At 31.6% G+C, this 72,089-nt stretch overlaps 2 protein-coding genes across 2 annotated transcripts; both read left to right on the top strand.

Annotated features, from left to right (window-relative positions):
- Nucleotides 1-48,278: 48,278 nt before the first annotated feature.
- Nucleotides 48,279-50,739, top strand: LOC129217350 (uncharacterized). The gene is made up of 3 exons (XM_054851635.1): nt 48,279-48,364; nt 48,970-49,148; nt 49,925-50,739. The coding sequence occupies exons 1-3, from the start codon at nt 48,289-48,291 to the stop codon at nt 50,399-50,401; spliced, it is 732 nt and encodes a 243-aa protein (XP_054707610.1). The 5' UTR covers nt 48,279-48,288; the 3' UTR covers nt 50,402-50,739.
- An 11,280-nt stretch (nt 50,740-62,019) lies between these two features.
- Nucleotides 62,020-68,242, top strand: LOC129217293 (uncharacterized). Its single transcript, XM_054851568.1, has 4 exons — nt 62,020-62,255; nt 63,134-63,226; nt 63,496-63,674; nt 67,518-68,242. The coding sequence occupies exons 2-4, from the start codon at nt 63,151-63,153 to the stop codon at nt 67,965-67,967; spliced, it is 705 nt and encodes a 234-aa protein (XP_054707543.1). The 5' UTR covers nt 62,020-62,255; nt 63,134-63,150; the 3' UTR covers nt 67,968-68,242.
- The last annotated feature ends 3,847 nt before the right edge of the window (nt 68,243-72,089 follow it).

Below are 72,089 nucleotides of genomic sequence, written 5' to 3'. Positions count from 1 at the left end.
TCCTTTGTAATTCAACATTTATGATTGAAACATCAACGTTGCATCACATATCATTTTCTTATTGTTAGTACAGCTTGCATATAATAATGTTAAAGTTTCGAAATAGAATTGAATGCAATTTTACTAGTTTGAGCGTATACTTTTATTTTTAAGCACCAAGTCATTGGATAAAGTCCAAACTGAGACATACGCTTCTAAGTTTCTATTCAACATTTTTTCGATTCCGACACAAAGCTTGTTGGATAACTTTCAAAAAATATCCCTTTGAAAGAAGTGTGTTTACACGTTTTTTTTGTCAAAAAGGAGAACATATCATCACCCGTAGCATCAAACACGCTGTTAAAATTTTCACCGTAATTAAACTGGAACAATCCACTGATGAAGATTTTCTTAAAATGCGTAAAAATATAATTTTAAACTTAAGTTGCTAATGTAAAAGGAAATTATGCGCAGTGTATATTATGTGCAGTAATATGCAGTGTTAGGATCAGTGTATTGTTTTTATATAAGATTAAGATTCGAAATAATTATCAAGTTTTCCCCCCTTTTGTGGCATCGCTTTAGACAATTATCACTAGAATAACGCTAGTTTTCGTATAACTACACTTACGGCGGGGGTTCCTTTTGACCCTCTGAGAAGAAATCTACAAAGCTTCCTACAAAATATTATATATTCAACGATCTGATGTGCGCATCACATGACTTCCTTTTACTCCAATTTAATGTCATTTCCCCGTTACTGGCAATTTTAATGTGATTCAATAGTTTACTCTCTAAATATCATCAACAATGACAAAATTAAAATCAAATTTAAAAAAAAATAAAAAAAAATCGCCAAATTTGTCGCCAAGTTGGCGACAATACTTAGCGACCAAAAGACTGGCGATATATCGCCAAGTGTCCGACAAATTATATCACCACTTGAGTTTACATCGAAATTAACAATGATTTCACTCCAAAAATTGGCAAAAGACCCCCTTAGAAACATCCGAATGCAACCAAAAGAGAAGGTGCACAACTAGACCGCACTAGGAGTCTACGTACCAAACTTCAACTTTCTAGGACATACCGTTTTTGAGTTATGCGAGATACATACACACATACACACATACGCACATACGCACATACGGACGTACATACGGACGTCACGAGAAAATTCGCTGTAATTAACTCGGGAATCATCATTATGGATATTTCGCGCGTCTATACATTCTTAGGCATTTATCCACGTGTGGTCGAGTCGAAAAAGAATCTCAATATTCATTGGGGGGTGAGTAAAATGGAAATTAAGGTCGATTTTTGAGTGAAAATTTTTTCGCGAATACAATACTTCCTTTTTTGTAAAAGGAAGTAAAAATAAGTCTATAATAAATATATTTTCATAAATAGTTTATTTGAAGAATGCAAATATTTTAAGGATATATAATGAAGTATTTATTTATTTTTTTCAAACCATTAAAATAACCAGCGCTGCTTCAGTTGCATTTCAAAAACCAGTGGCTAATGCTCCCTTTTATGTAGACGAATATTTTAAATGCTTCAAGTTCTTGCAATAATATGTTCCAAGATGCATTTTTGAGTTTCTGCTCTGTTTCAGCATGCATCAGTAAATATATTTTCATTTTGTTGTTCCTCAATGAGTTCCAATTGACACTTGCCGATATTTCTAGGTATAACTCCTTACTTTGAGCTTAAAAAAATACCATTTTCTTGAAAACTTTACATTAAAACACAGCCCGATGATTTAGATTCACCAGTTTTTATTTAATGCTACTAAAAAATAAGAAAATCCCATGGTTTATAAAACACTTTTTTTTACTTCCTTTTACAAAAAAGGAAGTATTGTATTCGCAAAAAAAATTTCAACCAAAAATCGGCCTTAATTTCCATTTTGCTCACCCCCAAATGAATGTTGCGTTTTTTTTTCAACCTGACCACACGTGGATATGTGCCTAGGAACGTACAGACACCCAAAATATCCATTTTGACGATCCCCGAGTAATTACAACGAGTTTTCTCGTGACGTCTGTATGTACGTATATATGTGCGTATGTGTGTATGTGTGTATGTATGTCGCATAAATCAAAAACGGAATGTCCTAGAAAGTTGAAATTTGGTACATAGACTCCTAGTGGCGTCTAGTTGTGCACCTTCCTTTTTAGTTGCATTCGTATGCTTCAAAGGGGGTTTTTTGCCTCTTTTTTTTGGGGGGGGGGGGGGGAATCATTGTTAATTTCGATGTAAACTCACGTGGTGTTATAATTTGGCGGACACTTGGTGATATATCGCCAGTCTTTTGATCGCCAAGTTTTGTCGCCAACTTGGCGACAAATTTAGCGATTTTTTTTTTAAATTTGGTTTCACTTTGGCCACTGTTGGTGATATTTTGAGAGTAAACAATTGAATCACATTAAAATTGTCAATTATGTGGAAATGAAATTAAATTGGAGTAAAAGGAAGAAGTCATGTGATGCCCACATCAGCTCGTTTTTCTTCTGAATAAGTATAGCTTTTCTGCGCAACTTATGACACCAATAAAAATGAAGTTAAAAAAAAAAAAGGTCATTGTGCGCGGGAAGGATTTTTGCTCCGTGCGCATTGGTTTCCTGAGCAAAAATGTAAGGGGCTCGGAAAAGTGATTTTCAAATGAGGTAGCAATCTAACTCCGCTCTCCATAAGGATTATCCACGGTTTGAGACTAATATCTGTCTTTCTACCATTTTCTTTAGTTTAAAAAAATATATTTAAAAAAAAGACAAACAATTCAGTTACATCTATATATTAATTATTTTACCGACACATTAGAACATGAAACCTTCGAAAACAAATGTACTAAAACTTTAATTATAGATCAGTAAGTTCAAAAAAAAAGTTTTTTGCTTTTACTTTCTTTTATATCTAACTAGCTGCGCTGCCGGCTTTGCCCGGTCTACCATGAGAATAAAAATTGTGTCAAGTGACGTATATATTTAACAATCAAGCTTAAATAAAAGAGAAAAGAAAAACACATGCAAAATTTCTCTTCCAAACAAAAACGACAGAATTTAAAATTCGAAAGATTGATTTAAAAAGCATAACCATGGAAACACGAAATAAAATAGATTTAAGAAATTAAATGCAAAATAAGGAAAGAAACAATGGATTCAAAAAGCGTAACCGTGGAAACGCGAACATAAAATGGTTAAGAACTTAAATAAAGGTGACATTTTTCGAACTTAATTTAATAACGCTTGTAACTTTTTTTTTTCCTTTTGGAGATAAAAGCTTAGTTTTTCTACCACAGGTCGAGATAGATCTGAAAAAACAAATGTCGCTTTTTTCAATGGTGTGAAAGAGAAAACTGTGGGACCATTCCTTCACTTTTTATTGATGTATTTAATGAATTAAGTAATGCCTAAATTTAAGCTAAAACTAAGAAATTTCGAACTGAAAACGCAAATAACTCCCGCCGCAATTAAGTTAGAGCATTGGAACAAATTGCGTGGAACGCGGAAAATTCTACTCTTTCCAACGATATGTAAAAAAAATTCACCCCATAATCGGGACTTTATATAAAAATTGGGCCTAAATTGGAATAAAAAAAGAACTACCCGTTGATGTTTTTTCGAACTTGTCTGCAAACCTTTCCGGAGCTGAAAGAAATATACTGAAAATTTCAGCCAAATCTACCGGGGAGTTATCGAGCGTTGCGCGTTCACACAAACAGACGCTTTTTGGAAGTTTCATTTTACACTGCAGAGATACATGGAAGAAAGTACTGTCTGACCACGGATTGTATGGAAAGACAAACATCCGTTTTACAGCCGGAAATGGACGAATCTATTATTTTTTAGCGATGCCAGCCTTTGCAGAAGCAGAGTCTCATTCAAATGAGCGGAATACCGGCATCAAATTTTTACTTTTCCCCCCTTATTCAGACATATTCGTCTCATCTGGACGTTTGAAAATGCCATACAATCCGTGGTTGGACATTATTGATTCAGTGCAAATTTTCGAATTTAGAATTTTGACAGATTCGAGCGTTTTGAGATGTGCTGAGTCCATTTCGATCAATTTTGGAAAATGTTTGTCTGTCTCTCTTTCTCTGTGTGCGTGTCCGTGTGTGTATGACTGGTTCTTTGTGCTCGCTCTACAGCAAAAACTACCGTATAAAATCGAAAGAAATTTGGTACGCATATAAGTTCATATGTAAACTTGTGCCAATTGGTTTTCGGCGCGAATTACTCCAAGGGGGGTGGAGCAATGGAACGTTCCTTGAGTTATGCGTGCCTGATATTCCTCAAGAAGCAACGGGGGTAATCAAACAAAATTTGGCCCAATATGTTGCCCCTTACATGTGCAGGTGCTGATTCAGTTTTGGTGTCAGTAACTCAACGGGGGCTAAGTTATTGAACGTTTTCTGCCATCATTTGTGACCGCTATATCTCCAGAAATAATGAACGGAAACCAAAAACAAAAAAAAAAAATATCGACAAGTAGATTGTAAGGGGTAAAAGAGTTTTATTCTGGCGTTAATAGCTGAAAAGGGGGTAGCGCAATCGAACGTTCTTCCGTTTTCATTACGAGTGCCATATCTCTGAAAGTAATGCTGCATACTGGATGAAATTTGAAATAAATCTGAACCTATGTGTAAACAGGTTCAATTTTGGCGCCAATCGCTCCAAGGGGGCTAGGTTTTTTTTTTTTTTTTTTTTTTTTGCAAATAAAAATAGCTTTATTACTGCAAAAATAAGAAAGAAAAATAATATCTGCGTATTTCACGTGATTTTAATTGTTAGAAGATGACCGGATAACTAATGATTTAACATTTTTAACTGTTGCCATCCTGTGTTTGTTAACAAATAAAATATTTGTTATTAATTTAAGCAAGGCTTTTAAAGTAACTTTCAATCTTCGCTCTTTGTTTTGTTTTTGCAATAGTTCGGAAATTGGTCGTCAAGTTTTCGGTCGTCAAGTTTTTGTGTGTGTAACTTTATTTTGTTATATTGCTTCTTAGTCAAGCATGGGGAGGGATCAGTATTATTAGAAATGTTCTTCGTGATGGCCACAGTTTAAGTTTGAGTTTTGTTGATGTACATATGATTTTCAACATTTTATCCTCCACCCCAAAAAAAAACTTAATTAACGTTTACCTAGATTTCTGAGTGCTTCCTTAAATATGATTATTAACAGCTCTATTTACCATCGTACCATTGCATCGTTTGGTTGTTTATTTTATTAAACGTATTTATGAAGTTAGATTTATGTACGTGTTACTTTTACTGCACGGTTTCAAATATTTTCTTTGCAACCACTTTAGAAATCAGAAACCGTAAGAAGAAAAATGAAATTTTGATTTAAAAAAAAAAAAAAAAAACAACAACGAGGAAGTGAAATGCGTTTGATTGATGGCGAAAGACGTTGTCAGACAGTATGCAGTAAAATAAATATAAATTATCCAGAAGGAAAACTCACGTAAGCCGTTAATGGACTGCCCCAAAACAAAACTGGAGAGATATCTTTTTCCAAACTTTTCTTTGTTACTAAAACCTTTTCTTTGCTCCATTGAACTCTACGCCGCTTAGCAAGAATAAGCTATTGAATACTGCTACGGATCCGAAATCGTGTTAGACTGGGATTCTTTTAGCTGCAAGAAATAGAAATAGTAAAATGAAGAAAAAATGCGAGGAAGAGTTTTACTGTTTGGAATGGATGAAAAAAAAAATGTATTATTGATGTGGGTATAAAAGTATTTTTCCATAGAAATTTTATGATATGCTGGACTGATTGCAAGGTCAGTGCATAATGCAAGTAGAAATATTTTGATTCCATAAATGTATAACAAAAAATAACTTACGATGATTAACTTTTAAGGTCACTTTTTTTCTTTTATTTTCTCGACTCGTACTCTGCCGTTTTCAATGAGATGCATTCACTAATTAAAATCATATTTTGAAACATCATGCAGCCAAAACAATATAATGCTCATAAATTAATGTATATATTCTTTGCTAAAAAGAAAACTGGAAGCTCAGTGGCTTAATAGCGCTTCGCGCTCCCACGTTACAGGTCAGGGTTCTATTCCCGGGTTGGGCAATGGGCATGGTTAACTCAGCCGTTCATCCCTTCAGTGGGTCAATAAAATGAGTACCAAGTGTACTTGTGAACCAAACACTGGAGGTGCCGCGTAACTGAAAGTATTGATCTCTGTCTAGATATTAGTCTAGACCGTTTGGTTGTTTTTCATAAGATAAGCATAAAATTAGTTTGCGGCATAGGGTTGTGCATCTCGAAGCGATTTTGTTCTATTTCTACTCCCGTTTTAAGCCCACACATTAAGTTTTCACATTAAATGGATAATATGTGGGATAAATATTTCATTGACATCTTAAAACTTCAAGTCATTCGAAAGCGTGGAATTTTCTGCAAAAGATGAAGTTTGTTTAAAGTTTATACAAGTAATAGGAGAGCTGTAGGAATCGTTTAAAGAAAATCAAAACCCAAGGCTTACCTTAGGCAAGCATAACGATTCTAATGGATTTCGCTCGAAATAAAAATAAAAATTAAAGGTAAATGCAATTTTTTTTCGCAACGGAAATATTTGTATGATACAATGGTTACCTCTTTTAGTCTCTTCGTTTGTTTCGTTATTTTTTTCCGTCTTAAATATTTTTAAAAGCGGGCTTATTTTTGTGATTAAAACCCTTTTTTTTATTTATTAATTTTTTAAGGAAAACGCTGTACAGAGCAAGCGTCAGCATTCAGCGCAACAGTAGTGTACTACGTCTTGTTTGAAAAATCAGACATTTAAAAAAAAAATTGAATCAAAACGTTTTGAAAATAAAAGATTCTCGTCGCTCCATGTTATTTTTCTGCTCATTTTATCAACTTCAGTGACTCAATGTAATAGCATATTTGGCTGATGGAAACAACCACATTACATGTTCAAGACGAAATATATGTACATGTGCACTTTTAAAACCTCTGCGCGTGCGTCTGTTTGTGTCTGTGTGTGTCTAACACGAGCTCCTCTGGACAAGCAATGTCTACTGGTACTGTTGGATATATGCCACCCAGGGAAACGATACGCTCTGTCTCACTCCTTAAACTTTAAGGGGAACAGTCCTGTGATGTCCGGAGACGTTAAAAAGCCTTAAAATCATCACATGTCACCAGGGCGGCATTGACAGCCACTACAGGTGAACAATCGGGGTGTACAAGAGGTACGATCTGGGAGCGGGGGCCACTACTGCTAACTACATAAAAAAGAAGAATGAAATGAAAAACAAGCGAATGAAATCTAAATCATAACGCACAAAGATTTTAAACAGTTGTAAAAAGCAATTTTATGGAGAAATACTAGAGGCACAGACACACATACATTAAACTAAGATTTATAATATAGTTTTAAAAGTAATAAAAAAGCACGTTGCATTAAAAATATATTTAAGCAAAACTGTTTCAATACAACACAAGGTCGCAGGATAAAAAAAATAAATAAAACCGACAGGGAAAAAATAAAATTTCTCAAGAGAAGAAAAAAAGTTCAATGAAGAAGAAAAAAAATAGTTGAAAGTGTTTTTGAGTTTGAAAAAATTTGAACTTTACTTTGAGATTACAATACTTAAGATAAGAATACCGAAGAAGGAAACTCAGAAGTAGAGGTTAAAATAAAAACATCCTGAGCACGTCCATCCTTCTTTTGTGGATTCGCACACACCGTATTTTCTTCAACAATACTCTTTGCTCTTATTTTCAGGTCTAAATATTTATCTGAATAATTATTTTTACTAACCACAACGCTTTTTATCATTCAGAAATTTGTGCATTTTTCTACAGGTGTTTTTAACATTTGCTACTCCTTCGCCCCCTTAAATTAAATTCAAAACAAAGTTCAGCAAAATAAACCATTCCCCCTTTCCTTCTGTTTCGGTTTATAATTTTAAGGCATAACAGATAAACTTTATTCAATTCTTCATGGGTCTAATGATACACTCGGACTCAAGTTTAATTATCTATATATCATGCTACCGTAATAATAAAACACAAGATAAATCAAGCCCAATATTTGCAAATTCAAGATATCTTTCTAAAAAAATAATAATTGTTTTTCTTTATTCATAACATTTACATTTAAAAGGATTATTTAAAAACTAGATGCAAGCAGCTTCAACACGTTTTTATTTATTTATTTATTTTTATTTATTTATTTATTTTTATTTATTTATTTATTTATTTATTTATTTTTTTTTTTTTTGAACTCACTTGATCGATAGTAATTTAAGCTGGCAGACATTTGAATCGGATTATTTTTTAAAGTTTTCAATTTAATGTTATTTATAGTTAATAGTTATCTTTTTAGCAATCGAATATTGCTATTTATTTACTAATATTATATTATATGCCTTTTAAAATAACCTTAAACTTATACTAACTTACAGGCAAGTATTGTTATGCACATATTGTGTAAAACATTTTTATAGAGATTAATTTCACTAAAAAAATAAAGAAAAGGAAATAAAACTCAGAAGGTAAGAAAGAAAAAAAATACACGCCCAGGAAATTCTTTATGCTCCCAGTAATTAAAAATTCAGTCACAAAGAAGGGCGGCTGTGAAGTCAGCTCAAAACCACGCTGTTAAAGTGGACTATTGAGAAGGAAATTTTAACGGCATCAGAAAGGGGTGCACATTCCTTTTTTCTAACCTTTCCACAAAAGAATGCGTCTACCGTATGCCGATAGTTTTGCTTATGAATAGCTTTTCAATTTCCGCATTTAACAATGTTACAGATAATTACTTTCGCGTACTACATACACAGGTTTTTATGTGAAACGATATGCATCAATATCCCTAACATTGTCTAGAAAGGTACTTTGGAGCAAAAACTTCGAAAAAAAATTGGTTTATGGTGGTTTAAAGTTGATTAATAACGTTTTTAATTTCTTCAGAATGCTGTATAATGTTAAATTTTGCTACGCACATGTTTAGAGGTATGTTAAGATCCCCTATTTTTTACGGTGTCTCAAATAATGAAGGAAACATTATAAAAAATAAATAAACAGCTTGATGCAAAAAAAAAAAAAAAAAAGAAAGAAAAGAAAAGAAATAAATAAACAAAAAAAAGAAGAAGAAACATTCGACAACAATGCAATCAAGGAAAAATGAGGGCAGAAGTTTAGGTTTTGTCTTTTGATTTTACGTGAAAACTCCACATGTCTGTATTTAAAAGGGTTTTCCTGAAACCTCAAAATACGTGTCAAAAAGTTAGTTCGACATTTGTGTTTTATTTTGTTGTTGTTTCACGGGTATTAAGAAAACATATTGTTCTTAAAATTGTGTTTTTATAAATTCTTTATTAACCTATTATTTTACAGAAAAATGGTTTGATTTGTTTCGCAAGAGATATTAAGCATAATCATTTAATTCGTAATGATGAAGAAAATTTCTATTACTTATGGGGTTATTTAAGGAAGTGATTTTCAACCTGTGGTCCACGATCAATTTTCATGTGGTCCGTGAGCAGCTAATGAAGACTCATCTATATCATTTTTATAGTTGTAATTAAATTTATTAAAGAATATTTTTGAATTTATGAAATTTCACCCCAATGTGATTGTTGTGAGAGTATTATTTCCATCGCCGGTGATCCGCTTAGTATTCGGAAAGGTGCCAATTAGATGTCAGTAGTGAAAAGGATGAGAAAGAGCCACTGAGTAGGAAATTAGGGGCAATGCGAAATAGTTCAGATGAGTGAGCTTTTTCAAAATTAATAAATAGGCATTTGTTTTCAAAATTACAGTGCATAAAGAAAAAGCATTGTATTTTAGAATGAAATCTACATTGAAACATTATTTTTATTTTCGCCAATAAATTTCAGACTTCAAAAAAAAAAAAAAAAAGTGGAAACGTTTTTCTTTGTTTTTTATGGAGCAAATTAAGAAATTAAATATTTCTCTAAAGAAATATTTTCGATTCGATTTTAAAAAATGTTTTTGATCAAATGAATCAGTAAATAAGAGGTTAAATTAAAAAAAAGAGCGAGTTTAATTAAATGAATAAGACAATAAGTGAATGAATGAATAAATATATGTAAGTGAATTACTAAATGAAATAATGTGATTGAATTAAATAATAAATGAATACGCAGTTGATTTCACATATGATTGAATAAGTAATTGAAATAAATGATTTCACTTTTCTGCATCCATTTTCCCCTCATGTACTTGACTAATTTTAAAATATATTTCAAACAGAAATACGCTTAATATTAATAAATAAGCACTGCACCGATTATTAGAAGGTCTCTATTAATATTTTAAATGTTAATAACAAGAAATTTACCAGTTTATAATACTGAAAATTATTTTTGTCATACAACAAAATATTATAATATAAGCATCAATTTTTGAAAGTTGTCTATGATATCATATGCTTTAATTTTCGGCTGTATGTCTGACTGGATTAGGCTAAAAATGCCACTACATTGTAAATATATTACCAGATAGGTGGCGCTAAAAGCAGAGCAAATATTTCACCATTTCACTTTCCCCCACACTCCCCTATTTCTTAATAAATACAATGTATACTACAAATCTTTGAAAGTTTTGGGATAATTTCTTAAAAGTAAACTAAAAAACAATATTTGGTTCATAATAACTGTGATAAACGCCATTCAAGCCGAAGAGAGCTCTCTTAAGTTGTTTCATTTCTTAAAGTCGAAACTGATACAAAAGTCAATAACATTCATTGTTCTTCTACAGAAAATCTGTCAAAAGTCTTGTCAGCTTGTTATTAATCTTCGATGCCCAGTGGTTAAAATTCAGTTCCATTTTTCACGAACTTGTCATTTTGTTCCACCTTATGAAAACTATGATTAGCTATAAATCAGGACAAAACAATATGTCTGCTAAAATCGTTGAGTGAACTTTTTAGGCTTTTTCTTTTCTCAAAAATTGGGTTATTCATAAGTTTAAGCAGCTGCTTGTGTCTCAGCGAAAGACGGCAATAAGTTGGAAATGCTAAACTTATTATATGTTATTTGACACATTATATTGTTCCAAAAGTTATTACTTTTAATGCAGATGAGTTTAAAGCAACCTAATAAGGTTTAAATTTGATTTTTGTTCTGAAAGCAAAAAAAAAAAAGAAAGAAAAAAAAAGTTGGCATTTTGAGTTTAAATATGTTTTCCGCAATCATGGATTGCGATCGGACCCGACTTGTTGGGTTTCTCGTTTCTACTAATGGCTTTTATCAAAACTATAATTTGATTTCAAGACGTCAAAACTCAAATGGAAGCCAAGGGCTGGATGTTATGTGCTGGATGCTGGATATTATGAGCTAAATGAGCTCATGGATACTCATTTTTTTTTTTTGAAAAAGGCGTTTCATTGTATTACCGAAACGCGTGTCTGTAATAGTCTGCAAATAGTCTGCAAATGTAATAGTTGTTATTTATTATTTTACAAATACGTAACCTTTGAACTTTTAATATTTGATTTTAAAAATAAATAAATATGTGGCCTGGTACTAAGTGGTCACAGTCAAAATAGTAAATTGCGGGGAAAAAACTTTAGAGGTGAACTTTCAGAAAATTGGCGTAGGTCTTTTATAGAACAAGCCTCATAATTAAGCCCAGGAAAATGTTTTTCATCCCTCTTGTAAAATTATCGTAATGTGGCGTCCTTCTGGCTCTGAGGTACAGATATCGCAGTTTATATCCATATATTGACTTTCATGATCGAACCTTTACCGCATCCAGGAGGTTAATTAGGTATTTTTCATCCCTGGTGCGAAGCTGAAAATCGTCTAAATATTCACAGAACTGCAATAGATGAGCACGCAAATAATAATTATTTTTGTAAAAGAATAGAAACAAGGGTAAAAATAAAACTATAATTATATTTCAATCTCAAACTGTTTTAAAATGTTTTTTTTTTTTTAAATCAGTGCAAGACATTATAAACAATTTGTGAATTATATACTTTCTAGAATGGTTGCCTGGGAACCTTAATGAGAGCTCAATGAGAGGAGCTATCCTGACGAGCAAACGATGACAGGTTTGTGTTAAAAAAATTTTGCTAACCAATGACGAAATAACGTTTCGTTTTTAGTAGCATAAGTTCCCTAAAGCAATGCTTTAAAGTATATCTCAATGTATGTTTAGAATTAATTCTACATGACTAAACTTTAAAAGTATCGTAATATAATAATGGCATTTTGAATGTTGTTGAACTAAAGCTATTTTAAAATTTCATCGTGAGTTATATGTTCATGAAGTGAAATTTTAAATCGCCTTGCGTGGAAAAAGCTGATTTACTATTAGTGGGAATAAATGTCAGATTTTACTTTCATGAAAAGCTTGAAAAACCTTAATATACACATCACTGAAAATGTTTAAATGGGACACTAACAAAAGAGTTGAGGTTAATTTAAGGTTATGTGTTTAGAAAAAAACCCAACGATTTTCTTTCAGAATACTTCATCAAACACAACTTGATAAAAGCAGAATTGAAATCAAAAGATTTCTGGTACTTGACGATGCATCATAAACTATGATGTTTATGAAATTCAATTCAATTCCACACTAGTCAGACAGTGTCATGTGGTCCATCACAACTCAAGAAGTGTATAGTATTCTGAACAAAAAAAGAAAAAGAAAAATAGAAATACGCAAAAGAAATTATTAAGGCAAAATATGTTTTTAAATACTAGTTGTATGTTCTTCACATGCAGGTTTTGACATCATATCATAAAAAATGTAACATAAGTATTTTTTTTATAGTTCATAGTTTCGAAACAAATGATAATTCTGTAGCTTGAGAAAATTTCTCGGTGCTTAGTGATAACAAGTTATAGCGCAAAAGATAAAGGAAAAAATTCTTTTATCCCTTTAAAAAACAAAAGTGTACTTTTCTGCTGGGAGAAGAAAATTGCAGTCTTGTTTAAGAGCCATTGCCTGTAAGGATCAGGCAGGTTGTGATTGTTGACCTTTTTAATTTTCTTTATTTTTGCAAATGTCGTTCCTTATCATGAATGTAAAGTTTGTGCAAAATATGAGCTTTGTCTGCCTTACCGTTTTTGGGAAATTAAATTTTTAAATTAAGTGGGCGTGGCACATTTTTGCGTGTTTTTCAAATTTGCAGATTTTAAAGTTCTTGTTGCTTTAAGCGCCCTATAATGACATGAATTTTTAAATTCTATACTATTATATAGTCTTCTTAGATACTATTACAACTGTCGAATCCGTGTCACTACGAGGGCGACGGCCACAAACTCAGTTTAAAAATGACCGAAAATGAATTTTTTTACTACATTCAATGCCAATTTTCTCAAATACCTTCATGATGACACCAACGTTTTTACATAAATTCCTAGTTACACTTATATACGTCAAAAATATGTAATAAAATTTGTGTCACCATAAGGGCGCCCGAAGATATTGGAACTTTTATGTGATAAATTTCACAAAAATGCAAATGTTTAAAATCTAACTACTACTCTCGCCCTCATAGCAGAAATCTGGAATTAATTAAGTTTGATAACCAACATGCTCGTCTAACATATGAACTAAAAAAATCGGTGTCACTCCGATTACTTTCGGAAATATAATCATTCGAAATTAGAATGTTATGGAGTTATTTAAAAAAAGGCTTTTCTAATTCGAATGGCTTTTTGCATGGTTTGTTTTAAACTTGAATATAAAATTACAGTAGTGACACCTAAAATAATTTGTTTCTAATGCTTTTTATAAAAAAAGCTTTATAAAAGGCATTAGAAATATAGTAAATCGATATAGGTACAGATGGACGTATTGTGTAATGTGCATTTTAGGCTAAAATAGTCGTACTAATATTCATATTATTTCAACCATACTAATTTTTTATCTGTTATTTATATAAAAAATGCAACTATTTATAACATAATGTCTGAAATAGTTCTGAACATAATGTATTATTTAGAATCAAATTATGTTTCAGAATCTGAAACATAATTTGAGGATGTAGTAGACTAAAACAAAGAAAACATAAAAAATCAAATCACCCAATTTCAGAAAGACGGTCATCTCTTATTGATATCTGGTAATTTTGTAGCACTAAAGCTTGGGAAAACATGGTATCCCGGACAAATAGTAGGAAAACATGGTATCCCGGAGAAATAGTAGAAGTTGACCATTTGCTAATCTGAATACAACTAGTCCCTTTCATAGCAGAGATCTGAAATTAATTAAGCTTGATAACCAAGATGTTTGTCTAACATTTGAACTAATAAAATTAGTGTCACTCCTACTAGTTTTGGAAACACAATCATTCGAAGTTAGTATGCTGTGGTGCATTTTTTTCATTTATTATTATTATTTTTTTAAAATTTATTTTATTTGTTTATTTATGTATTTTGTTAATTTAATCTTATCACACCCAGATAGTGTTGATCATATTTATTTTTAATTTATTACAAAGAAGCAACGTTTAACCTAAACAGCTTTGGGCAGTAAGAGCGTCTTTATCTCGAATAGAAAATGCTCGTTTTGATGTAGGTACAGGTGGATCTATTGTGCATAATATGTTTAGATTATCATACCAATTCTCGCCTTTTTTCCGGTCAAATTAATTTATTTATTCCAATCCCTCTTGCCATGCATTTGATCTTAACTTGCAAATGCTCAACTTCTACTATTTCTCCGGGATACCATATTTTCCCCAGCTTTAGTGCTACAAAATTACCAGATAACAATAAAAGATGACCGTCTTTCTGAAATTGGGTGATTTGAATTTTATGTTTCCTTGTTTTAGTCTACGTCATCCTCAAATTATGTTTCAGATTCTGAATGCTCGCTATATAATACATTATGTTCATAACTATTTAAGACATTATGATATAAATAGGTGCATTTTTAATATAAATAACAGATAAAAAATTAGTATGGTTGAAAAAATATGAATATTAGCATGATTATTTTAGCCTACAATGCACATTACGCAATACGTCCATCTGTACCTATATCGATTTACTGTGTTTCTAATACTTTTTATAAAGCTTTTTTTTTTAATAAAAAAACATTAGAAACATATTAATTTAAGTTTCACTACTGTAATTTTATATTCAAGTTTAAAACAAACCGTGCAAAAAGCCATTCGAATTAGAAAAAGCCTTTTTTTTAAATAACTCCATAACATTCTAATTTCGAATGATTATATTTCCAAAAGTAATCGGAGTGACACCGATTTTTTTTAGTTCATATGTTAGACAAACATGTTGGTTATCAAACTTAATTAATTCCAGATCTCTGCTATGAGGGCGAGAGTAGTAGTTAGATTTTAAACATTTGCATTTTTGTGAAATTTATCACATAAAAGTTCCAATATCTTCTGGCGTCTTTATGGTGACACCAATTTTATTACATATTTTTTGATGTATATAAGTGTAACTAGGAATTTATGTAAAAATGTTGGTGTCATCTAAAAGGCGCTTTGAGAAAATTGTCATTGAATGTAGTAAAAAAATTCATTTTTGGTCATTTTTAAACGGAGTTTGTGACCGTCGCCCTCGTAGTGACACGGATTTGACAGTTGTAATAGTATCTAAGAAGACTATATAATAGCATAGAATTTAAAAATTCATGTCATTATAGGGCGCTTAAAGCAACAAAAACTTTAAAATATGCAAATATGAAAAACACGCAAAAATGTGCCACGCCCCCTAAATTTAAAAATTTAATTTCCCTAAAACGGTAAGGCAGACAAAGCTCATATTTTGCACAAACATTACATTCATGATAAGGAACAACATATGTGAAAATAAGAAAAATTAAAAATGTCAACAATCACAAATGCCATAAACTGCCTGATTCTTACAGACAATGGCTCTTAATTGGGGTGGGGGAGGGAGAGGATGCATCAGTATTTCACTAGATTTTGCTAAACAAAGTATGAGTTTTTCGTAAACTGAATTCTACAAATGCAGTCTCAAAATCTGGAAATAAAAAGTGATCTGAGATCCTATTTTACATTAATTAAAATAAAAACATTTAATTAAACCTATAATCATTCAATATATGTTATTTTGTTCGTTTTTTAAGAAATAGTTTCCATGCATATTAACATTTATATTAAGTGGAAGATTGTTTACTTCATTTTAGATTTGTGTTACGTCGTTTTCTAGAGTTTCAACAATATTTTACATTATTATATGTTTTTTTTTCTTTTTTTTTTTACAGCTTTACTATGGTCTAGAATAGAAAACTAATTTCTTTATCAGACACAAGCCTTCGAAGAATCAAGTGCATACTGCGATATGGAAATGAATATTTTACATTACACCACACCCTCGTTACATTCTGATAACGTAAAAGTGTGAACAAAGATAGGGTGTGGGTTTCTACAGCAACATATAAAACGACATCCATTAATCTCTAGGTCTTCAATAAATCACTGATATTGATTAACTCAATCATTCATTTTGAAGGATATTTTATTTTTTTAACTTTGTGCACAAACTTGATATTTATGGTAACATTTCCAAAAGTGACAAAATGACATTTGTAATCTGTAATTGAAAATTGCTTTTGCAGAAATAAAGCTTCGCGTTTTCACAAAGCTAACGATTTTAAATTTATAAGAGATCTTTTCGAAATCAATGCTATTTACCCATCTCCATTGTTTTAATAAAACATATATGTTGCAGCCATCATGAAACATTTTGTACATATTTTTTAAGATTTATTGCTTACCCGTACGACTTTGCCCGTAATAGAAAAATTAAAAGGTCTTTTGGTTCGCCTGTATATTTACAAATAATGTATGGTGAATTTTCACGCCAATTGGCCTGTACCCATGTTACGGTTACGCATTATAATAATTTCGTATCTCGTCAATCGGCTTGTGCCCCATGTTACGGTTCCACGCTATGACAATTTCGTAATTTACTCGTCCATCTTATGATAATTTTGTTCTTAAAATTGGAATAGAAAAAGAACCACACCGAACTTTCAAAAAATCGCTTCGAGGTGCACATCTCCATGCTACAAACTAAATCTGTGCCAAATTTCATGAAAATCTACCGAACGGTCTAGGCGCTATGCGCGTCACAGAGATCCAGACATCCTACAGACCTCCAGACATCCTCCGGACATCAAGACAGATAGACTTTCAGTTTTATTATTAGTAAAGATAAAGATAATCGCAACTAGTAATTTTTAATGGTTTTTAGACATTTAAAATCTGAGTAACGCTTACAGGATTGGCGAAATGTACTGTATGTGCAAAATTTGTAATTCATTTATAAATTCGATACGAGTAGCAATAAACTTTCCCATTCAAATTCAAAGTGAATTATTATCCTCGTCGATTGTACATGCAAAAAGATAAGTATAGTTGAATAAAGCAGATCTTAATGTTAAATCTGTAATTTAATCCATATATTTACTGAAAACCAAATAAATTATTTCTTCTTCGTTTCCACTTGTTTTATATATTCTTATAATTATAGGCCCTTAACTTTCTGTTTTACCACATGCGGGGCAAACGACATTATTCTATATTCTTTAAAAAGAACAATATTCCTTTTTATTTTTTGAGAACATCATTTATTTTTGATAACCAATTTGTATTGTGATTATAGAAACATTTGTAGCTGTCTTAATTAACCCTGTTGTAAATTAAATACATTTCTAACTTGGAACTCCATTCTACCTCTTTCTGAAAAATAAAGTGGACAAAAATATGTGGGTTAAATAAGTGGAGATTTGACATTTTTCTCCACCAAGAAAGTCTCTTGAGTTTTCTTACTTTGTAGAAAAGATTCGTAACAAGGAGAAGTTCGAAAAATAGAGGTTTGTCAAAAAGAGATACGAATTAAGTAAGAAAAAACAATCTTTTTCCCGAAATTTGCCATGCCATGTTTCTTTTTTTCAATACATAGTAGAACAATGAAGCAGCTTCTTCTTCTATGCTACCATACTATGTAAAAAAAGATGTGATTTTCGTATTTCCTCCCTTGTTTCTTGATCCCTATAGTATAAAACTTCTTGAACTAAGCCCTAAATTTTTTTTTCTTATCCTGGAATGGTTATTTAAAAAAAAAAACCCTCTTTCTGATAGAGATTAAGAGAGTATCAAGGTAAAGGATAAAAGTCTTATGTATGCTTGCTGCAGTAAATTCCGTACGCAATAAATACACATGTAATTTAGCTTTCAGTTTGTAACATGCGAAGTTTACTATGAAAGTATTATTGCTTAAAGCAATGTCAGAAATAATTTTAATCGCATTAAAAAATCAATTAATAACCACATTTTTATTGTATCAATTGGGATAATTTTGTTTTATAACAAATAATAATAACACAAGTATCAAAATAAATACCGAAGAAATACAAAAAAAAAAAAAAAAACCATTAGCTTCACCCTCAAACTTTTAGAATTAAATATAAATATTTGTATCATATAAAACTAATAAAAATATAATAAATGTCACTTGAGCTACTTTATTTGATATTCAAAAGTAACTTCAGCATATCCTTTTTTTTTCTGAAAAAAAAAAACAGTGCTTTATTACAATGCAACAACTCTTCAACTCTTTATAAAAAAGGCTCCAAAAAGTAAGAAAAAGTGAAAACAATAAAAAAGTTTTATTGTTTTTACTTTTTCTTACTTTTTGGAGAAGAAAAAAACAAAAACAAATTCTTTGCTACGAACGTTAATAAGATTTGATGAGTCATGTCAATGCACAGCAAATCATCTCTAGTGATCAAAAGGTCTTGTAAAGTTCATTTAGATTCCGTAATAAGCAGTAGTAAATAGCGAAAATACTAAAGCACAATAAACCCGTTATTTTAATGGAAGAGGTATGTAATATGTATTGAACACACAAAAATAGGTAACTTGATTTTGAAAGGATTGAAAAAGTTTACAATTTTTTTTAATAGGAATATTGAGCGATTTTCAAAAGTTGCACCAAACATGAACATGAGCGTTTTTATTATTCTTTTTCTCTAAGGACTTCCAAAGTATAAAATTATGCTTTTGTCCTTCGCTCTTAATAATTCGCTGATTTTAAAGCTATAATTTTACTTTAAGCATGCACTTCGTATGGTCTAATCTTCGAGTATAATTTGAATTTTTAATATAATTCGTACACGTCTTTCAAGTAATTCCGTTGGAAGTAAGCATATTAGAATGATCACCCGTTAGATATCAAATCTCTGTTTTTCTTCATTTTTTTTCTTTCATTTTTGTGTGTATGTGTAGTAGCGTAACTAGGGGTTGGCATCAGTGGCTCTCGCCAGGGGTGCAGCAGCTAGTTGGGCGGCATTTCAACTGATTTAAAAAATAATAATATATATATATATATTTTTTTTAAATTGATCATATGAGCAGAGAAATGCTTTATAAATAAAAATAAAACTAAAAAAAAGTCTCGCAAGCAAAAAAATAAAAAAAAAGAAAGGAAAAAAACTAGAGGAAAAAATAAATAAAAATAAAATAAAAATAAATAAATAAAATAAATAAATAAAAAAAAAAAAATAAAATAAATAAATAAACAAAAAAAAGGGGGGGGGGGTGGTTACACGTGGCGTGAAATTCTATTCCGATTCATTGGTTCCGATTCATTTAGCTAAAGACTTATACACACAATTTGCACACCAGGGAGCGGTGGTGGATGATTACATTTTTTTTCGGGGACGGGGCGACATTGTGTCGGATATAGTTTGAAGTGTATAGTTTTTCTTAATCCAAGTATTTATTCTCATTGTATTAAATAATTAAAAGTCTTAGTTGAATAAAATATTGGGAGGCCTTAATTAGCGAATAGGTTGATTCGCCAGTAGTTGTCCATTTAGTGGAAAAATTTACAAGTTCTATTTAGTTTCAAAGGAAAAAAAAAATCTAAGTGTTTATAAAACTATTAAGATCAACGGTTGCTAATCATTTTTCTGTTTTACTTACGATTTTTCAAGTTATTTCGAATGGAAGTGAAAAAGAGATTTTGCCCGTAGTTGACCACTCACTTCCAGTAGTTGACCAGCGTGTGCCAGTAGTTGACCACTTTTTAAACACTGTACAATCTGGAATTTACACTATAAATTGGGACCGGATGCATGTCTGTATTTACTTATGTTCCCTTAAATTTCGCCCCTGATTGGTTGTTAGGTGGATGACGTCATCACAGAGGTCACGTGACTTTAATGATGGTTACACGACAGTGATGACTAATAGGTTAAAATGTCGTGAAAACTTCGTGACATTTAGCGCAAAAACTAAGTCACCAAAAAATGGTGCCAACTTTATAATATAGCTTTAATTTCTTGTCAAGTCTACAGACTACAAATGCATATGACGTCATTGATATATGAGACGCCGAAGGCAGCACAGGCGGAGAATCTAGCCACTCTAGACCTCTCGTATAATGCTTAAATATTTACTAAAAATAATGCTTAAATATTTACTAAAAATAATGCATTAATATTATGAGTGATCAGTTTAAGTGCAGTAAACTCCCAATTCTCTGCAGAACAGGGTGACATGGTAACCGCGGATAAGTAAATTTTGCGGATAATCCGCAAAATAAATTAAAAGCGATAGTTAAAAAATCAACACTCGCACATACTTTTAAACTCTGCCAGAAATAACCTATTACTGTTTAAAAAGTCGCCAAATTTGGCGACATTTAGCAATTTTTTCGCCAAATTTGGCGCCAAAAATAAGTTGCCAAAATGATGCCAACTTAGCGATATATCTTTAATTTCTCGCCAAGTTTATAGCAGCCACTCCAAACAGATATGATGTCACCATCATGTACATAAGTCACCGCAGGACTCGAACGTTACCGTCGATCCGAATCGAGTTAGCATAGCTGCCAGAATAATGCCTAAATATTATAACATTACTGTTAAGTAACCCTTACATGAAAAATGTTTTATAGTTTAAACGGGGTGTACAAAAGTAACTTTCCCTATATACTGAGTCCCAGCGGCCTATTCGCTGAACCTATCGATCAAAAATTTTAGACACGGTAATTTGAAGGAATGCGTATGAGATTGATGATTTTAAGCAGTACAGTAATCTCATGGCTGCGGTTACAGTAATAGAGTCTCAAAATTTTCAAATGACAACACCCACTTTTTCCTTGCGCAAATTGATCAGTGTATTTATGAGCCAGAAATGGCGTTGGATCGATCGACGTGTGACGAAAAGTGTTTGTTCGAAAATTTAAGCACTGGCTGAAGAAACACGCTTTCCATTATGCAGTTACAAATATTTTTTCCTTAAGCTTTGCACGTGGTCTTTAGTTCTTGGTGCTTCAACTACTATCTTACCCTGTGTGGTTCTATTTTATACTGTCACTAGGATTAACAATTTTCATCTTTGCAGATTTTGTCACACGTCACTCGTTACAACGCAGTTTGAGGTTTTTCAATACGCAGATCGATTTGCGCAAGAAAAATGTGGGTGTTGCATTTCAAAATTTCCGGAATTAGTTTACTATAACAGAATCTGTGTTAGTACTACGTTGTTTAAAATTTTCGCAATTAGTGGAGAGCATCTGTTCAAATTACCGTATTACAAATATTGGTTCAGCGGGCAGGCGGCTAATCAATTACTTGCAAAAACGCCTTTTTTTTGAACAATAGTAGCATTATATTTTATCTTAAGCTAAAAAATGTTTGTAATAACTTTGGTTTTGAGAAAATGCTTTAAAACCAACATAAGTTCATTTGCTTGACCGTTCTGGTCACCTACTGGCATTAATTGCATTTTAGACAACCAGTAGTTGACCACCCCTCAATCCCAGCATAAATAATTAGTAAATTGGTGCTTTTTTTATTTACTTAGTATAAACATGGATAATCAGCGTACATCAGTAAATGAACCTGAAGAATGAAGTTTAACATCAAGGAATACGATTAAACATTTTATCTCATGAGAATTCTCACTAGTAAGAAAAGTGATTCTGTTGAAATTTTTTTTATGTCTTTGTAATTGTAACGTCCTTATCTCCATTCAAAACTGTAGTTACAACTATAAATTATGAAAGAACACTTCATGGGATGCTATTAATTAGTTCCAGCAATCAGATTAAAAATATCTACTTATTTATTACTACTGGCAGGTGGTCAACCACTGGCGAATCATCCTATGTAGTACTTTTATTTTGCCTGTATGTAAATGGTCGTGTTTTTAAGTCAATTTCAGATTAGCAATGTTTTTTGTATTTTCTTTGCTTTTCTAATTATAATATACTTTTTAAATGCTTAGATTTTTATTTTAAAAAAATTAAGGTTTTTTCTTTTATTTTATAAAGTGTGTAAATTATTTTTGTTTTCATTTACCGAACGTTTTAAAACAATTTCTGTTAAAAGTTTAACCCGTTTTAAAAAAAATGATAATAAATACATTGTTATGAACGGAACTGATTTTTTTTCAATTGTCATTTGCTTCATGAACTTATATTATTTATACTATTCATTAACGAATTGAAAATGTCATTGATTTTATTGAATTTATGTGAAATGGTGGGGGAGGGGGGAACTAAAATTTTTGGGGAGGTGGGAATTCTGGATAAGCCGAATAAAATCCTAGTTTAGTCCGGTGATAAAATTCGATTATGCACACATATACATGCATAACATCTATTGAGAAGGAAAACTGGGCAGCACTTATAATAATTTAAAAGCAGAAAATAAGAATATTAAACCTACATAAATTGTCTCCTAATTTTTTGAATCAATTAGTTTAATGTTCCCCCCAAAGAAATTTTTGACAGGTCAATGTGAGCTCCGGTGAATTCCCATTGGAACGGACAGCGCACTTTCTGAAATTCGCCAGGGGCACCAGACTCCTTAGGTACGCTACTGTGTATATGTTATCAACTTTGAAATAGTTTACATATTTCTCTACTTGATTCGCGTAGTTATTAAAAAACTGCTTTCATTTTTTGTAATATTCAGAAAGAAATTTAAAAGATGTTATGAAATTATTTAAATAAAAATGTACTGATTATTCACAATATGTTTATATTAGAAATGTACAAGTTATTTATCGCTTTGCATTTAATAACTTGGAACGTTAATGATTCATTATTTTCATTATTTATTATTTTAACGGTTTAAAAATCTTCTTAAATAATAAATTGATTACTGTTAGTTTAAAATGAACATTAAAGCATTTTTTAGCGTTCATTGTGCAGGAATATACATTAAAAGAAATGTGTTATTAAAACATCGTTCTTTCAAAACATTAATGTTTTAGGGTCGATGTACCTAACCCAACAATGTTTTAGCTATAAATTTTGTTGTTTTTTCTTCGATAGCGCAACACTAATTTGCAATAAAATTACCTTCCGCTCAAACATTATGTATGAGAAAAGCTTTGTGGTTGTAGTTTTTTTTTTTTTTTTTTTGGAGATAAGAAAGTTCCATTAATGATTATTATTACGGTTATGATATTGGGAAAGAATAACACTAGTATTTGATTAAGACACGTTTTCTAAAAACTTTTATCTTTAAGTTTTGAGATAAAACAAAGAAACAAAATAAATTTAAAAAAATGAATTAAAATCAATTAGGCTCAAAATATTCTTTATTTTAGTTTTTCAGTTTCATATCGCAAAACAACACATCATGATATGGAAATAAATACCAATCAGCGTAATTCTTCGTGTCTGACATTTTCACTCACGAGAACAAATGTAAAATTAATTAACTAACGTGATAAATTTGCGCATTAAAAATATATATTTCGTAGTTCAGCAATTGAATTTCATTCGGCAGACAATTGTTGTCAGTAAAAAAGAAACAAATGTTCCGTACAAGTGCTTAAACTCGCAGGTCTTGACAATTGGATAAGTGCCAGGTGCCATATTTCATTAATAATTTTGAAAGAGTTCAGGACGAATAAATAAACTGGAAGGAATACTGGCAGAAATGAAAAATTTTGCTGTGATGAAAAAATATTCTACTTTTTTGTATGACTAGTTGACGGTGCCCTATTACTTAAAAATTTTAATTAATGATAAAATTTGATTGGCTTGCTTCGGCTATTGCATCTATCATTTACACCATGACGAAGTCTTTTTATTTTTTATTTCCTCCTCATACTACTTAAAAAAATGGTCTTTATTTTTATTCAGGAACTATATTAGGAGAAAAGCACATGATGCAAAGATTTGTCAAAGTATGACTTTTATTTGACATTTCAGTGGTTGCTTGAATAAGAAACACAATAGCAGCTTATTTCGTTTTTTTAGCTTTACGAAAGATAGCGTTACGAAAGTATGATTTTAGTCGTTATTTCTTCTCCAGTGTCAGCAGCAGTCTGCAGATCAGCTCTGTGTATCTGAGAGATGCGTGTGAGAGTTTAAGTACGTATAGTTTACCAGTAAGGTTTTGTTGCATTTTATTTTCTACTGATAGCATTATTTTAGGCTTAAATACTTCACGGTTTTTAGAAACAGTCCATTAAGGATTTTTTTCTTGGAGGAAACATGTTAAAAACTATAAAATACATAAAATACATTTGTTGTTGAAATTCACCATCTATTAACTTTCTAATACTGCATTAAGGGGAGTATAAAATAACTAACCCTAAATACTTTCAAAAATTCGATATGTGATTTTTATATATTTTCAAACTATATTTCAATACCTTTTCAATGATACAAACTTCTTGATCTTACTCATATTAGAAGTAAGTTAAAAAAAGGTTTAAACAAATGTAAACCTACTTTGATAAGGTATGATTTTCGCTTTTAAATTGCAGTATCTCGAAATGGTATTTTTAAAACTAAATGTTCCTTTTTCTCAGAAAAAAAATGGGGTTAGGCTTTGAAATTTTTACCTCCTATTCCATACATCTAATTGCATATAGTGAATTAAATTTTTTCTCTTAATCAAAATATATTTTTTTAAAACTGATTTGGTGTTGCAAAATGGCATGTTTTTGAAAAAAAATAGTGACACATTAGAATTTCAAAAAAAAAAAAAAAAAACAAAAAAACTAAACTTTCTTTCTGTAAAATGTTACTTTAGTATAGAGAAAAGAGTCTACTAAAGGTACAGAAAATATTCCATGATTGTATCTTTAACAGATTTTCAGAAAAAGGTACATAAACCTGTGCAAATTAACATTGACGGTATAGGGGATACTGACTCCCCTTAACTTCAGATCAAGATAAGGCGCTAAGAAACTCAGACATATAAAGTAAAGCCATGACAACCGAATTATCTATCCTTATAATTTTCTACTTTCTAACGTAAAGATTTCTACACAAATTTATCACAAAAGCCATTAAATAATTAGGTAAACACGTAAACAAAAGCAAACAGTTAATGAATAAATAAAATATAACAAAATTGTGATAATAACAGAAATGTCAAATATTCATATACATATCTCCGAAATCAATTGAACTAACTTCCTTTAATCGTAGCACACACTCCCACACAATACTACTAGTTTATTTCACTGTCTGCTCACGATTTTAAACAAGTCTTTCCAAGCTGTTTCAAGTTAAAAACTCATTACAGAAGCATTTAATCGTTAATCAACAGTTCTTCACTAACATTAGCGCAGCTCATTAGAGAAGCATTTTTACACTTTATATGTTAACAAACCTTTAACACTAACCTACTGAATTCAAGCAAGGTGGAGTACTGAGGATGCAGAATATTACTACGTTAAATAAACGGTTGGAAAAATTGGATATGTATCATTTTTGTTAGGGGAAAATTATCGTTTGAATTTGATAATGGACCCAAGATGGCATGTGTTGAATCTTTTAGAAACATGACATCTGTACTTGCAAAAATAACTATCTACGCACAACACGCATTGATAGGATTTAAAAAAAAATCCAATTGTCTGCGTTTTTTTGATGTACATATTAATGAAGCATGTTTTTTTTTTTTTTTTTTTTTTTTTTTTTTTGTAAAATCCGCATGAATAAAATATTTAAATAATACTCTTCTAACTGTACGCGTGATTATATAACTGCTATAGGTTAAGCAAAGCGTAATTTCGTCGTGCATCGGATTTCTACGAAAGAAAAAAATACTTTTTAAAATAAGTTTTTGAAATTACTCTAGGATGAAAGTTGTGAAACTCATAAGGTAAGCAAAAAAAAAAAAAAAAATAATAATAATAATAATACTATATAGTATACGAAGAAAAGTACTAAAGAACAATGTGTACATTTAATCCAAAGCAATAATAATGTTCGTTGTAAGATCAAAATGTTTTAAAAATATCTTTTAAAATATTTTAAGTGTGCATAGCAAAAACTACAAGTGCCAAACATGGACACTGTTTGCCATTTTAAAATAAAAGAAAATGATGTAATGGTCGACAAATATTTTGGTGTAAAATACCAACAGCCGTTTCAAACATCTTTTATATCATGCATTATGTGTTTACTGTACTACTGTTGACATAACTATGTAAATTGGAAGAAAATTTGAGCAAGTAGTTAAATAAGATTGAAGAAATCTTATTTTTTTCACTCTGCAAAGTTCTCATAATATAGTTGTAAAATATAATGCTTAGTGAAATATGTAGTTTTGAAGATGTTATTTATTTTTTCATCTTTATACTACCCTAGACTTAGAAATCCAGCATCATCTGTATAGAAGTAGCATTGATTGCATCCTGAATTTCAGTTTGAGTCGCATTATATTTCGTTAACTTGGGATCTTTTACTGCAACGAAAGGAATATTAACGATTTGCGCTCTCTGGCAAAAAGAAATACGCTGAGGACAGCAATTGGACTAACAATGGTCATGAATCACTTGGTATAGTTGGAATAAAAAGATTTCTTGCAATTCCGATGTTTAGTTTTAAAAAAGAGTTCAGTTTCTTTCGTTCAATTTAAATCAACTTTCAACAGTGAATCCTATTGTTAAAGATTGCTTTTTATTTAGAAACTACTTTTAACAAAAAACATATTTAAGAGTTTTTCTTTTTTTAATTTTTTTACTGATTTACAGTTTTTGAGTAATAATATATCTAATTTTATTAAATATTAAGTTGCTCCATTATTGCTTTTAATCACCTCATTTGAAATAATAAAAAAAGAGCTTTATTAAACATCTGATTAAACAATTGGGGATCAACATTTTCTTCCAAAATTATATTTCATCGGGAAATAATATGTATGAAAAAAGGGTTATTTCATTTTTTCCCTTCACTTACAAATAAATGAAGGGATTATTCTACACTTTGTTGCACAAATTTTGGAACATTTATTTAACATTAATATTATTAATACCATATTGAGAAATATTATTATGCCTGGTAGTTTAAGAAAGCTGTTAAATATATATTTGTGCAAAAGAAAGCTATTATGTTTCATGGGTGTCCTGATGTGTTCCCAATTCGGGCCTTAACGTATCCATCCCGAATAAACACATTCGAGACGGATTCTGAGCGCATTTCAGCATACGTTTTTTTCAACTGAGCACGTTTGTAACACATTTTAGTGCACATTCAGGCTATTAGAACACTTTTTATGGCTTAACGTTTTAGAAACGTGTTTCCAAAATGTGTACAGTAAATTTTCTATGTATTTATGCTCTTTAACCCTGTTTTTTGTTATTAAACCACACTTTAAAATTATGTTTTAACGTGATATAAATTAGCATGATTAAATTGGGCAAATTTAACACAAACATTTAACAACTGCTTTTTCCCACCAGCTTTACTTATGAAAATATGTCATTTCATATGTTAAATATTTAAATGCGCTTAAGTAGTACATTTTAATTGACAAGTTAATTTGTTTAATAATTAATGGGTTGTAGAAAAATGTTTTTAAACTTAATAGTGTTTAAGGGTATTTTGCTTTAAATATAACTAAATAATAATTTTAAACCATATTTGCGGATGTATTTCTTCAGAATTTTTTTCTTTCAAATTAAATTATAAAACAATAGATTAAAAGCGTATTAATTTTTTTTTGTAAATTAAAATTGTTAAAATGAGAACCGGTTTGTAACTATAGGAACACCAACTTTCACAAATCACGCTTACTCCAATTAAAATACGGGTGATTAGCGGCAATCGAAACAAGGCAGTCGAAGAAAAATACCGTTTTTCATTCAGTTATTCGCATTTCGGGGTACAATAAAGGTTAGAGTGCAAACAAAATCATTTAGCTGAAGCAAAACTCTTGATGGACTAAGGAAGGATAGCACAGATATTTGTGGTATAAAGAAGCCTGAGATGTATCAGAAGAAAGGTTACATAAAAATGGCTTTGAAAGTCAACGAATTAGAAACTCTGGTTATTTCTACACTGGTGGATAATTGCTAAGGACGGATCCCAATGGGCTATGTAGCGCGTAAAAAAGTAAGTGAATTCTATATCAAGTGAAATAAACTAATGCCAGAACTATAGAAGATTGCAATGGCGAAAATTTATTGTGCTCTAAAATCCAGAACGCGTTGAAAAGTGTTCAGAGGACAAAACGGTAATTTTGGGCTGAATACGTAAGTGAAAAAATGTAATAACCGTCCTCAGGCGTTCCAGCATAAGATGTCATTGTGAGATATGGCTACCATGGAAGGCGATGCAAACTTCCTCACTTCATGTGACGCTTTACACAACATTATCCTGCAGCTGTTGGGGTAATTTATACCATTCTTCTGTCAGTCATGGATAAGAGTAACCTTGTTTATTAGAGAGCGTTGTCGACCAGCAAGACTGCTCCCCAAAGCATCCCAAACATTTTCAATGGGATTCATCTCTAGAGAACTTGCTGATGGGTTGAATATTTTGAGCAAACTAGACACTCCTGGACAACGATTGTTAGATGACATGTTGCGTTGCCATCCATGAACATGAATTAATCGCCCACAGCACCATGGACCACGTGAACATGAAGCAGCAGAACAACATTAATGTATCGCTAGCCGTCATAGTCTTGTTTGGAAGCACATGAGCGACGTACTGCCGTTGATCGTAATCCTACCCACACCGTGGCACAACTGGTCGGATACTAGTCCATTTCTTTATGTTTGCCGGCTTGTATGCAGTACCACTCTCATGCCAGATAAGTTGTCGTCCGAAATGAGACGACAGACTGTACCTGCTTTCATCTGAGAATACTACGCAAGCTCAGTCGAATTATCTCCAATTGCGATGCTGACGACATCATTACAAACGAGCAAAACTCTGACTTGCAGACAATGGTATGTACAAAACAAGTTGACGAGCGTATAGTCTTACTGCTTGCAAACGTCTGGCTACAGTTTTTAGGGATATTAGTTTGATAGTAGCAGCAGGAAACTGCTTTGCTACCGCAGTAGCTGTGTTGTGCTTGTTTCTTTTCGTTACTATCGCTATATACCAATCTTCTGCTGACGTCGAATTGCGTACACAACCTCTCCCGTGACACTCACTACACATTCCATTTGTTTAAAATGATTTCCAAGCCCTCGAAACAACCCTGTGGCTGACGTCGATCTCCCTGGCAATGTCTGATTTTTCTACCCTTCTACAATGTTTCCAACCACACAGGCACCCGCAAAAATCTAAGCGATGTTAGGAAGACATGCCGAAAAATGCAGGTTCGTCAATTGATTCTTTCCCGTCAAATTTCACCTTAGAACAACAGTGGTCATCAATTGCCAAATCCTTTATATAGCTTATCAGCGCTGTCACGTGACCAGCAACGTCGTGAATCTAAACTTTGCTAAGCACAACACGTCGTACTGTGTCCCGAACTTATGCTAATTTCCATATTTCCTTGCCTTCCATTTTGTGGTCGCTAACGCTGATATTGCCATCCGTCCTTAGCAATTGTCTGCCAGTGTATAACACAGGCTGGTTCAAAAAAGAATGGTGGGGTTTTATAAAGCAACAGATTCAAGTAATTTGACACCTAGTCTGCCGCAGGTTGGTAAAGGGCAGTAATAGCAAATTTTCCTTTTTGTTTCTTTTTTTGCATTTCGTTTTCTATTGTACGTAGTAAGCATTATTTTACAAGTTACTTATCAGGTTTCCGCTGAAAGAAGCACGAAAAAAAGCGCCGAATTCCAAACTTTCCTAACATTAATATTGAATCCAAAACGTGTTTCATCAAATATTTGGAAAATGCTTGTCTGCAGATGTTGTTCTTTAAGTTTCCAAGACAGTACAGATCTCTGATGGGGCATGAATAAAAGAGTGAGTTGCAAATTTTCAATCGGATACCGCCAGATGTTTTAGCATGTTATCGTATGTGTCCCACTTGTTTCATTTTGTTCAGTTAATCATAATATCGATCACTGGAGAGCTTATTTAGCATTTTATTATTAAAGCCCCTAGGTCACTTATCACCATGTGCTTTTTTTCTGCGAGGATATCGCAAGGATAATGTGTTTAAACCCCCTATTTACTGCTTATCTTGACGAACTGAAAAATTAGAGCACAGCAGCAATTGCTTCTGTGACTGCTTACAACATGCTAGGCATCAGTTTAAGTACAAGTGGGATGTTGTTTGGCGAGCATGAGGAGGACACATAAAACATCTTGAGAATGATTTAAGAGTAAAAAACAGGCCTTGAACCATTATTCTTAGCCATATACACGCTTGAAACAGTACGATTTATTTTAAATTACGCTGTGTATACGGATTATAGATATGACATATTTCATTGTGCCGTGTTAAACATGCAGAGAAAAACATATTATACAATTTTTGACATGCTCTCTGTATCAGGTGCTTTACAACCATAATTTATTGAATTTTTTTAAAGTAAATATCAGTGCATAGATTGAGTTCTATTTTTTTTCAAATATTTTCAATCGATTAAAAATTATTTATCTGCAAAATTTGCAACTTTTTTTAAAATTCAAAACAGCTTGACAACCGTTAGGTTCTGAATCAGTTACTTAAAAAACTTTAATAACATATTTCTTGACCTTTCATTTATTATTCTTTTATAGTTATTTTTAGTAAATCTACTACTATATACAGTTGGAAACATGGTTAAAAACAAAATATGCATTTAAAAAAAAGTTTTACCTGTAACGATGCAAAACGAAGCTATTGTTGTTACTCATCCTCATCATCCACGTGGTACAGAAAAGCCTACATAAAATCCCAGTACCTACGCTGAAAAACAATTATTTATTCCTTCTCTTTTTCATTTTTTAATTGGTTAAGGGAGAACATATGCAATGAAAAAGGGGAGCAAAATGAAATCGAACGAATGCATGGAAGAAGCTCCAAAGTTTCCAGTTTTTGCCATTGCAGTCCGGATAAGGTGAAATTCTACTGATAAATAAAACCCAGGATATTTTCCTAATTACTATCGATGAACCTTGTGAATCTAGCAACAGTTTTGTGGATAGCATACGCAGATGGCTGTAAATATTTTACCGAGGAGCGAGTCCGCTACTTCGTCGCCACAGACATAAACGGTAAGGTTGTAATATTGTGATTTTCAATTATTACATGATAATATCTAGCCAAATGTGTAACATTTACACATGGTTATCATTTCAATAACATGAAAACATCGACGTTTCTCATTGTTTGGAAATATGGTAAGTAATTTGGTATTTTATTAATTTCTAAACTTAACAGTCATCCAAGCTGTTTTGTTTTGCAAAAACACTTGATTACATTCAAGTGCATTTTGAAGTCCGAGTTTATGTTGTAGCAGTGGAAGAAATTAAAGGAAATTGTATTAAATTATTCTAGTTATTCCAGAAAGATTAAAAAACAAATTTCCTTACAACTTCACATGGAATTCATAGTTATAGGTTCAATCCTAGACTAAACAGATAAGTTCGTTTAGCATAAAATTGGTTATTAAGAAAATAAAAGGTACAATGAATTTCCCATTGAGTTATCTGAGACGAGCATACAAAAGACTTTTATCCGATTCGCCGAAATCCTCTTAAGCTATATCAGAAAGAGGGATTTTTCGCAGTTAACGAACCTTTCCACGAACAAAGAAAAGACCTGCCGTTTTTGTCTTAACTTAAGAGTCCTTATATTGTTAGGATGAAGTAAGAAGCAAAAAAATACGAAATCCCCTCCATTTCTTTGCTTATAGCACTGGCTCACAAAAGTGAAAAAAAAAAAAAGGAAAAAAAAAGCTTCTCGTTGTAGTAGAACTATCTGTTGTTTGCAAATAAATAAAATAGTCTGCATATAATTAGTAACATTCGAAAACTAATTAGTTTTTTATTTTAAGTATGTGAAATCCAAGACTAGGTATTGTTTGCTACTTAATTAGTGATAAAGAATATTTTGTACAGTAATTATTAAGAACATTGCTTAATAAGCGGAGAATAATAGGCTTAAGTTCGTTACATGGAAAGTCCAATGTAATTAAAGCTTTAATTTTTTTCTTTCTTTCCGTCTTTTTTTTTTTTTTTTTTTTTTTTTTTTTTTGTCATTTACGTGAGTCACAAATTAAGCACTACATATTTAGCCCTAAATAAATCAACAACGTTTTTTGCGTTTGCGTCGTATCTGTTGAACTTTTAATCACTAAATATGCTGAGTTTATTTCGCAAATGCGAATAGATTCTAACTATGCATGTATTTTCTATGTTTATTTACAACTGCTAGCATAAAATAACGGAAAAAACAAACATTTGTCATTTAAGTTTGGTTGGCTAAATAAATACGTTAAAGCATTTCTTGAATAATACGTGTTGTGAAATGAAACTTTTAAAAAACACAAACAACAATTTCTGACCTCTCCACTGAAAATGTTAGAGATTGAGTTCATTACCTTTTTTTTTAATTTTAGAAATTTATCACTAATTAGTAAAAATGTAATGATCCTGAACACATTGTCCATTAGAATAAAATGTATGTTATTGTTCTTGAAAATCATCCAAATTATTAGGTACATTTTGAATGTAGTGCAAGAGCACGGGCTCCCCAAAAATAAATTTTGTGGAAGGAAATATCCACAATTTACCCAACAAAACTCCGAAATTGTTGAACACTAAAAAAAAGAAGGAAAAGTAAATGCATACATACATAAATATGTACATCTGATGAAAAGACACATTAAACATAATTGTTTAAAAAAAATAATAATAATTACAAAGCTTAAACACTATCTGTCTAACTTTTCCCAAGCATCAGAAAAATACGCAGAATATGAAAAATATTCGGAAGTGCAAATGTTCCATTGGTTTGCTACAATCCTCAATTAGAGAATGTTATTCGAATTTAACGTATTACCTCTTTACAAATACGTCAATTCCCATGCTATTTACAGGTGTCCCTCATAGAGCACGGTACCGTGTAATATCAAAACCGTGTTATACGAGACTTTTTTAGAAGTTATTATTATTTTTTACTTATTTTTTAAATTAAATAATCATGTACATAACATAAATCAGGTCAATATCTATTGTGTCGTAATTAAACGTTTGCAAAATTTAGCTCATGTTTAATCCTATTTAATTTTCTTACAGTGTACTGGAAACAAAATAGTTTTCATGTTTTTGCTTTTAGAACACTGATGAGAATAATATATTTTTTAAAGTTAGTGCTATGCGGGCGAACAATACTTTCGAGCAAGAACCAAACGTAATTTATCGTATTAAATTCATAGAAACTAAGTTTTAAAAAAATCCAGTTATTATCCATTTTTAACAGTGTAGAACAAAAATGAAAGTCAATATGTCTAAGTTTTTTTTTTTAATATTAAAACCGTCTAGTATTACATACAAGTTTTGCACCGTGTAATATCGAAACCGTGTTGTACAAGAACTGTGTTATACGAGGGACGCCTTAAATAGAAATATTAGCATGCCACGAGTAATTTTTAAATTACTCACTTCGTGCCTCTGGAAATACAAAGCTATTGACATCATTATACAGGCGCCCCTCGTATAACATGGTACTTGTACAACACGATTTCGACATTACACAGTACGAAATTTGCAAATATTATAATACAGATTCGGTATTATACGGCACAAAACTTGATCTTAATTCTTCAAGATTTTGGTATGAAACAAACTTTAAAAGATTTAATTTTGTTTTTGTTCTATACCCCCTTCAATCGAAATTATGAAATACTTAACCAAAGATGTTAATATTTGGAACACAGTGTGCTATGGTAACGAGTATCTTATAGACAAAATTTAAAGTATGTAGGCAAACAATTAAAAGAGTTACGATACGTCCAATATTCCGGAGTAATATTTTTGAAATTAATATTTTAGACAAAAAAAAATAAATAAGGAAATATCAAACTTCATTGTAAAATGTTTTCCACACAATGATAAAACATAATGTAAGCGCTTGAAATTGTTAATATATTTTTTAAAAGCAGAAACAAACATTGCTTTTGCGACAAGAATCCATGGTTAGAAAAATGAGCAACTCTCTGTTTCCCAATCATTATATGTTAGTTTTGCCAATCTCAAAACCAGAAATACTTTCCTAGATAATCTTAAGCAGAATGTAAAGAGTGAACTGCAAAAAAAAAAAAAAAAAAAATCAAGTAATGTAATTAATTATTAAACTATTAGCAGCTGTTTAAAGCTCATGTCCGGTATACCGGACGTAAGGTTTGGGAGGGATACACTGTTAAAAAAATAATAAAAATATAAAACAGAAAGGATAATACCAACTCAAAAAATATGTTTACTTTGTTTTAATGAAACTGTTAAGAAATACTATGTCTGTCTCTGGCTCGTAAGTTTGGTTTTCCAGCATAACACTAACTTTTAACTATAAAATATTTTTTTTTCCTCTCATTAGTGCTCTCAAAGCAAAAAGTTAAAAAATATTTTGTTTCCACCAATACCTTGCAAGAAAATAAAACTTGGTTTAAACACAAGCTAAATTCGTTAAACGATAAATGAAAAAAATGTAGCCAGAACAAATTATGAAATAAATAAATAAATTGAATAATTTTATTTATTTTGAAAAATTCTTCTTTATTTCATTTTACACTAGTGGTATCAGAACGGATTTGCCCGTAGTATATTTTCAAAAGGTCATTTGGTTCGCCTATTTATTTACAGTTAACGTCTACTATGCGTTAAGTATATTTTTTTTTTTTTAATATCTTCATATTTTTGGCAGATTTGATAACTTAGCTTGTAGAATAAAAGAAACCTGCAGAAGCCTTAGAAATATTGTAAAACAGGAAGGAGGGTTCCCTTCCTTGCTAAAAAAGCAAAATTAGACATTTTCCCAAAATTAAACACCATAGAAAGAACGTTGTAACAGCAATATTTTAATAATTTACTGGGTATAATTCCTTCAACTTTCCTTTTTTTTAACTAAGAAAATAAAAGAAAAGGACTTTTTCTCAACAGTTAAAATTTTTGAACCTAAAACTTTTTCACACACAATAATAATAATAATAATAAACCTAAAGCCACAATAACTACGTTTTTAAAAATGTTTAAAACAAATATAGAAAAAAAGTAACGAAACAATCAAAGCGAGTAAAAGGTGTAATCTTGATATCATACAAAAGTTAATTTCCGTTACGAAAATAATTTTCTTTTATGTTTTATTTTTGATTATGTTCTCGATTTTAATCATTTAGAATCGTTTGGCATGTTGAAGGTAAACCCATTTTAAAACTATTCCTAATGCTTGTAGAAACTTCAAATACACACCTTTTTATGCAGAAAATTTCTTGATTTCGAATGATCTAATACTTGAAAAGGTAAATGAAATATTTCTCCCGTATATTATAAAATTTATGTGAAAAATAGTCTTAAATACGGAATAGAAAAATAGCAAAATCGAATTTTTGAAAACCGTTTCGGTGCACACCCCTATGCTACGAACTAATGTTGGGCCAAATTAAATACAAATCGGCCGAATTGTCTAGGCGCTATGCTCGTTACAGATATCTAAACAGAGATCCAGACATATAACCGCAGAACAGTTCACTTGATAAAGTTAATGGCTTCGCTAGTTTAAATTGCGAACTTATGCTTGTATTGTTAGAGAAAAGGTCCTAATATCACCGTCGATTGAACGTTAAGGCTTCAACCGAATGGTACATGGGTCAAGAATCTGTTCAGACTTTCTGCCTTCATAAAATTTTTAAAGAAATCATTTTTCGTATAACATTTAATGTGTTAAGTTGAGTATAGATAATTTTTTCCCTGATATTTTGACCCCGCTACATAAGATTAAATTACAATTTTTAAAACCAAAAATACTGAAAGTTTATGCTACACACCTGTAGCAACTTAAACATTTACTTCTCAGTAAGTTAACGCCCTATAGCCAGGACTAAAGCAGAAATACATGAAATACTGTCAACTCAGTCATTCCATCCGAGGACTGCAGTCTCGTGCTTATTAGCACTCATCAGCCCGGAAAAGGAAGTGACTGAGCTGGAGCTGGAAATCCTCTTAAGAAAGCCAAGAGTGCCAGACAAACTGGTAGCTAATATAGAATTAGCACTAACCAGACGAGTGACCGAGAGGTCACTCGGATGGAATGACTGAGTTGGCGGTGTATTTCATGTATTAAACATTTACGTTCTTATTCTTTCAGTTCTATGGTACACCATTTTGGATATAACACTTATTCTTCGCTTATTTCAAAATGAAATCTAAAAATTAATTCTACTTGTTGCCTACAAATTCTGGTAAATAAATCAATCACGTGATATAATTCGCGTAGTAATATTTTTCAATGTAATAAGGAAAAACATTAACTTCTTTAATTTACAAAACTAACAGAAATACATTTATCGGTATCAAACATTTAAGAAAAAATTACAGCAACGAAATTTGTTGAAAGTAATTTATACGTTTTAAAAATATGATTTAGTCTTCAAGAAAAATAAGTGCCAAAGCGACGAGAATCATTGCCCAGTTCGGGAAAAAGCAGCTTTGGAACAGAAGCTTCAAACTGTCGGGTATTGATATTTGGGTAAGTGCAAGATGTCATATTTCATAAATGATGAAAGACTCTCTTGCGACTAAATCTATCAAGAATGAAAGATTTTGTTTTGGTGGTAAAACTTCTTTTCCTTTGTGCAATAAACCAATGATGCGCACATGTTTTAATGATTCATTAAATTTTCAACTTTTACACTTCCACTCTATTAGCGAAGAAAATCTTCTCCGTATTTTAAAATGAATGTAGAAATAAGATATATTATGAATTTAAGTCTTATACCAACTTTGAGCGTTGATTTAAACTTTTAAATTTTTTTCTCGATTCCATTTCATACCTATTTCATTGATCAAAAAATAATGAGACGGACGTATTAAACCGTTATTGGATTTTTTATACAAATTTGAAAGTAGAAAAAAAAAGAAAAACAGAAACTTTTAAAGCAAAAACGTAAACATTTATATATATTCAGAAACTATACCAATTTTTTGGTGTTGAAAAAAAAAGAATTACTCCTCTTTCATTTTATACTGCATTATCTGCTCTCACATGGAATGTTGTAAGTCAAATATTACTTTCTTAGAAAGTTTTTGAAAACGAAATATAAATCATTGGAATTATGCATACTGAATAAGATCTCACTAAGAAAAATGTGTCATCAAAATTTAAGAATTTATGTGTGCTATGGGACGTACTGAAGACCGGCGACGAGGACTGTAGATGGTGTCATTTACTAATATAACATAGAAGAAAGCGGTTGGAAACGTAGTTTCTAGTATTGTGGATGCTACGGGAGTTATTTTGCAAATTGATGTTTTTTCGGATTGCAAACTTCAAATAGGTATGTGATATCGTTTTCTTTTCATGTCTTTAAACTTAGTTAAAAACAATTTCACAGTGATATATGGAGAGCGGAGATCTTAAGCTACTTTTTGAAGCATACCTTTAGTCACTCTCGCTTTTTACGTAACATGTGGTAGTAGCCGTCTTTCTTATTAGGTGTGGTTGGTGTAAATATGGGCCCCATTTAACGATTGACCTTATTTATACCACCTATTTTTAAACAACAAAATTTATTTCTCAAGCGATGCAATTTGCATCTTTCCCGATGGAAAGTTCTCTGATGACGCCTGGGGAGCAGTGTGGATGAAATGTGTTATGTGGCAAATGTGAGCACAATTAGATAGGTGAAAAAAGCAGTTATGTTTGCGATTTCTGCAATTTTTCCCCCTGTAATAAATAAATTCTCTATCATTTTGTATAGTTTCTCCTGTTTTTATAATCTTTTTTGGTGATTTTTCTGAGGAGTGCTTCTATTAACAACCCATTTTTCTGGTCCTATTTTTAAGCTTTCGGTAAATTGTTATTTTCGAAAGGAAAGTATTGATATCAATCATTGCTTCTCATTTTCGTATTTAGAATACTAATTTTAAACAAAATAGAGTGCCCATATTTACCTCTATGTAAGAAATACACCTAAAATAAACAAAAACAGCAATAAAGCGTTTTCAAAGTTTAAAAACTTTCAAAATGTTTCATTATTTTAGCTTATCGACATGCAATCTAATTAAAGTAGTAACTACACATTCATGTGTTCCTTGCTAATGTTGATCGAATTTTACTCAACCAGCTTTAATTGCAACGTAATTGAACCCTTTGGAAGAAAATGAAATACTATTGCGTCCTATTCATAGAATCAGATGGTTGCTTGAAACACTTTCAGGAAGTAATTAGAAAGAGGCCATTTCCATTTTAATTCTTCAGGTAGATAATTCGCCAACGTACAACGATTGGAGAAAGTTATTGGTTACTAGTTTTAATTAAATGTGTCGCAATCCAGAATTTCAAATCAGTTTCGGTTCATTTATAAACATTATCACAACAAATATTTGCCTTTGTGTAGAAACTTTTAGAAACTCAAAACAGCACCTGGAATATTTCGTTTGTTGTACTATTATTAAGAATCAGAATAGCTGCATAAAAATAGGATAAAAATATGTTTAAAATATCGAAATTTCGGGGGAAAAATCTTAAAAGTAAATACTAATTTAATTATCATTGACGTCAAACACTTTGCAGCTATCATTTTTACTTAAGTTTTAAGGCATAATTTTTCTCTAATTAATGTTGGTAAAAAAGGTAAACACTTAAAATAGACTGTTTTTTGACTGTGCGTTTAGAAAAGAAATGCAGTAACCCTACTGATTGCCCTCGGGCGTAAGGATTATTGATACTCTCTGTCTCAAAAAATATGGACAAAAGCATTAAATGCAATTACCAGAGAAAAAAATAGGAATTTTTATTTCACACGTGTTTAATAATAAACAGTGCAAGAAACATGTGTTAAGATTAATTCATTTGAAAAAACATCATGAGCTGAAATGTTTAGAAAAAGAGAACATTGTCAAGATTCACAATTACAGACAATTTTAAAATAATAATAATTCATATTTTAAGGTCAAAAACACAGTTACTTTTTTAAATATTTAATTGTGTTTCTTTTACATCTCTAATTACCTTAAACACGCAGTTTTCTTCGAACGTAAAAAAAAATGTGTTAGACATAGAGATAATTTATACCATACTTGCTCTATCTTTACCTGCTTTAAGGTCCAATTTCGAAAAAAAATACTGTCTTCCATTTTTATATTATTTTTCGTGCTAGATATTCTCAGCATTGAGAACACATAGCAGAAAATTCCCGTAGGGTTTAAGTTTTTCATTGGATTTAAGTCTGGAAAAAGCGGCAGCCAGTTCAAGACATTAATATTATTCATGTTCAACCGCAAATTTGCTAAAATAGACTCATGAGTCGAAGCTTTGTCTTGCTGAAACATATATCGTGTACAATTCGCAACTTCAGCGCTCAAATACGCTACCTTGCGATTATTTACAAAACTGCCGAAAAAACTAAAGCATTGCCACATTGCGTTCTATGTGTGTCTGTTGACGTAAACACAGGCAGTTTGTTAGGAGTATTTTTTAACGCATTCGACGTGTCTTAGATTGCTTTCAGCAACAGAAATTGTTTCGTCCCTTCAATGGTATTCTCGATCTTCTCAGAATAATGTTAGTTTTCATTATTTCCCTCTAAAAAGTGATGATTGTCGTAAATGGCGAAAGCGTAAACACAAGAAAACTCTGGGTTCTTCACAAACAAACTTCGCATTTGCTCTGTTTGATGCATTTTGCTTTTTTTTGAAATAGAATAACGGTATACCAGGTAAGTTTTTTTTAAAATTTGTTTTGTGTGAATTTGTAAAAATATGGGTTTTTTTTAATCTTAAGTTCGAAAGAAGCATTTGATTACATTAGCAGAAGAATTAGATCTTTCATCTCCGCCTAATTTAAAAATAATTAATTTAACCAACCTAGTTTTACTGCAGCATTTAGTTGGAATGGGCAGTATGCAAAATATTTTTTTGAATATATTCTTGAATACGTGATAAGAGTAAAGAACTCAATTTTAGGCACATTTCAGCCCCTGGACACCCTGATTAGTTCACGTGAAAGGTGAATAAATTCTCACTTTCGCGTTTTATTTACAACTTTCACTGTTCATCTATGGCAGCTTTTTTTGGAAACTAAACTCGACGAGGGTAGGGCAAGCCTAGCGGGAGCTTGGTCTATGAGGGAAACACTTGGTCATCGACGCTAGGGATACCTCGGGATCGACAAAATGAAAAATTAGAGCGACCATACGTATTTTGGTACATGTGCACGTGCACACGGGCCGAGAAAACACCGTGCACCCGTGACACAGTATTCATTCGGAAAGCAAGTAAAATGGAAAATTAGGTCGATTTTTGTGTAAACGTTTTTTTGCGAATGCAATACTTCCTTTACTATGTAAAAATAAGTAAAAACGATTATAAGTATTTCTTCTGCAACCCCCCTCCCCTTTTTCATAGAGTACGCCGTGTATCTCTACCAAAAACCCAGTTATTTTGGTAGTATAATCACTCATACATTTTTATAAACCATTTGCTTTTGCATACATATTTTTCAAAAAAAAAAAAAAAAATTCACTTTAGGTCTCAACATAAAAGTGGAAATAGAATTAAAATGTACATTATTTAATGGATTAAAATCACACTTCGGTGCAGAAACATGGAACTATTAGCAGATGAAGACGTCATTAAACATTTGATCAGTGATAAATGTAACATAATACGAAACACATTGGGGAGGATGGCCCATACGAATAAGTTTTCAAAGAACGCTCGAAAATTGTGGTTTTTGGATTTTTATCGCAACTATTTCTGTTTTATTTCCTAGCAGGGTTCTTGAACTTGAAAATAAAAAGTGATCTTTGTATTATTTCAAACTAATATTTATTTATTATCAAACATTACAAACACTTGAAAAACCCGCTTTGCCCAACCAGGGGTCCCAAAGCGAGTAAGCTTAACTAACTGTGATTTGGTACATTCGCCAATCAAATATGAAGTTATAAATGATTAAAATAATTGACTAGCTACCGGCCATTACAAAATATATATATATATATAAAAAAGTTACTCATTCAATACACGATCTTTTTAGTTCTACGAAAAAAACTACTTAAAAGAACAAATCTTTTAAACCGACTTTAAAAAATATGCGGTTATCAGTTCAGACCGTATGTATGTTTTTTTTGTCCATTCACAGTATCTCACCTAGTGAACCGATGTTGATGATTTTTTTTAATGGATAGGGGATGGCTCAACTTAGGTCCCATTACTTTGTTTCACCATATTTGCCCTTTAGAAAAAAAGTTATAGTTAAAAAACGGTAAATTTCATCCAATTTCCCTATTAAATGATTAAATATATAAAACCCATTGTTAGAAAAAATTGTGTGCCATACAACAGTAATATTAATAGTAATTGTAGTGATAATTTTGAATGAAGGCTTCTGTGAAGCAAGCACCAAGTTTCTTCATTGTCATTGCTATATAGTGGGGGTAAACCTAACCTGGAAAAGAGATAATGCAGTGATTAAGATTCACTCAGCCTTTACAATGCTACCTGGTTAGGTTTGCCTTAAAGAAATTGTAGTATTTTTATCGTTACCATCTGTGCCAATAATAGATCTGTGCTAAGGACATGCAGGATTGCATCACAAGCAACTTGTATGCTGTGAAATGTAAATAAGTTAGGAGAAACGTAATATTTAAATACTTATAATTAAATTAACACACAAATAAATTCCAGAGAGGAACAACTATAAATTTTTAGTGCCAATCGCTTAAAGTTTAAGTCGTGTTTAATTGTTTTTTAAATTTTATTTTTAGTATGAAGCGTTTTTATGAAATGGTATGAATGGTATGTTTTTAGGTGATAGTAATTTCTGACCATTTCTGAAACACATTTAATAAGAATGAAATAAAAAAAATGAAAAAATAAATAGAACCAACTTCAAAATTGCTCTAAAATGTGAAAAATAATTTGATTCTTTAAACAACATCAATATTACTTTTAAACATAATTTTTGAAGTTGGCGTAAAGACGATAGATAAAACCATTCACAGCTATAACTCAACTACAATTATAAATTTAACCAGGCCCAGTTTCTTCACTACCACATACATATGCATTGATGACATCATATTTGAGTAACGATATAAATGTTTCGTAACGAACTTTGGATGATTTTCTGAAAAAAATATTAACGAAGCATGTTTACACTGAATTTTACTTTTCGTTCTTGTGCCAACTTCAAAAATTATGTTTAAAAGTATTATCGATGGTGTTTAAAGAATAAAATTATATTCACTTTTTAGAGCACTTTTAAAGTCGGTTCTATTATTTTTAATTTTTTTTTATTACAAATTTTCAAATTACTTGATTTGCATAGTCTAATTTGCGAAGCTTTACATTCCAGTTGTCTGGTCTATTTTTGTGGAAGTCTCGTCAAAATATTTTATACCTTTGTGTAGATTAATTGAAACAGTTAGTGGGTTGGTTTTAATGCAAAATAAGCTTTTCAGGACTTTTTACCAACATTTGTACACGATTTGGCGTGGAATCCACCATTTTTTACGATGTTTTTATAATGTTATTTGGTCTTTGTCACAAACATGAATTAAGCAGTGTTTGGCTTCTTCATAGTTGAACAGTCCGTATGCAATAGACAATTCTTGCATATATCCCAAAGATTTTCACTTGGCTTGATATCAGGAAAGGTCCCAGACCATACAAATGTCTCAATTTGGTTATCAGACATGAATTTCTTCACCAATTTGGAAGAATAGAAACGGTCTACATCCTGATGAAAAATTTCCGTTCCATCTAGGTATTGTTTTCTCAACTCTGGTAAAACCTTTTTTTTTTCAGAATGGTAATATATTGCTCAAAACGCATGATATCCTCAACAGGCTGCAAAGGACCAACCCCATCGTAACCAAACAACCCCAAAACATTCTTTGAGGGTGTTTTACAAATTGGTTCATGTTCTTTCGTCTGGAGATCTCTGCACTTGTTCAGTTCTTTGGCCTAGGGCAGTGAAATTGCTTTCATCGCAAAAAAGTACTTTCCTTTAATATTCAGCAGTCGAATTCTTATGTTTTAATTCCCACTAGTAGCGCTTTTTCTTCATTCGTTGGGTCAGAAGTCGTTTCTTTATCGGCCGGTAGGCTGCAAAAAGGCGCCTCTGAACATTAGAGGGGGCTATTATTTATTCCATTCTCTTTTGAATCTTTATTAAATGCTGCGAGTCTTTCGAGGGCCTTTTTTACTACGAATAAGTTTAAAAAATCATATCCTGGTGTTAATTTCGTTTTTCGACCGCATTTCTCTCTCCGCTTTGGAAATATGGATTGTGTTTCTCTATTCTGTTTTATAATGCAGCTCACAGTTGCAATAGTAGCGTCAACTACATTTGAAATCTCTCTACAGGCGTTCGGAAAGAGTAACAATCGTTTTTCATTTTCGCAATGTCACATCCATCATTGACGATAGTGAAATCTCAACTGACATGATCTTAGCTGCAGTTTTTATCTTCGGAAATTCCTGCACATGCGCTTTCAGAACTCCCCTGATTGGTGTAAAATAATGTAAAGTAAAAAATTTTGCCATCTGATAAATATTTTTACAAATTTTATTTAATTTGGTGAAGAATAATTGGAATGATTATAATAGTAATGGAAAACATATTTCGTTTCAATTTATTTGCACAAGGGTGTATGTTAAATACAATGCTAGATCAGAACTTCTTTAATGTTTTCTTCCTTTTCCATATTGAAGGAAATATAGATTCGCAAAAAATCTTTCTCTCAAATATCGGACTAAATTTTCATTTCGCTTACCCCCGAACGAATTTTGAGTTGTTTATTCGGCCCGACGGCACATGCATATGTACCTAAGAACGTATGGACGTACGAAATATCCATTTTGACGACCCCCAAGTTAATTACCACGAGTTTTTGCGTAATGTATGTATGTGCATTTGTGCGTATGTAATTATCTCGCATAACTCAAAAACGGTATGCTGTGTAAAATTGAAATTTTGGAGTTAGTCTCTTAGTGAGGTCTAGTTGTGCACCTCTCATCTAATTGCATTTGGAAGTTCCGAAAGGGGTCATTGGCAACTATTTGTGGAAAACGAGTGTTAGTTTTATTGCTAACTTAAGTGATGTTATAAACAGACGATTATTTGAGCCTTTAGTCGCTAAGTTTTGTAGCCAACTTAGCGATATGTCACCATGTTGGTGAAAAATTTGGCAGAAAAGGATATTATTTTAATCTGGTTTCGATTTCGCGATATTGAGAGAGTTATGCATTGAATCACGTTAAAACTGTCGATATAGGGAAATTTAATCTCTGTAAAACTTTTTTTTTGCATCAAAATATATGGAGTGACATTTTTAAACGTATTTCCTTGCTTACTCCAAAGCAATAAAGGGTAAAGTATCCATATTTCATCTGTTCCTTTTACTCAAATGAGAATGAGCCCGTACAGAAATGCACGCACACATTTTTTTTTTTTGCGTTATTGAAAAACATAGAATATTTAATATAATATATTATATAACAACTTATTTTTTGTACACATTACATACATTTTAATACATACAATTTTGTTACAGAAATATATGTTAAAGTTCCGTGATTGAGGATTTTGCTTTGTTTTTTCACCGACACAAAAGAAATAGATGCTTGCGAACGAAGCAAACTACCACTGTGTGGCAATTCTAAGGCTCCAAGCGGAAAAGTAGGGCAAATAAATAGTAGAAACGATATGTTTTATTTTTGCAATAAATGCATATGTATCCTATGTTTTCTGATTGACGTAAATTCTTTTAGAAACCGGTTGTAAAATCTGTTATACATATGCGGAAAAAAAAAGTGCCTAAGCCATTAGTTCTCGAAATGTCTCAAAATTGAGAAAACTGCAGATCCTGAAAACATTCTTAATTTTTGGTTTCAAGAAGTGGAAAAAAAATGTTATAATTGAAAATTGAAACATCATGTCTTAGTTAGACTTAACATTGAGGGAATCAAAAGCAATTGCTTTTACTAGGAATGCAGATGCTATGCGAAACGACCAATTCCAGACTCAGACTCCGAGAATTTTTTGACCGTCGACTCCGACTCCGACACATGTACCCTAAAGTAAAATGGACTCCTACTCTGAATCCGCAGAATTGCTCTCACTTGGCAGAAATTCAGACTTGGCGGGAAAATAACAAACACTGATTCTTGGAATTTAAAGTCTTCAACTCCCGATTCCGACTTTTTTATCCCAAAATCAGTCCAACTCCGACTTTACAAGCAATGGCAGAGTTGTGGACTTTAAGGGGGAAATGACCGACTCCGAGGTTTTTAATTTAAAAAGTCAACTCCAAGTCAACTCCTGACTCTGATTCATTTACCACAGAAACAGTTCGACTCCGACTACGCAGTCTTGGTTTTTACCGTGAAATAATAATTGTTGTCACGATTTATTTTTACTTTCATTCTTAAGTTTATATTTATGAATCCTATTTATCGCAGCGCAACTATATAGCAAAATTCGGAGTACTTTATGTTTTGACAAAATTAACTTTACAAACTTTTTTTTCTTTGAGAATGAAACCATTTTACCACTTTTTACTTTATGATGGAATGCATTTCTTAATAGGAAAAGATTAAAGCTAAATACATAAAAGGCAGCATTTATAAATAAAATGATTTTTTCGACTTTCATTATCTTTGTAAATGATTGAAGTTAGTTTTACCACTTTAAGAACGGCATTTAATTATAAAAAAAATATGTAAAAAATTCAAAATTTTCTGCTGTGTAACAAATTGAAGGAATTTTTTAAAAATAAATTTTTCTTACACATTCTTCGTAAGTCGTATAAAAGTACACTGGCAGATTCGAACTGCACATCCAAGGAGGAAATGCGTGGCATTGTACTGGATTTGACGGTTTAAAATATTTGCAATAGATAAAGTCTCTTAAGAAAACACAATTCTTTGCCATATCAATCGAAGGAATACTTTCATTCGCCTCTCAAATGCGGAAAAAGCTCCGCACTTGAGCTGTGTGCCCTGTTATCTATATTTAGTTATTCAACTTTTATCTAATCACATTTTAAGTAGGGTATGAATCTTTAGCAAGGTTATCGAGTTATTAACACTTTCACTTTCAATTTCAATTTTTTTCACATAATCGCTACGTGTCTCCATGTCGTACTGATAAGTATTATGCTACTATAAAAATTTCGATTCTTTCATCACTTTAGACAATTGATGTAACTACAGTAAGCATCGCACATTCAGGTAAATATTTAAGAATTTAGGTGTAAGTATTATTATTGGTTTTATTGTTCTATTGATTTTGAAAATTATTACCCGAAAAATGCTCATTTTTTCTTGTTAAGCTTTTCTACATGCGAATGTATTTGTTACATAAGTTGTATTGCCGTGTAAAAAATGGAAATTTCAGTAGGGGATTTTTAACTGGAATACATGGCCGCATTAGTTTTAATTTTTCCAAGATAGTTTTGAAAAATTAAAAAAGCCTAACAACCAGATATAAGGAAAGGTAGTCCAAAGAGGGTAGGTCTCCCAAAGCGGGTAGGCCTTCGTATGCCCCCCCCCCCCATGGTGTGTAAGCTGCGATGCATATGTATGTCGTGTTTACATGAACATCCCCGAATTTTAATCACTCCCATCGAAGCAGCGGTGAAGCGGTATGGTGCAACCAGGCGTGTAATAAGAAAAAAAGATGATGCATTAAATAAAAAGTAAGTTTTGTAACTTGTGATTAGTCGAAGACCTCCTTCTTTTTATTGTCAATACTATTATGTTATTCTGACATGACCCTACTAGAAACTACGATAGCCATTTCGTTTGTTTCTTTTTTAAATTTAAGGTCATATTCATTGAAATTAAAAACATGCCTTCGGGCAAAGCGGGTATAGGTTTTAATTATATATTTACTTATAATTTTTTGACTTTTGTGCTGACTTAGATTTTCTATTTCAATAGGATAAGTATTACTTCAAAAAAGTTATTTTTTAGGATGTCAATTAATAGTTCTATTATTTTAATAAGTTAGTTATTTATGTTTTATAAACAAAGGTGCTGATTTTAAATTGGATGAGTACAACTGTTTTACATATTTTTTAATAATGGCAGGTAGCTAGTCAACTATTTTAATCTTTTTTTAACTTCATATTTGATTGGAAAATGTACCAAATCACAATAAGTCAAGCTTACCCACTTTGGGCTCCCTGGTAGGGCAAAAAGGGTTTTTCAAATGTGTATAAAATTTTATAATAAATATTGTGTTTGAAATAATACAAAAATCACTTTTTGTTGTAAAGTTCAAGAACCCAGCTAGAAAATTAAATCTCAATTGTTGCGGTAAAAGTTCAAAAACTACAATTTTCGAGAACTCTTCGAAAATCTAGTCGCTTTGGGTCACCCTCCCCTACCACTTATAATGTTGCATTGTAACTACATGAACATAAAAAATTTTTCCGTGAGTTTTACCGAACTTAACGTTTTCTCGTTTTTTTAAACAACATGTTTTGGAGGAAAATATTTTTTAATTAAAAAAAAAAAAAAGCTCTGAACACGCACTTAGAATATTGTCCGTAAATTCTACCAATTGTTTCCGGGATGCATTTTTGAAAACAGCAGAATTTAGATACTTTAAGATAATGGTACGAGTAAACATTTAATGTACTGTACGTGAGTATATTTTAGATCGTCTAATGTATGTTATGCACATAATATACGAAATTATTAAACAAGAAATTATTGATTTAAAAAGAGTTTCGAGACTTTGTTAAAAAAAAAATCAATATACTCACGTTTTTTATTTGTAAGTGAAATAAATGCTAAGAGTCTTCTAATTTTATCGAAAACAAAATAATGATAAATGAAATTTTTTTTTAAATAATAATATTAATAATAATAATGATGATGACGCTGATGATGGTAATAATAATGTGTAATAATAACAAACGGTTATCTTCTTTGTTTAGGTAAAAATAAGAACATAATGAAGTTTTTCATCGCATTATTATTGTTTGTCATACCTCTTACCAATGGAAAGGCAATTAAAGCTTTTATAAATGGTATGTATAAAATACTTCAATGTTCAATTTAAAAAGTATGGTGTATGGTTGTTAGACCTATATTTGTAAGCAGAACTTTTAATTTAAGAAAAAAAAATCATTAAATATTAAAGAACGAATATAATTATCCAGTGTTTTTAAAAGTGCCATTGAGACAAAAAAAGATAAAAACGAATAAAGTAATAAAAACATACCATTATTATTTCACAAGAACCACAAATCATTGATTGGCAACTGCATTTATGAGCTTACAGATGAAAATTTATCTGACATAAATATTTTGTGGAGCATTTTTTATAATCTCCCATTCTTCAGATCTATGCAAAGTTTAGGAAAACTTGCGAAACCACGTATTAACGAGAATTTAAACATTTTTATGTTTTTCAATAGTTATTTTTTGCCGTCGTGTTGATCAAATATTGAGTAAATTTAGTCGATATTGTTGAGTATTGTTGAACATTTTATTCTAATGAGTGAGTGCAATTCTCCATAAAAATGGCGAAAAAAGTACAAACACAAACTAATTTGTAACTACACTATACTATCGAAAATAAGTTAGCGCAGTAAAGCTTTTGAATAAATTAAAAAAAAATATATTTTTGCAGATTTTGGTACTAATCCGGATTTTGAAAAAATCTTACGAGATTCTATAGAAGATTTTCGAAATATGATGATCAAAGGGCTTCCAGAGATTGGCATGCCAGTACTTGACCCATTTCAAGAAAAAGACATTTACGTTCCTTTTAATGATGATATGGCTGCAGTGAGTCTTAAACTATTGGAAGTAAGTTTAAATAAGTTTAATTTAGCTCATTTTTTTCAAATAACTAATAACAATGGAATATTATTTGAGATTATAAATCAAAGCAAATGGCCCGTAATAGCTGTTATGCCGAGAGATTTAATAAATACGTTCAGTTTATCTTCAAACTGGGAGCTAAAAATATTTTTTCCAGCAGTTAGAAGTCTGCATTTGCGCAAGTCAAGGTAATTCAGAAAACGTTTGATAAAAATTTTATTTTTAATAAGAAAATGGTTAAAACCCGTTAAATCCCGAAACGGTCCATAGAAATTACCAGTAAAGTTTCAGAGTTTTTTACAGCACATTCAGAACACGATCATATCCTCCTTATAAAGCCAATCATGTTTTTTTCGACTAAAAACTCTGGGGTTATCAAATTACGGATTGATCATGGTACACAGCGACATTTTCCTTTTTGAATTCGTCAACTATATAAATTAGGCTTTCTGGAACACTTAGAATCTTTTTCGCTATTAAAATACATCAAACTATAAAAATAAACTGTAAAATGAAATCTGTCATCTTTCATAAAACTCCTTTTTAATAACATCTTTGCCTGGTGACAATACTTTATCACCAGTTAGGTTTTATGATGACGATAAAAACACGATCTAGCGTATTGTTCCTAACTTATATAGAATAATTGGTGGTTTGGCTTAAATGGACACATAGACTTATTTGACGCTGCCACATTACTTATTTAATTTAAACAGTACTTTGACATGTAAGACTAAATGAAGCATTTTTCTTGATTTCAGGTGGCAGTTGAAGATGCATCCAAATTCACAATTCAAAACCTTAAGGCTGATACAGATCTGTCTTTTCATACAGAGATTCTCATTCCTCAACTATCCTCTTTCGGCGTGTATGATGTAAAAGGGACAATTGGAAAAATCTTTCCCTTGTGGGGAAATGGTAGTTTCAGCATTAATATGACGGAAATAAACATTATTGGTGACGGAAAATGCATTTCTAAAAACAAAAGTTTGGAGCTTAACACTTTGAACTTGGATCTTAGCTGGGACCAACTAAACATATACGCAGAGAATTTGTTAGGATCAGGTGACTTTTCAAAAGCTGTGATGAAGATGTTGTCAAAAGTAGCGAAGAATATGTTTGTAAAGAATAAGGAAGATATATTTTACAGTCTTGAACCGTTTTTAGTTGAAGCAATAAATGAAATTATTCAGCGTCCTGGTGTCTTTGAAAATACAGAATATCGTCTTCTGAATTGAAACAATTAACTATACTTTCTAAAACCTTCAATTTATAAATTGATCATCTTTGCTTGATGTTATGGAATAGTACTGTGTGTATTTTTTCTAATAACTAGCCATGTAATGATCTGAAACATTGTAATTTTCTTGCTATGAAATCTGCATAAACTATTTTCCATTATTTTCAACTCATTGCTAAAAATTCATATTTTACACTTAACAGTAAGGTGCGTATATGTACACATGTCTGTCAGTGTGCATGTCAGTGAGAGTGTGAATGCCTTGGTAAACTTATTTGTATTTCATTATGTTAAATTATGCATAGATTATTGAAAAAAGCTAAATATTGTGTGAGAGAACCCTCTCGAAAAAAATGTGTATTAGTCTGTGTTGATTTATTAAATACACAGCTGTATTTTTTCAATATCGAGTTTTATTCTGATAATTACATTGTATTACTATCTATTCTGCCGTTCTAAACAGAGATGTGGTATTTGCATTGCGTTATTGTCACCGGGTGGACATTAGTAACTTAGTTTACTTAAACCTCAAGTTTTTTGGCGATTTGGAAATGCGAAATATTAAAAAAAGCTTGAGGAAAAAAAATAGTACATGCACATTTTGCTTACATTGCTAAGGATATTTGAACGTAAGAGACAAATGCTAAGCCTTTAAAATGCCATCTGCGAGTTACCCCTTTTTTCCTTAGTAGTTGCGTAGATAAAACTTTTATACCTTTGTTACACAGCATTTAATCACGTAGCCGCCGATTTTCTATACCTAGACGCCACGTTTATAGAGATAGCAGCAGCTGTTCTTAAATTAAGAGCGTGACAAAAGACTTTAGATCTCTGCAAATTTAAAATTAGTACATATAGGCCAGTGCCAATAATGTTTGAGACCAAAAAAATTTAGAACAGGATAAAAGCAGTTCGAAAGGTAAGAAAATCTAATAACATTAATAAGAAAAATAAATTACGGGCGAGCTGAGTTCGGGAAGGGGGGTGTAGGGGGTTTAAGGAGGGGGAAACGGTTAATCACGATTTCCGGAAAAACTAAGAGTCCTATCGAAAAAAACTAAGTTGCAAAGTTGTTGGAAATAAAAAGATCTACAACTTTTGCATTTGAACTTTTTTTCTATAACCTCAAAATATATGCGAAAAATTCAAAAAACCGACTTTTTGGTTTTTTATTTTTATCTCCCACAAAAAAAAAAAATTCACTAAATTTAATGAAAAGTTACCTTATTATGTCCCAAATACACTGCAATTTTTTGAATATAAAACATTTATTTTTTCTCCTTATTTTGGTTCAGAAGTAAAAAAGCATCAGAATTTTCAATCAAAAATTCTCACGTCAAAATATCTATTTTTTTTTAAAAATCGGAGCAAGTTTTTTTCGTTGGAATCTCTACTTTTTGATGGTATAAAAAACAATACACAATACTATGGAAACTTTTCGCAAAAAATGAAGAAAATCAAAAAACTCAAATTTGAAAAAAAAAATCATCACTATGTAAAATTTTAAGCTATTTATTAAATTAACAGCAAACACAATAATTAACAGCAAACACAATTGGAAAACTGATTATTTTTCATAATATTCAAGGTTACACAGTTCGAAATTGCGGAAATTACTCATTTATCCCATCCTACAGTGTAGCTTGCTATTCGTAACTCCAAAAACTATAGGGGGCACTACAGTCACCGTTTAATGGTGGATGAGAAGGGTATAAAACAAATGCATGCTGTAGCTTGATTTTTATTTATTTTATTATATTTTTATTTTCAGTTTGTGTCAATGTAACATGGAAAATTTCATTTTTCAACTAATTAAAGTGTACATTCTAATAAGGAGCTTAAAATTTTTACATAGTTATGACTTTTTTTTTTTTTTCAAATTCGAGTTTTTTGATTTTCTTTATTTTTTGCGAAAAATTTCTATAGTATAGTATATTGTTTTTTATACCATCAAAAAGTAGAGATTCCAACGAAAAAAACTTGCTCCGATTTTTTAAAAAAATCAGATATTTTGACGTGAGATTTTTTGATTGAAAATTCTGATGATTTTTTACTACTGAATTAAAATAAGGAGAAAAATAAATATTTTAAATCCAAAAAAATACGGTGTATTTGGGACATAATAAGGTAACTTTTCATTAAATTTAGTGAAAAAATTTTTTTTTGTGGGAGATAAAAATAAAAACCAAAAAGTCGGTTTTTTGAATTTTTCGCATATATTTTGAGGTTATAGAAAAAAAGTGCAAATGCAAAAGTTGTAGATCTTTTTATTACCAACAACTTTGCAATTTAGTTTTTTTCAATAGGACTCTTAGTTTTTCCGGAAATCGTGATAAACCGTTTTCCCCCCCTTAAACCCCCCTACACCCCCCCTTCCCGAACTCAGCTCGCCCGTAATTTATTTTTCCTATTAATGTTATTAGATTTTCTTACCTTTCTAACTGGTTTTATCCTGTTCTAAATTTTTTCGACTTTTTACCATTTTCAAAGCTATTGGCACTGGTCTAATAAATGAGTTCAAAGAAAAAAAATTACTTTGTGTTTTTCAGAGCTGCAGTTTTGAAGTCGATTCATATTTTTTTCAAAATTAACTTTATTAAAATTTTTAGATTCAGGATTTTTGTTATTTCTTAAAAAGTACCATATTTACAAATGCGTATTTTTACACCGAAACTCTATGTTTTCCTTTTTAGCAAACATACTTTTTTTTTCGATTTTAAAGTGTAAATTGTAAGCAAAAAAAAAAAAAAAAAAAACAGACGTTGCTCAAACAAATGCTTAATTCGGGAATGGAGCAAGTCCATTTTTTGTAATTACGAAACATTAAAGGTAAGACGTTCGAATATTCAGTACTAATAGGTGCTAAAGCTTTAATCTCCAAAATATTAAGACTTTTATTTGTTATTTTTTTAGTACTGAAGTGAAGCAGATAAAAAGATTATACTAAGGATTATCTTTAGATTCCGTTATTATTTATTTTTTTTTTTCAGAATTAGACTGTTCCACTTTCAAAATAACAGATCATATGTTTTCATGAGATTAAAAAAACTATACATTTTACTTCTCAAGACCTATGTTTTCAGTTTATATTAGATTCTCTGCTACAAAAACTTTTTTAATCACAATTTTCCTCAATTGTAAAATTAGTATTATTGTTATAAAAATTTGCATTTCGTCTACCTGATACGTAAAAAAAAAAAATCTAGATCTGCTTAGAAATTAACTAAATACATATGAAGTAACAAATTATTAAAAAAAACCCTATCATCAATTATAAATAAGGTGTTCGAAGTTGGATCTAAACACGTCTTAATTCTCTGCTCAATGAAGCGTACATTTAATAACTGTTTAACGGCCTTTTCGAATTTCACGGTAAACATTCTTAAATGCGTTACATTTTCGTGTCTGACCCGCTAAAAAATAAATTTCATGTGCGTAAATATTTTTGTAGAGCCTAAAATTTCAATGTCTGATAAGATAAACAAAGTTTGTTATTTTAACTTTTTTTTTAACTATTCGAGAAGGTTGAGGAAATCATAAGAACAATCTGTAATGCTAGATTCAATTTAAATAGCTGTAGCAGGTATGATGTTTAATATTTCTAGATTTATAACTCAGAAAATCTTCTCGGAATATTTTATTTGGAGTTATATATACTCATATCCTATTTTCAAGTACTGCCGGAAGCTATTTATAATGACATCAAAACATAGCTATTTCTTCGAAAACTTGAATTTAAATACACAACGAATACCTACAAGCGACACGATTTTTTGTGTTATTTAACAAATATGTCGATCTAAAAGTAACTCACTTTTAAAATATTCATTGTAAAAGTTTTTGAGGTCAAAATTTCCCTTCTAAACAGCACTCATCTAGCATATTATAAGGTATGAATATACACAGTACGCATATTTTATTTACTAAGGAGCCGATGTGTGCATCACATGACTCCTTTTTACACCAATTTAATAATAATCGTGCCTTGGAGTAATCAAGGAAATACTTTAAATATTTTCACCCCTAATTCTTCACGAACCAATGCGAACACGCGTTTTACATAGACTAATTTTCCCAATATCGACAGTTTTAACGTGACTAATTGGATAGCTCTCTAAATGTTGCCAATGGCACAAAATTGAAACCAAATCGAAAGATATTTTTTTTTGCCAAATTTGCAGCCAACTTGGCGACAAAAAGATTGGTGATATATTGCCAAGTGTTCGCTTAATTATAACATCACTCGAGGTTGCGTTAATATTAGCACTGAATTTCTCTCGAAAAGGTGTAAAAGACCCTTTTTAGAACGTCCGAATACAACCAACAGGTAAAGGTGCAGAACTAGATTCTACTAGAAGTCTACGAACCAAATTTCAACTTTAACAACATACCGTTTTTGAGCTATGCGATATACTTACAAACATACATACGTATAAACATACGCACATCACGAGAAAACTCGTGGTAATTCACTCGGGGATGATCAAAATGGATATTTCGGGCGTCATTACGTTCTTCAGCATATATGTGAACGACAGTACGTGCGGTAATGTCGAAAAAAAAAAAAAAACTCAACATTCATTCCGGGATGAGTCAAATGAAAAAATTAGCCCAAATTTTAAGGGAATTCTTTTTTACGAATACCATTCTTCCTTTGCTATGTAAAAGGAAGTAAAACAATGAAATTATCCTGATTAATAACAACAATTAATTCAATAACATTTTATCTTTTAAACAAAACCTAATTAACGTTACCACAAAATTATTTAAATGAAGCTAGAAACTTTTTTTTTCCGTATATTTATTTTTGAGGTTAGTTAAAATAATATTTACACGTTAATGAGTTCAGGAACGAATCTCATAACGAGTTCATAAGCTTACAACTAATAGAACCTAACTTTCAGCATTTTTTTTAATGCGCAATCACTATATTTTGCTAAATAAATAAGCTCTGAAATTCATTTTACATGATCTGAAACAAAGTATAATATCGTTTAAGTGATGATGTATCAAAAGAACTTGAGCAGTCGAAATCCTTCTATAGGATAAGATTTCATTGGTTAATGAGATTTCCACTGGAATGAAAGGAAATATAATTTTTGATTCACAAAGTAAAGGATGAAAGTGTATTTAAAATGTTGTGTAGAAATTTTTTCATCTTTTTTTTTTTTTCATGTTACCAAGCATTTTGTAGCAAAATATGTATGACTTCAAATATATGTATATGGTAAAGTCCATGTCAATTCAGGAATTCTAGGGGAAGTTTTGCTTTTATATAGTCTCAGAAGTTTTTGAATTTTACCTGTGTTAAGTTACAAAGTAGACGACGTACAGCGCGACAAAAATATCAGCCTAGACATCATTTCTCCCTTGAGATCTGTGCCCTTTCATTTGCGACGCAAATTTTATATTGCTTTATCTCCCATACGGAGTATTTTTATTTAAAGTAGGCGAACACGTAAATACTTTTTTCTTCAATGTCCATTGCACCTTTCTGAAACTTCATACGATTGTTGATCAAGACATAAATAACACATTTTGACCAATTATGTGTTGAAAAAAAAAATCAATAGTTTTTTTTTTTTTAATGCCATATTTTTAGCAAAAAAACAACTATTTCCTTAACACTTTCTCCCGAAAAACGCGCTTTCTGCCCCTAAGTTCCATTGATCATTATTTCAAAACCACATATTCCATGCACATTAAATTTTCGAGGTTTATATCACAGTAATTTTTTCAGTTACCATGTTTGCGAAATTTCAAATCTTTAAAGTTAATAACATTTTCGATAGAGCTGTTGGCGTAAATAAAATCTTGAAAACGTGGTTATGAGAAAACCAAGAAAGAAAAAGTAAGTTTCAGTAAAAGTCAGTTGTAAGCAGTGCATTTGAGTTTAGTAAGCTTCTTCTAGTTTTCTAAATAACTCGTCGATTTAAAAAACAAGAAGTTCCGTCTAGAACTAAACGAGCCTACTTTCCCGTATACCCATAACACTTTCTAGTATCTGATCAATTTTCTCAAAAATAGCTAAAATCGCAAATTGTTTCAAACATATTATTTTAATATTTTAAGCTGATTTCTAGGAATAAAATATTCCTTACTCACCTGAAACATTAGATGCGTAAAAATAAATAAATAAATAAAATAACAAATAAAATAGCAGCACATTTTAAACAAAGCAGCAAATACACTTTTTTCCATAAAAAAAATTCTTTAACAGCTTTCAAAACGAAAAAATAATAATTAAAATTAATAAGCTCATATAAATAAGTACATCATATCAAAAAAAAAAAACATTTATTTTTTCCCTGCTGCCAAAAATATTTTTTTTTTAAAATGAATTAATGCACTTACCAAAATAAATAAAAACAATAAAATGTCAACTTAAAGAAATAATTTTCACTGAAAAAAAATCGTTTGCGCATATCTTTATATAGAAACATAAATGACTTCAAGTTTATCCGCCGAAAACCGAATTAAAACTTTAGCATAGTCATATTAACAATAATTATTTCACAGTTAAAATCATAGCTGCGGAGTCGGAGTCAATCTCACTTTGAGATAAAGAGTCGGAGTCGAATATCCAAGAATTGGAGTCAGTAATTTGTCCACCGTGTATAAATTTTTGCCAAATCAACGGAATCGAAGTCGGGGAGTAGGAATCCGACTAATTGTCAGGCACAGGAGTCGGAGTCAGGTGCCCATTAATTCTCGGAGTCGGAGACTGGAGTTTGTCGTCAAGAGCTATATTTCCCACAAAATTTGTTTGAAGTAAATCTGCCTTCAAGTACGGAATCTGCATCGACTTTAAGTTTCCCCGTAGGCGCTAATGTTAAAAGATTTGAACTGTTCAAATTTGAACGGAAAATTGTTCAAATCAAAAATATATGTTATATACAAGTTTTTCATCAAAAGCTTTTTCATACAAAATTTGAAGCAAATTCGCCTCACAGTTCGGAATTGCCTTGAATTTCCCCGTAGCGCTAATGTTAATTTTTTTTTAACTGTTCAAAATTGAACAAAAAATAGTTCAAATCAAAAAACGAAATATAGGAATGAGGTGTCCTCGCCGAAATCTTTCGAAAAAAAAAAATATTCGAATCGGACTATTCACTCAAAAGCTATTAAAGGAGGGGGGGGGGGCAGACAGACAGACCGACAAACAGACCGACAGACCTTTTCACCCATCTCAATACCCTACTTTCCAATTTTTAATTTTTCGATATTTATTTAATTTTTTTTCTTCGTTTTGACTTTTTTTTTGTTTTGTTTTTTGTAATATTTTCAAGATGCATTAAGCATTCTTTCATGCTTTTTTCGTCTTTCTCTGACTTTTACTGGGAAAGTTGGCTAAAAAACAATTGCGGCTAACAATTGCGTGCTAAACAATAGGGCTCTATAAATTTCTCAAAATCTCAAAATCGATTTTTTTCGAAAATTAGGGTATTCGCCTACTTTTAAAAGTAAGTATTTTTGTTTTTAATAGATATGTACCTTATATTTTTTTACAGAGTTTTCAAGGAAAAAAAAACACTTTTAATTTATTTTTGAGCAATCACGATTGCTAATTGTTTTTATTTTAACGTCCTTGATGTTTGGTTCTTTTTCGGCTTGGACCAGAGGCCTCTGCAGGTGCGGCTCCTCTGGTGTCCCTCGGAATCCGTTCCTCCTGGGCGGTAGGTCCATGTCCTACACCCATGTATGCTCTAACACACCCACAAGCGACTTTAAACGCATACATACATGCCTATGTAAACACACACAGGTTTTTGCATGCATAAAAGCCTACACACGCACGCATACCTACACATACACACATGCCGACAGACACAACTATACACACGTAACTACCAGGAAAGCGGGCAGGCTTGAAAAGTACAGGAGCCGTTTCTAGAAACATAGTAGGGTCTTGTCGCAACTTGTGATTGTGAAGAATTCAAATTATTATTTCTTTCCCTTTCTTTTTAAAAACATCAATTTTATAAAACTCATTTTTACCATTAATTAGTATCATTGGATAATACAGTCTGCAAAAAAGAGAGCTTCTAATTTAATTTTTCTTAATTTTTAGTGGGATCTAAGTTTTTTTGCAGAAACTGCATACGTAAAGATAGACGGCAAAGATCAGATTTTTATTTACTCGTCAGTGACTAGTAAACGCTTCTAACTTTGATTGTCACATTTCACTTTTAGTTTTTAGTCACTTTAGTCTTAAGTAAACAAAACAAAAAAAAAAAAAAAAGACAATGTATTGCGTCTCAGTGCGTCTTACGTAATCCACTTTCGCATGAAAAAGGCACTATTAGAAAAAAGAGAAAATGCACTTTTGCTTTTAGCAGGCGTTATTGTCATTCGGTCTGCTTCCTCATTGCTTAAAGCGGATGAAATGTAGAAGAATAACGTTTGAATTAATATGTCTTCTAATTAAATTGCAGAAACATGCAACCTTGATGAGTTTGGCGCCTGAAAGATTACTAATGTTTCAATACTTGGTTCGAACCTCAAATCACAATCGCCTTCGAGTAACTAGAGTGGTATACTTAAAATACACCGCCAGCTCAGTTATTCCATCCGAGGACTGCAGTTTCGTGCTTTCTAGATCTCATCAGCCCGGAATAGGAATCACAAGAGCTGGAGGCGAAAAATCTCTTATGGAAGCCAAGAGAGCCAAACAAATTGATAGCTAATGCAGAATTAGCAAACCAGATGAGCGACCGCAGCAATGGCTCGGTTCAACTCAAAGATTGATGGCAAAGTTAAGGTATTGTGTAGTAAGTTACCGCCCTAAAGCCTTATTGGTTCTTTCCAAATTTAAATTTAATTTAACTGTCAGACTTTTGCTTGTATATTATACACATGTTTTGTAGTAAGTTACAACCCTAAATACAGGGCTAAGGCAGAAATACTTAAAATACACCGCCCGCTCAGTTATTCCATCCGAGGACTGCAGTTTCGTGCTTTTTAGCACTCATCAGCCCGGAATAGGAACTACAAGAGCTGGAGGCGAAAAATTTCTTAAGGGAGCCAAGAGAACCAAACTTACTTTGTAGTAACTTACTACAAAATACCTTTTTTGAGTTGAACCGCACCATTGCTGCGGTCGCTCATCTGGTTTGCTAATTCTGCATTGGCTACTAGTTTGTTTGGCTCTCTTGGCTCCCTTAAGAGATTTTTCGCCTCCAGCTCTTGTGATTCCTATTCCGGGCTGATGAGTGCTAAAAAGCACGAAACTGCAGTCCTAGGATGGAATAACTGAGCTGGCGGTGTACTTTAAGTATTTCTGCTTTAGCCCTGGCTTTAAGGCGGTAACTTACTACAGAGTGATATAGTTTGTTAGATAGATATATAGACACGGCCAGATTTTAATTAAGAACATTTTACCATATCTAATAAGACAAATTATATTCCTAGTATTATGAGAATCACTCCTAAACCCTACTTGGACAAAGCAACCAAGAGCGTTTTAGAAAATGAAATAATGTTCACGGGGGATGCAACAGTTAAAATATTATTTTTATTACCAATGGATTACAGTGAAATACATACATAGCGGTATTTAGGGTAGACCGGAGCACGTTTACGCATTGGATACGTTTACGCAGAGTCCTTCTTCAAAAACGAGTTATTACTGGAGAGCCAACAGTCATAGCAGATTGATGCTGCTCCCTAGCAAATATTCTCACAAGTTTTTGAGCATCAGTCGAATTTCGGTTAGTTTAGCATGCGGATAGGAAAATCTATTTTCTATTAAGCCGAGTAAATTTTGTGTTGAACGTTTTGAAGCTTATTGTGAAAAAATAATACTTTACTAAAAACAAATAAGCACATAAAAATTTGCAGAATTTTACTCTTTTTTGAGAATTGTATAAGTATGTGCAAAAAAGGTATTACATTTTTTGCACGGTAAAAATAAATACAAACTCACCAACGGGGCGCGTTTGCACATTTTCATCGGGATAAATTTACGCAGGTTCTTACTGTGTCTTATTACTATGTCTTACTTTTAAACGGGCGTCGGGCGCTTTTTTCGCTCTGTACTGTTTCAAACCTTTAGTACTTTCAGGTTATTTAATTTAAAAAAAAAATCATTTTAAATTAAGTAAAATAATCGTATCTTATAACTTACAATCATAGAGTGATGTGTTCATGCTTGTTCAGCTTTAACTATATACACTGTTCAGCCTCTGATACATTTTCTTTATTTTGAAGATGGTAAGACGCTACGTTCAAACAGAACCACGTTAGATGTCAAAATAATGCAAAGGCTTATCAATAATACAAGTATTTTTTTTTTTCTAGTAAGCCTTCCACATCATCACATATGGACTACCCCAATTTAGACCGAACTGATATACCGATTAAAGCAGCCCTCACCCTAGAGCAGTTAAAAGGTACGAAGAAAAGAAAAAAAATGGGCAGAACAAAACAAAAAGGATAATTTCTTTAAAATTTACAAGTTTCTATTGAAGCAGAAATAGAAGATATCAAAGAAAAAATTATGAAACCGAAACCTGCGACACGGAAAAGTTGGTACACTCTGTAAAAAGGAAATTAATGAACGATTCTATTTACGAAGTAGAGAATTGTTTGAAAGCACACAACCAATCGAAAAAAAGAACAAGATAGGGTTCAACGACTTAGGTGTCAAAACGCAGTCTCGTGACAAGTATAGGAAAAGAAATACTTTATTTTTGTTAGTAAAATATAATAGTGATGAAGAACATGATTAAAAAAATAGTTTCTGTTTTTAATTAGCAACAAGCCTATGATTTTATGTTAGTCTATGAAATTATCTTTAATAAATTACTTGGAATTTTCTTAGTATTAAAGTGCTTTAAGATAAATAAAATATTTCAATTTGGTTAAATATCCATTTCACTTACTTTTTGGTATCGTTTTTAATATGCGTGAACGAGCCCCACTCGATGCGTAAACTTGCGCCGTCTTCGGGGCAAGTTTACGCAACCGACTTGGACTCAAAAAACATTTTTCTACGGTTAAAAACACAAGCTGAGCATCAACTGAATGTACAAATTTTGACTTCATTATCTGCTTCATAAAGCTTCATAAAATTTTCTAGGTTCAAACATAAAACTTAGAAATTTTATTGAAAAAAATCCTCGTAAATGTGGCCCGTTCTACCCTACATACAAAATATATTTTTTTTTAAAACTTCATTATCGTTGTCAGTAGGTATCAATGTTTATTTTACCATTTTGATAACAGCATATAATTCCAAAAAAATATGGAATAAAGTCAAAATGTATACCGTGCAATCAATTAAAATTCACGATTTAAGGAAAAAGTACATTAATAATGCTATCTTATTATTAGCTTGGCCTTCATTTTTGATAGATAATTTTCTGACTTAGGATTTTTTTTGGAAAAGGTATTTTTATTGTACACTAATCGTATAGAAGGTACACTGATTGAATTTTTATCCAAAGAGGAAGCGAGTTGAATCGTTGTTTATTGGCTGAATTAAAATCTTGTCAATAGATAAAAGTCTCTCAAGATAACGATGCGATATTAAACGAAATAATACTTTGACTTGTCTCTCAAATGTAAACGCTCTGCATTTAAACACTGTGTCTTTTTTTTAAGATACAACTTTTTTACTCGTAGCTGTTGACAGCATTAAACAGAGTATTAATCTTAAGAAACTAAATCTAATTATTGATTTTCTCTTTCATTTTCTATTTTTTTATATCTCTCTTCGTGACTCAATGTAGCACTGATAAGTATAGTCTGCTGCTATAAAATATTCGATTCTTTCATCAGTTTAAGCCATTGATGCAAATATTATAAACATCACACATTCGAGAAAAATATTAGCTGTTATAGAAATTTGAGTAAGTATTTTTCCTTGGTTTTATTGCTAAAGATTCGCCTTTAAAAGTTATTGCCCAAAAGATGTTGAATTTTTCTTGCTAAGCCTTGCAATATTTGACATAATTATTGCAAGATGTATTACAGAGTAACAAATAGATATTTCAGTAAGTGATTTCTAACTGAATTACATGCACGTTATAGTTTTTTTATTAAGTTTTTCTGCTTAGCTTTGGAAAACTGAAAATGCCTAAAACTCTGACTCACGAAGACGAAGTTTAAATAGTTTTTATCTAATGCTCCAAGCGCAGAAAATACACTAATTTCGTTGTTGTATTGTAAATGTGAAAACATTTATGTTTCATCAATAAGTATCGCTGACCTGAATATTTTATCTTTTTTTCTTCAAGTTACTTATGCTTCTGAGAAAAATTTTTTGGTTAAAAAAATTCTACGGAGTATAATTTTTACTCACAAGTCAAAAAATAAAAAAAGCAACTCTGCATGCCAAAATGGGCACGTAACGAGCACTTAGAGCAGTGACAATAAATTTTACAAGTTACTTTCAGAATACATTTTGTGAAATAGAAAAATTCAGATGTTACAAGATAATGTTACAAGTCAATTTTACAATGTTACAAGTTAATCTAATTCACTCCCACGCAAGATAATCACGTAATAAAATTATTAATTTAACAAATAGTTTGAAAAAATAATAAGACATTTAAAAAACACAAATTTCTAATTTAAAGTGAAACAATGCTAACGGATTTCCTCTTTTATCAAAATAAAAATATTAACACTGAAAAATAATAATATTAATATAATAACAATGACAATATGTTTAAAAACAATAACAATAGTAATATTAGTTAAAACGTTTGTTTTCTTCTTGATTTAGGTTAAAATAAGAGTAGGATGAAGTTTCTCATCGCAATGTTATTGTTTGTCATACCGGTTGTCCATGGAAAAGCAATTAAAGTTCATAAAAATGGTAAACACATTATTTTATTTTTTTAATAAAAAAAAACTTTAAATGTATGATGCATCATTGATAGCCTGTATTCATGTGTGCATATTTTTTATCATTCTAAGGTAATTTAGAACTATTAAAGAGTTAATTTTTTTACTTACTTATTTATTTTTATAGTTCGGTTTTACATTTGATTATTTTTTATATTTATTGATTTTCTTCTGGTTAACAGACCAAAAACAGATTTATAGTTTGCCGTTTCAATAAATAAGCTATATTTATTTTTGCAGAAGTTGATACTAATCCGGATTTTGAAAAGATCTTACGAGATTCTATAGAAGAGTTTCGAGATATGATGATCAAAGGGCTGCCAGAGATTGGCATGCCAGTACTTGACCCATTCAAAGCTACAGACGCGAACTTTCTAATCGATGAGGATATGGCTTCAGTGACTCTTAAACTAATGGAAGTATGTTGAAATATATTTTATTTATCTATTTTTCATCTAACTAAGAGTAATGGAATATTTTATGAAATGAGAAATCAAAGGACATATTTTTTTCTGTGTTTATGGGTCGTCATGTACAACCCTGCTTTGAATATGAATTCAGCATAAACAAGCAAAAAAACAATAAGGAGAGAAAAATAAAAATAAGAAAACTTAGCCGGCTGAAGCACACTTTCAATTTTCATCATGCCATACACTTGACAACTGTTTTACTGCAGCCGCATGGTATAACTAATGAAGCTTACCGGCGTTCTTTGGTTATGTTACTCTATTCGTCTATCAAACAATTTTCAGATTAATTGAATTCACATTTTCTTGTAAAAATGAAATACAGTGAAACCTGTGTAAGTTGACCACTTGCGGTGCACTACTTAAGTGGTCAACTTAAACAGGTGGTCAACTTACAAAGGTTGATTTATATCATAAGGGCTAATTCCGTGCCTGAAAAAATCGGTCAACTTAGACAGGTGGTCAACTTACAAGGGTAGTCAACTTCACAGGTTTTACTGTATATGTTTCTCAGGGGTTTTTACTTGTGCGGAAAAATAAGATCATATTACTGTTCGAAGTCAGTCATAACTTTGACAATAACACGACAGACAGAAATTCAAATATATGACAAATATTCGACAGACACAATTCAAATTTTAAAACGGTTAACTTAAACTGTCCAGTGCTCATAATTGAGCCATGCACACATGTTCGGCAGACAGATAGTCTGATGTTTGAAAATGGTTTAATTAAACGTTCCAAAGACCATAACTGAGTCATTCATAAATGATAGACATGAACAACAGTCTGAAACTTAAAAATGGCAAGCAGTCCAACAGTTCAGAGTGACTTTAAAACAGTGAAAAGGTTAAATTTTTGTACGATTTTAAAAACAAGGAATTTAATAACGTTTTTAAAAAATGGGAGAAAAAATCCTTGAGAACAATTAAGTATTACTTCTTTTTTTCAGCAGTTTTAAATGAGAACACAGATTTGGGCTTATTAAGAATACTGGTCCCCAATAAAGCTAACCCTGAATAAACCTAAAAAAAAGTACTATCAAACTTTGAAAAAGTGAGGAATATTTAATTGTCAATATACAAAGGTATAAAACCACATTTGAGAAACTCGAAAATATTATCAAAAGTTCCATATTTACTTCAACGCAAATGAGCAAACGAGAAAGATGAATCGTCACATTCGGAAAACTGATAAGTCGTCATTTTCTGTTTTTTTTTTTTTTTGGTCATTCCCGGGCTCAGATCGTGAACATGTGTGCAGCATATGCAAACGCAGATTATACCCTCCACCCAATCCTTCGATGTCCTAAAAAATTTACCGGGGCCAATCATGACTTTCGTTACTACAAATATTTGTTTAGGGTAATTACTTTGCAAGAACAAATTACATTACACAGCGATAATGTTGTATGTCTATTTGTATTCGTCAACTACATAAAATAGACTTTCAAGAACCCTTAAGGGCAGCTCACTTATCGGCCATCCATCCCGTTTTTTGACATGACGGACTGCCGACGAAAACAAGTTGCATTCACATACGGTCGTCGCACATCAATCACGTGGCTGAACTCACCCACCAGAGAAAAGAGCTCGCTGCATGGCGGGAACCAATGAATTCTGTCCTACTTTGGACGACCGTTAGATATCAAGGTTCTTCTGATCGAAACCGGTCCGGTCCAAGATGGCTTGCTGTCATGGCAACCAGCAAAGAAAACCTATTTCGGGAGGAAAAAAACGTGATGGACGGAACGGACGGCCAATATGTGAACAGGCCCTTAGCCTTTTTTTTTTTTTTCCTTCTATTAAATTGCAGCAAACCGTAAAGAAACAAAATTTACTAAAAATGAAATCAGTCACTTTTGATCAGACTATTTTGTACTAACACCTTTTCCCGGTGCTAAACTTTATCATGAGTTAGGCTTTCTGATGACGATAAAATCACGATCTAGCAAATGTTCGATAACTTACATAGAACAAGAAGCTCTGTCCATAACTAAACGAGCCTACTTTTCATATATCAATATTGACTTTCTAATATCTGATCAGTGTTCTCAAAATTAGTTAAAATCGCAAATGATTTCCAGCATATTTTTTTGAATATTTTAATCTGATATCTAAAAATGAAGTATACCTTGCTCATATGCGGAAAAAATAAATAGAAGAACAAGTATAGTCGCAGCACCTCTTAAACAACGCAGCTAATACGTTTTTTTTTCCCATTAAGAATTTTTTTAAACTCTTTCAAAAAGAAAAAGAAAACAAAATAAAAGAAAATTAATAAGAGTTCAATGAAATAAATACATCATACCAAGGAAAAAAAAGTATTTGCTTTTCCCTTGTTGCCAAAATATAATTTTAAACATGAATTGATGTATGATTAAGGTGAAAAAACAACGTAAATAAAGCACAAATATTCAGGAAATACAGCATTTGTGCTTTATTTACGTTGTTTTTTTACCTTAATCATATTGTAGCACAAAGCTCATATGATAATTTTTCATTTATGAATTGATGTACTTTCAAAAATAAATAAAAACAATAAAATGTGAACTTAAAGGAATAATTTTCATTGCCGAAAAAAAAAATCGTCTGTGCATATATTTATGTAGAAACATAAAATACTCCGAATTTCTCCGCCAAAAACTGAATGCATAAACTAAAACTTTAGAGTGAAAATATATACCAATCATATCAACAGTAATTATTTCAAAATGAAAACCATGGCTGCGGAGTCAGAGTCAATCTCATTTTGATACAAAAAGTCAGATTCGGGAGCCGAAGGCTTTTAATTCTACGACTGTCGGTAATTTTCTCTTAAAGTCTACAACTCTGCCAATGTTTGCGGAGTTGGAGTCGGACTAAATTTGGGATAAAAGAGTCGAAGTTGGAGTTTTTTCCAAGAGTTGGAGTCAGTCATTTTTCCTCCGTGTACAAAATTTTGCCAAAGCTGCGAAGTCAGAGACGTAAGGGAGTCGGTCGGAGTCCAACTAGTTTTTGGGCACAGGAATCGGAGTCAAAGTCAAGTGCCCCAAAAGTTTTGGAGTCGAGTCGAGAGATTGACTTTCAAGAAATATTTCCATCAAAATCTGTTTGAAGTAAATCCGCCTTTGAGCTCGGAATCTAGATTGACTTTCAGTTTCCCCATAGGCGCTAATGTCAAAGGAATTTGAACTGTTTACAATTGAACGTAAAATTGTTAAAATCAAAAAATAGTTTCCATGCTTGGTTCTTCATTAAAAGTTTTTTCCTTCAAAGTTTGTTTGAAGCCAATTCGTCACCAAGTTCAGTATCTATATTTGCCTCGAATTTTCCCGTAAACGCTAATGTTAAGTTTTTTTAAACTGTTCAAAATTGAATATTAAATAGATCAAATTAAACAGTGAAGTATGGAGTTTGGTGTTCTCGACAAGATCTTTCTAACAAAAAAAAATCGTTCAAATTGGCCTCAAAAGTTGCACTCAAAAGTTATTAAGGGGACAGACAGACCGGCAGACATTTTTTACAAACCAACCACAATACCTTACTTTGCAATTTTTTATTTTTAGATACTTATTTTATCATTTTATTTAATTTTAATTTTTTTTTTTTTTGGTTTTCGCGATTTTGTAGGTACATTTGGCCTTTTTTCATGCTTTGTTTTTCTTTCTCTGACTTTTAATAGGAAAGCAGGCTAAAAATGGGGGAGTTGATCATATACGTCAAAATGGACCTACTTAACGCACCTAGATTATTTATTTATATTAACCATTACTTTATAATGTAAGACTAAATGAGAAATTTTTCTTGATTACAGGTGACATTTGAAGATGCATCCAAATTCACAATTCAAAACCTTCATGCTGATACAGATCTGTCTTTTCACACAGAGATTCTCCTTCCTCAAATATCCTCTCTCGGCTTGTATGATGTAAAAGGGACTCTTGGGAAAATCTTTCCCTTATGGGGAAATGGTAATTTCAGCATCATTTTGACGGAACTAAAAATCATTGCTAACGGGAAGTGTATTTCTAAAAACAAAACTTTGGAGCTTAACAGTCTGGACTTGGGCCTTAGTTTTAACCAACTAAACATATTCGCAGAAAATTTATTAGGATCAGGTGACTTTTCAAAAGCCGTGATGAAGATGTTCTCAAAATTGGCAAGGAATATGTTTGAAAAGCATAAAAAAGAGATATATAATAATATTGAACCAATTTTAGTTGAATTAATAAATAAAGTTATTCATCGTCCTGGTCTCTTATAAACTGAAGAAATTCGTATTCGAAGTATAAACAATTAAGCATGTTTTCTAAAAATTTAAATTTAAAATTTGTCATCTTAGCTGTTATAGTAAATGATGTAATGTGTTACTCTAATGATTAACTATGTAATTATCTAAAATATTGTAATTTTCTTGATATGCAATCTCCATAAAATCTTTTTTTTATTATTTTCAACTCATTTTTTTTAAATTTAAGATTTTAAGTGTAATTGTACGATTTAGAAGTAAACCCATTTGTGTATGTGTGCTTGTCTGTATGTGTGCGAGAGTAAATGCGTTGGTACACTTAGGTATACTTCAGTATATTGAAGATTGCATATACTACTGATACATGCTTAAAATCATGTTGGGAGAATCCTTTAGAAATAAAAAAAATACAAAAAAAGGTATGTTATTCTGTATTGACTCATTTAACATACAGCTGAAATTTTAAAACATCGAGTTTTATTCTTACAATGAAATTGTACTATTATCTATTATTTCAAATGATTTCTAAACATTCAAAAGAATCGCATTTATGTACGAAAATTAAAAATCAAACTGAAGAAAAAAGTTTTAATGCAGTAATTATACAGAATGTTGGTTTTTACAAGAAATAAATACAGGAAAATAATAAATGATATAGGAAATCATACAGGAAATATTTAGTTATCAATTCGGACGATTCAAATGTGGAGGTTTTTTTCTTTAAGCGTTTAAAGTTTTTTGTTTATTTTTTTTTTATTTTTCATTAAGGAGCATTATTTCGGTATATCAATATTTTAATCATTGGGAAAAAAGAAAACACATGTTATCAATATTTTTCATTTGTTAATTTTTCGAGGAAAAAAAAAAAACACGTCAATTTTTCTGTACAAAAGTGTCCCCATTATTGAAAGGACCTTTTTTTATGTCATGGCATTTTTTAAGATTACAAAACATATTTATTTATAAACTTTAAGGAATTTTTATTAATTATTACAATTGTTAACATGTACACCTATAAGAGGTGCATACAGGGGTGACCAAACCTATAAGGACAAAAGAAAATTCCCCAAAATCTTCACTGTATTTGATTGGAAAGTTATGCACATTTTATAACTGGAAAGATATGGTAAAAAAAATGTTTTTATTTACTTTCAATGAAAATGCACTCCTGTTTGTGAAAATTGCAATACCACGAAGGACTTACGCGAGTGAGCTGAAAATTGCATGAAATGTAAAGTAGGGCATCATAAGCATATGATTAGAAATGCAGACCGGTTGCGCATACGTATGCTGAGCAGCACCCTCTGAACGGCGGATCGAACCGAATATTAATAGACGACTGTAGTGAGGCGTGTATGATTATAGGTGGTTATATGCTAGAGTAAACATTAACTGAATCTTTACTATGCCTTTCGACGAAAAGTTTGAACGGAGCAGAATAGTCGGCCTTCGTGAAGCTGGATTGTCTTATCCTGCAGTAGCCGCTCGTGTACAGCGTAACAGCAGCACAATCATGCGTGTTTGGAAGCAGTGGACGAACGAGGGTCGGACAGATCGGAAATCCGGGGGTGGACCCCGAAGTGTGACTTCAGCTTGCGATGACAGACACCTGGTGCGTATGGCGCTAACGGACCGCACAGCTTCTTCTAGACAATTGGCAGCACAGTGGTCAACAGCTATAGGTGTTTCATTGAGTGCTTCATCCATTCGAAGACGTCTGCTGCAGCGTGGACTGCGCGCAAGAATTCCTTTATGAAGGATTCCTCTCGCGCAAAACCATCGCCGCCTGTGACTACAAAGGTCCAATGTGTATAGGAGCTGGCGTGCTGATCGGCAGTAAGACGTCTTTTCTGACGAATCCCGCTTAAATTTGTGGCACCATGATGGTCGAATTCGTGTCAGGCGCTATACCGGTGAACGGCACATTCCGGAGTGCATTATCGAGCGCCACAGTGGAAGAACACCCGGATTTATGGTTTGGGGTGCCATAGCGTATGATGGACGATCAAAATTGCTACGAAGTGTGGGAAACTTGAACAGTACCCGATACATAAATGAATTTTTACAGCCCGAAGCTATTCCTTTCCTGCAAGGATTGCCAGGGGCTGTATTCAAGCAGGATAATGCCTGTCCACATGTCACCAGGATGGTCAAATCCTACCTTGATTCGCAGCAGGTACAATTTCTTTCTTGGCCTGCATATTGCCTTCCTTGGCCTGTTTGAATATCTGAGTGCAGGCAGATATTCAAACTTTGTTTCACTCCATGCCGAGTCGTGTAGCCATTCTTATTGCGGCGCGTGGTGGCCACACAAAATACTAATTTCTATCTCTTTTTATTTCTTATTTGGTTTGAAGATGCAATCATTTATTTGTACCATTGCCACTCAACTGTGTATTAAATTTCATTCAACTATGATGCTTCCTTCATGGTGTTGCAATTTTCACAAGCATGAGTTTACATAGGAATTTCGCATTCATAATTTGTATTTAAATATCCCTGTAGTATGGACAAAATTATAAGGGCAATTAGTATCGGCGTTCTAAAAAGGAAAATTTCCTTGTTTTTGGCTCTTCACACTGCACTACATAACGATAATTCTTTAGAAAGCGATTGGGGACGTCGCATTCTGTTTTTTTTTTCCATTTATGCTGCTATGTACTAAACTTAGAGAATTTGAGAAAAGGAAAATGATGGATTAAAAAACTTCACGACTTACTCTATGTCAAATAACAACATATCTGAATAGACAGATATTAGTCATAAATAGTTTTCTCAAAATCTGGCAAATAAGGTTCACAAAGACGAACAGGTAAGAAATCTTCTGTCTCTTTAAAATGTGTGAAACACATAATAATAAGACGAACTTGCTCCAAAAAACAAACATCATGCGATGTTAGATGGTAATTTAAGTTACGATGCAGTTCTCGAATTATTCAACATGTTTTACAAAACGAGAAAAAGTTTCACGATGTGTGACACTAATGTCACGTTTATAAGAGACCGAGATTTGAGCGTGTCAAAAATGCTTTGTAATAGATTAAAAAAATGAATAAAGTAATCTTTCCTGATGAGAAAACGCTTAATTGAAATGGACTAAATGGTTTTTGCAACTTCCTGGTACGATCTCTGAAGGAAAATACAAATCTCAAAACGTACCATTTGAGGCGGCTCAGTAATGGTCTGGAGAAGTTTCCCAATGGACGGAAACTGTACCAACATTTTTTGTGCCGGGTAGAATGAAATTTGAGTGTAATGTTGATACACTCAGAAATATTTTTTTAAACAAAAAATACTAGAATCGCGATCTTAATTTGTTTGTTCCAGCAGGATAATGCCTAACTACACGTTTTTTTAAAAATTATTCCTTTGGTGAAATTACTGTACTGGCTAGACAAAAGGGTCGACCTGAGTATAATGAGAACTTTGCAAGGTATTCTGCCACCCGAATTATGAAAAAAATTGCATTTTATATTGAAAAAGGGCAATAAATCATTTTCTCCATCGAAAAATATCTTTTTAAAATAATTATAAATCTAGAAACTTATAAAATAGCAAAGATCGGCTGTTCACAGACGTGAAAAATCATTAACCATCCGTGGGCAAGCAACCGAAATGAAAAATAATAATTAAATAAATAAAAAAATACATTTTTAACATAAATCATTATGGAAAAAAAATATGGACTAAAAATATTCGTTTTTTTGCTGTTGCCTTTGGTGTATGAATGTTGCTATTCACCGCTTAATGTCGATATTACCGAACGTAACAACATATACTATATATACATACACACAAAATTTTAAAAATTATATGAAAATGATAAAACGAGAAAACGACAGGTTAAACAATGAATTCAAAATTAAATAAGGTCATTTTCAAAGAAAAAACGTATTCATGGCTCAGAACTAAAGTTAAATACGCATACAGAAGAGAAGAGACGAAAAAGGATGATTGTGTGTGACTTCGGCAATACTATGCTTCAGAGTAAGGCGATGAACAATGATAAAATCTACTTTGTATGTAGATATAATGTTGATGAACGCAGTCACGGAAGTAATAACCTTGTGTGCCATGCATTCAAAGTTTCAACTCATTAGAAATGTTTCTCAAAGACTTAATATAGAGTACAAAACA

This window comes from Uloborus diversus, chromosome 2, assembly GCF_026930045.1.
Source record: "Uloborus diversus isolate 005 chromosome 2, Udiv.v.3.1, whole genome shotgun sequence".
NCBI lineage: Eukaryota > Metazoa > Arthropoda > Arachnida > Araneae > Uloboridae > Uloborus > Uloborus diversus.
This window is presented reverse-complemented; position numbering and strand designations above follow the sequence as displayed.

Bases quoted from the DNA above. Each gene is read 5' to 3' on its own strand.
- LOC129217293 (XM_054851568.1), top strand. From the start codon at position 63,151: ATGAAGTTTCTCATCGCAATGTTATTGTTTGTCATACCGGTTGTCCAT. The intron at 63,227-63,495 runs GTAAACACATTA...TTATTTTTGCAG, and splicing joins AATTAAAGTTCATAAAAATG to AAGTTGATACTAATCCGGAT. The intron at 63,675-67,517 runs GTATGTTGAAAT...TCTTGATTACAG, and splicing joins TGACTCTTAAACTAATGGAA to GTGACATTTGAAGATGCATC.
- LOC129217350 (XM_054851635.1), top strand. From the start codon at position 48,289: ATGAAGTTTTTCATCGCATTATTATTGTTTGTCATACCTCTTACCAAT. The intron at 48,365-48,969 runs GTATGTATAAAA...ATATTTTTGCAG, and splicing joins AATTAAAGCTTTTATAAATG to ATTTTGGTACTAATCCGGAT. The intron at 49,149-49,924 runs GTAAGTTTAAAT...TCTTGATTTCAG, and splicing joins TGAGTCTTAAACTATTGGAA to GTGGCAGTTGAAGATGCATC.